The sequence below is a fragment of the Phoca vitulina genome, unplaced genomic scaffold (genome assembly GCF_004348235.1).
Source record: "Phoca vitulina isolate PV1807 unplaced genomic scaffold, GSC_HSeal_1.0 scaffold3, whole genome shotgun sequence".
NCBI lineage: Eukaryota > Metazoa > Chordata > Mammalia > Carnivora > Phocidae > Phoca > Phoca vitulina.
The window spans coordinates 27645448-27717536 of NW_022589706.1; the positions used below are offsets into that span (position 1 = coordinate 27645448).

A 72089-nucleotide genomic window follows, 5' to 3' on the forward strand; every position below is an offset into this window, starting at 1 on the left:
ATAAAGAGAGAACACAGCAGAGAGAGAGGGGCAGAGGGAGAAGGAGAAGCAGACTCCATGGTGAGAAGGGAGCCTGAGGCAGGGCCTGATCCCAGGACCCCAAGATCATGACCTGATGGCAAATGCCCAACCAACTAAGCCACTCAGGCACCCCTTAAATATTTTTAATAATGATTTGAGACCTAACACAAAGAAGACACATTTTTAAGGGATGTATTATATATTGGATCTGATTATCTGATGCTCACTGGCCTTGTTCATTCTTAAAAGAAAGGGCTTCAGGGAAAACTTTGTCAACAAAGCCAATTTTGTGAAAGTCAAGGATCTCTTTCCCTCCCCCACATAGGGGTATATCACTGGTGAAAGTATTATTTCCATTCAACGAAGAACGCTTTACCACAAAAGTTAGAAGATTGACATTAACATCTTTATTGGTATGTTTCTAAACTTGTGAGTAGTTAGATTATATAATAATTGGCTCTTTTTCTGTAACATATAAATCATTGTCCTCCTGAAATGACTAAAAACTCTGTATTAGTTAGAAAGTACCTGATTGAATTTTGGTCATCCTTTATAATCTAACCACTGCCACATGTAAGTGGAAAACAACTGTTCAATGTAAATTCTCAGTGTTAATGCCACTGCCTTAGTTAACTTATCTGTGTGATAGAAATAACTCTTCACTTGGAGTCTCTTTAAAATCCTTTTCAGGAGCACAATAATTACATTGTCTTTCACATAGATTTTTATAAGTCAACAGAAATCAATCGAATTTTCACTGTGCAACAACAAATGTGACTTTCTGCCCTCTGGATAAATATTAGCATGTCCTGCTTTGTCAAGGTTTATTGGAACATATTCCTTATAGAAAACATTCCATTAGGTAGCTTATCCCTTTCTGTGTTTATGATGACTGCGGACTCAGCCCCATGATGTTGACCTTGTAAGCCATTTATGAGCATAATCATTAAGTCATAATCTGTCACCATGATAGTGCATATATTCTAATTTAGGAAATTAGGCACTATGTCATTTATCTTAATTCTTGGTTGATACCCAATTAGCCTTCTTAATCTGATTATGCTTTAGTAATCTAAATTATTATAAACTTGCCTGATGATTTTTATAAACTATAATAATAAAAAGTTTCTCCCAAATATATCAGTATCTTCACTTAAATTAGAAGAAACATTTGCATTTAAAATACCAAACTTAACAAAAAGCATATAATTTTACTGGTGATATACACACTTGGTTATATACATACTGTATCTCAAGTTGTGGATTCATTTCCTTAAATATTCATTGGCAATTTTAAGAGTGTTTATAGATAGAGCAACAAGAATGCCAACAGCATTTTGTAGTGATAATAGATTTTATGATTAGGATAATCTTTCATTCTCCAAACACTGTAACTCAAGGTAATTCCAGAATTTTTGTTTTTGTTGCTTTATAGAAATAATATGAAGCATAGCAAATAAAGGAAACTACCATCAGTTATTTGAAAATTGCTGCTATAGTAAGAATGACCACATACCTGTAAATTGTAGACCTTTAAGACTCTTGAGAATCTGAGCTTCCATAATGTATACCCAGAACCCTCATTCATATTCCAACAATGTTTGCAATAAAAAATGTTTTTAACTTCCATGGAAATCTCACAGATCATCTTTTTTGACATGCAATTTAAATAGTATTGAATATAATCAGTTTATACAGAGTAGTGTATATAAGAAGTAAAAAAAAAATCTTGTAAATGAACACGAGTCAGAATAGAAAAGACACATGAAAAGGGAATTCCAATAAATTCACATCTTCGATAAAATATACAGCAAAGATCTTTCTCAGATAAAGTCTAATTCATTGCCACAAAAAGGATATAAGCAGTACTTTTTAACATATCCATTTAAACTGCTAGCTGCGGGGTGCCCGGGTGGCTCAGTTGATTGGGTGTCAGCCTTCACCTGGGGTCATGATCCCGGAATCCCAGGATCAAGTCCCGGGATTGAGCCCCACATCGGGCTCCCTGCTCAGAGGGAGTCTGCTTCTCCCTCTGCCCCTCACCCCGCTCATGCACGCTCTCTCTCTCTCAATCTCTCTCTCTCTCTCTCTCTCTCTCTCTCTCGCAAATAAATAAATAAATAAACCTTTAAACTGCTAGCTGCTATAGAAAGAGTTAATCTTGCTTTAAGACAAATGAGGTCAATTGCTTTGGACTCTACATTTAAAATATACCTGGTTTGATGCCTTTATATAAATATTATCATTAGCTCTAGGATGGTGGTAAGCACTGTAATTGGTAAAGTAAATATAGCAGGTCACAAATGCCTGGGATTCCTTAGACATTTTCTAGAAAATGTTTCTTTTAGTTTAAGTGGGATTTGCAAAACTTAATATTACTATATGTTGAATATCACTACTATAAAAAAGAACCACTACTATAGTTGAATTTCACCACTTTCCCTTCTTCCACCATGTGGCATAATCTAAATCTGATCATGAGAGCACATCAGACAAACCACAATTGAGAAATATTCTACAAAAGAACTGACCGGGATTCATCAACAGTGTCAAGGTCATGAAAGACAAGGGAAGACTGAGGAACTGTCACAGATTGGAGAGGACTAAAAATACATATTAACTAAATGCAATGTGGGATCCTGGACAGAAAAAGGACATTAGAAGGAAAATGAGTAAAATTTGAATAAGGTCCATACTTCAGTAAATAGTAGCATAGCAGAGTATCCTGGTTTTGATCATTGTAAATGATTATGTAAGTTAACATGAAGCAAAATGGAAGTCAATCAGAGAAAGACAATTATTATATGATCTCAGTCATATGTGGAATGTAAGAAACAAAACAGAAGATCATAGGGGAAGAGAGGAAAAAATAAAACAAGATGAAATCAGAGAGGGAGACAAACCATAAGACACTCTTAATCATAGGAAATAAACTGAGGATTGCTGGAGGGGAAAGGGGTGGAGGGATGGGGTAACTGGGTGATGGACATTAAGGAGAACATGTGATACAAGGAGCACTGGGTATTATATGAGACTGATGAATCACAGGCTTGTACCTCTGAAATTAATAATATATTATATGTTAATTAATTGAATTTAAATTTAAAAAAGAAAAGATTATTTATTTTGGAAAGAGAGAGAGAGCGTGCAGGGGGGAAGGGGCAGAGGGTGAGAGAGAGAATCTCAAGCAAATTTCCCGCCAAGTGTGGAGCCAATGTGGGGCTCCATCTCACAACCCCAAGGTCATGACCCAAGCAAAATCAAGAGTCAGACACTCAACCACCTGAGCCACCCAGTTGCCCCTCTCTAGAAGTATTTCTTGATGAAATACTTTCTTCACTTGGTTTCAAAGACATCTGTAGTCTCCCAGTTTTCTTCCTTCTTCAACAGCCACCCCTAGGACTATCATGTTCATTGCTCCTGATTTTCTTGTCTTCTTAACACTTCATTGTCCTAGAGCCCATTTCTCTACTCACTACCTGGTGACTTCAACCAATCTTATAGCTTTATATACTATCTGAATACTGACACTTCCAAATTTCTATCAACTGCTGATTTTTCCTATAAACCTCCGAGTTATGTATTCATTTTCCAACTTCACATCTCCACTTGGCTATCTAATAGATATATGGATGTTAGTATGTCCAAAACTAAATTCTTGACCTTCCCTCACAAACCTGTATCTCAACTAATAGCACCTCCATCCTTCTATTTGCTCAGGCCAAAAATTTTGAAGTAATTTTTGACTCTCTCTCTCTTGCTCACTCACTCTCAAGCTCTCTCACATTCTATCTCTCCTCAAGCCCCCCACCACCACACACACATTCACACCATCAGCAAATTCTGTTGGCTCCACCTTCAAAATCCAACCAGAACCCAACAAATCTCATTACATCTACCACTACCATACAGGTCTAAGCTACCATCATGTCTCCCCTGGTTATCATCTCCTGACTGAGCGCCCTGATTCTGCTTTTGTTCCACCTACAGGACAGTCTGAACACAGCATCCAGAGAGATTCTTTTCAAATGTGGTTAGATCATGTCGCTCTCAGCTGAAAACTTTGCAGTGCTCCTCTTCTTGGTAAGAGTATAAAACAAGGGCGCCTGGGTGGCTCACTCGGTTAAGCATCTGCCTTCAGCTCAGGTCATGATCCCAGGGTCCTGGGATCGAGTCCCACGTCGGGCTCCTTGCTCAGCGGGGAATCTGCTTCTCTCTCTACCCCTCCTCTCTGCTCATGATCTCTCTCACGCTCTCTCAAATAAATAAACAAAATTAAAAAAAAAAAGTATAAAACAAATTCCTCCCCATCCCCCTGCACCACCTGGTCCCATTACCTCCGTACTTACTTCCTCCTACTCACAATCGTTCCACTCTAGCCACAGCTCTTCATTATTTCTGGAAGGTCCCAGACATGATTCTGTTTCAGGGACTCTTCACTCACTACTCATTATGTACCTAAAGTGCTCTTCCCCCTGATAGCCGTATGGATCATCCCTCACGACTGTGAAACCTCTACTCACAATCAAAGATGACCAAGCACCAGCACCAGGAGTGAGGGGCAGGTCAGCAGAAACAACATAAAGCAGATTGAAATTCCAGATAATTAGCAATTCAAAATAGAGAACAGCTGTGTGTGGAGTATTTACCGACATAATCACAACCAGTAACATTGTATGTGTTAGACTTCAGCATAGGAAACAGAAATCCTTCTGGAAGTTTTTTCAGAAAAGGGCTTTGATGTTGTTTTAACAGGGAATTAATTTGGTACTTAGTATGTTGGAGAGGCACGAGCTGAAGGCTGAAGAGATGAAGCCAGACACCATAACTAGACTTTTGGCTTTAAGGTCACACTTGGAAACTGTAACTGCTGGTGCTGCTATTTCTACCACTGCCAAGACCACAGCCTCCCACACTTAGGAACTTGGAGCCAGTCCAGGGAACATGGAGCTGGCTGCTACAAACACTTGTGATGCTGGAGGGGCTGCATCAGCTTCTACCGCCTCTGTCTCCCTTCAACAGTTTATATGAAAAGGATCCCCAGCCTCGAATTCTAAACCCCACCAAGCAACCAAACAAACGTGTGGTGGAAAAAGACCTGTAATTCCTCTCCCTCCAAAATGTATTCCCTGTGTAACTTTTTTTCAGGAAATTGCCGGAGAATGTGCTTCCCCAAAAGCAAGAGAACATAATCATAGTGTACTACAATACTCCGCAATGAATAATCTTCATGTAAAGATAAGGTAAACCCTAAATATCAATTTAACCAAAAAGGTAAAATTTTTTACCAACATGAAATGATAATATAAGAAACCTAAATCTTTATCTACCATAAGAGCAAATCCATAGGTAGTCTAAAATTCATGAATTGAAAGAGAGCAGTACCTGAATATTATGCAAACTATAAATACGGAAATATACAAATTCTAGAACAACTAAAAACTTGAAAGAGGGGAAGGGGACTTGGGGGGAGTAAATACCTTAATAAATAGAAAAATTAATTTTAACAAGACCACACATGGAAAACAAAAGTCCTAAAAAGAAAATATAAGAGAATATCTTTATAATTTTATTTTTTTATTTTTAACATATAGTGTATTATTGGTTTCAAGGGTACAGGTCTGTGATTCATCAGTCTTACACAATTCACAGCGCTCACCACACCACATACCCTCCCCAATGTCCATCACCCAGCTACCCCATCCCTCCCAACCCCCTCCACTCCAGCAACCCTCAGTTTGTTTCCTGAGATTAAGACTCTCGTATGGTTTGTCTCCCTCTCTGGTTTCGTCTTGTTTCATTTTTCTCTCCCTTGCCCTCTGATCCTCTGTCTTGTTTCTCAAATTCCCCTTATCAGTGAGATCATATGATAATTGTCTTTCTCTGATTGATATCTTTATAATTTTAGAGTGGGGACTGCGTTCCTAGCCCAGAAACCATAAAGGAAATGAATAATAAATTTGCACAAAAATGAAAAACTTTTTCACTGGTAAGTACATTAAAATAGCATTAAATAATGTTCTGAAATTTATTGTATTGTTGGTTGTACAACCCTAAACATACTGAAAACGGTTGAGTTGTATACTTTTAGTGGATTAATTGTATGGTATAGGAATTGTATCTCAATAAAGCTGTTTTAAAAGAGTTAAAAGACAAAATGTAGAAAGAAAATATTTGCAACATATGTATCAGACAAGAGATTTAATGCTTTATGTATAATGAACTTCTAATTCATTAGAAAAAGGCAAAAAATAGGAAAGCTTAAAAAGGTGATGAAAGACAACCCACAGGAGAGGAAGTACAAAGGGCCAATAAGGATATGGTAAGATTAGTAATCAGAGAAACCCAAATGAATACAAGAATGAAATGTCTTCTTTACCATCCTGACAAAAATAAAGAGAAGTACTGGTAACACTTAATATTGAGGAGAGTAGGGGAAACTGGCTCTCATGCACTAATGGTAAGAGCTATTTATTATGGCTTTCCAAAGGGCAGTAAGGAAATATCCATAAGCATAGAAAATGTACATACCCCTTAGCTCAGCAATTCCAATTTTAGCAATTTCTTGTATCTCTCACATATGCAAAATTTTTAATTCAGGGTTGTTAATTGCCAAAATGTTTGTAATAGAAAAAAAATGGGAAAACCAAAGTCTTTGCCAGAGGTAAATGTTAAATAAATAAAATATGGTGCACTGAAGCCATGGAATATTATGCATCTATTGTGAAAGATTAAACTAGACATATGTGTACTGACAGTGAAAGATCTGCACAATAAATTATTAAGAGAATAAAGGATGTTGTGGAACACTGTATGTGGTGTGTGATCATGTTTATGTTTTTTAAAAGTATGAAAAATGTGTGTGGCGTGTGGGGGTAGGTGTGTGTGTAAGGATACGCTCTAAATGTTAACTGGGGGGACCTCAACATTTTGCTCCATATTCTCTTATTTTTACTCTTTTAAAACCACCTCTTAATAATATCCAAAATATATAAAGAACTTATATTACTCATCACCAAAAAAACAAATAATCCAATTAAAATGGACAGAAGACATGAAAGAAATTTTCCAAAGAAGACATACAGATGGCCAACAGACACATGAAAAGATGTTCAACATCACTCATCATCAGGGAAATGCAAATAAAAAAACCACGTGAGATATCACTTCACACCTGTCAGAATGACTAAAATCAAAAACACAAAAAACAACAAGTATTCACTAGGATGTGGAGACAAGGGAAAACTCATGCGCTGTTGGTGGGAACATACACTGATGAAGCCACTGTGGAAAACAGCATGAAGTTTCCTCAAAAAGTTAAAAACAGAATTACCACATGATCCAGTAATTCCACTACTAGATATTTACCCAAAGAATACAAAAACACTAACTCAAAAAAATATATGCACCCCTATGTTTATTGCAGCATAATTTATAATAAACAAAATGTGGAAGCAGCCCAAGTGTCCACCAGTGGATGAAAGGATAAAGAAGACGTGGTAACAGAATATTATTCAGTCATAAAAAAAAGAGTGACTTAAAAAAATTAAAAATTAAAAAAAAAATGAAATCTTGCCATTTGCAACAACATGAATGAATCTAGAAGGCATAATGCTAAGTGAAATAAGTCAGTCAGAGAAAGATAAATATCATATGATTTCACTCATGTGGAATTTAAGAAGCAAAACAAATGAACAAAGAAAAAAAGAGACAAATTGAAAAACAGACTCAAGGGCGCCTGGGTGGCTCAGTCGTTAAGCATCTGCCTTTGGCTCAGGTCATGATCCCAGGTTCCAGGGATTGAGCCCTGCATCGGGCTCCCTGCTCTGTGGAGAGCCTGCTTCTCCCTCTCCCACTCCCCCTGCTGTGTTCCCTCTCTCGCTGTGTCTCTCTCTGTCAAATAAATAAATAAAACCTTAAAAAAAAAAAAGAAATGCCATCTTTGTAAAAAAATAATAATAATAAAATAAAATATGAATTCTAAAAAGAAACAGAAGTCAGGTACCTATCTACTCAGATCTACTAATCAGTCTCCAGAGGTGGAGACTGAGTATGTGGTATTTTTTAAAGCTCAAGAAGTGATTCTGATGCACAACAAAAATGGAGACTGTGGAAAACTGTATGGCAATTCCTCAAAAATTAAACATAGAATTACCATACAACCCAACAATTCCACTTCTGGTTATATACTCCAAAGAATTGAAAACAGGAACCCTAGCAGATACTTATACAGTCATGTTCATAGCAGCATTATTCACAATAGCCAAAAGGAAGAAACAACCCAAATGATCATCAACAGATAAATGAATAAACAAAATGTGGTATATCCATACAGTGAAATATTATTCAGCCTTAAAACGGAATTAAATTCTGACACCTGCCACAACATAGATGAAACTTGAAGACATAATGCTAAATGAAATAAGCCAGACACAAAATACAAGTATTATATGATTATACTTTCATGAGGAACCTGGAATAGTCAAATTCATAGAGACACAGAAAGTAGATTGGTGGATGCCAGGGTCTAAGGGAAGGGAAAATGGGGAGTTATTTAATGGATGCAGGGTTTCAGTTTGGAAAGATGAAAGAGTTCTGGAGATGGATGGTTGTAATGGTAGCACAACAATGTGAATGTACTTAATGCCACTGAACTGCACATATAAAAATTGTTAAAATGCGGGGCACCTGGCTGGTTCAGTTGGTAGAGCATGCGACTCTTCATCTGGGGGTCGTGAGTTCAAACCCCACATTGGGTGTAGAGTTTACTTTTAAAAAAAGGTTAAAATGGTAAATTTTATGTTATATATTTTTATACAATAAAAAATGTTTTTAAAGACTTGAGAAAAATTACATTTTTACCTCTTTACCTATTGATGGATACCTGGGTTGCATTCATATTTTGGCTATTGTAAATAACGCTGTAATAAACAGAGGGGTACATATATCTTTTCAAATTAGTGTTTTTTTTTTCCTTTGGGTAAATATCCAGTAGTGAAATTACTGGATCGTATGGTATTTCTACTTTTAATTTTTTGAGAAATCTTCATATTGTTTCCACAGTGGCTGCACCAATGTACGTTCCCACCAACCCTGCAGAAGGGTTCCCTTTTCTCCACTTTCTCACCAACATCTTCAGTTTTAAATCCCAACCTCCAACTAAGTGCTTGACCCATAAGAGATACTCAATAAAGATTTGTGAAATGAATAAGTGAATGATGAATTCTGTACTATAGTAGTCTCGAAACCCTTATCTTTAAAATAAAACACTAAACTAGATGATTTCTAAGGACCCTTCCTGCTGTAAACTTCTGTCATCTGTATGAAGTGTTATGAAGAGATGTTTTGGGTATAGAATTCCTAGAGCTCATATGTCTGTCCCACTCACTGGTACCTGGTAGATACTGTTTTTTTTTTTTTCTTAGACATTTATTTTTTATTTTTTATTTTTAAAGATTTTATTTATTCATCTGAGACACAGAGATACACACAGAGAGAGAGAGAGAGAGAGCATGAGCAGGGAGAGAGGCAGAGGGAGAGGGAGAAGCAAGCTCCCCGCTGAGCCAGGAGCCCGATGTGGGGCTCGATCCCAGGACCCCGGGATCATGACCTGAGCCGAAGGCAGATGCTTAACCATCTGAGCCACCCAGGTGCCCCTTTCTTAGACATTTAATGGTTTTTATTATATTTCTTCTTGGCTAAGCTATAAACTCTTTTTGGAGGCAGGAACATATATATTCTCTCCTAGGACTTAATATGGGCCCTTTTTAAGTAAAATATTCAATAAATATTTGATAATTTTTCAGGAAAAAGGAAGCCCCCATTCTGATTCATTAAATCATGATAAATGTTTCATAAATTCATGACCTTTTTCATAAATATTTGAGAATTCTTTAAGTTTCAGTATTAAGTCATTATCATAAAGATTTCTTCATATTTTTCCTCATTCATTCTTTCAAAAAGCATGTTTTTATTGTGTAAAATATACATACATAAAATTTACCATTTTTAGGTGTAGACTTCAGTGGAATTGAGTACATTCACATTGTTGTGCAACCAACAACATCCATCCCCAGAACTCTTTCACCCTCCCGAACTGAAACTCTGTATCAGCTAAGTGATAACTCCTCATTCACCCTGCTCCCCAGGCCCTGGAGAGCACCATTCTATTTTCTGTGTCTATATGAATTTGACTATTCCAGGTACCTCATAGAAGTATATCATGTAATACTTGTCTTTTGCATCTGGATTATTTCATATTGTCTTCAAAGTTTCTTTGACACATGTTATAGCATGTGTCAGAATTTAATTCCTTTTAAAGGCTGAGTAATATTCCACTGTATATATATACCACATTTTGTTTATCCATTTATCTATTGATGAACATTTAGATTGTTTCTACCTTTTGGCTATTATGAATAATGCTACCATGAACATGGATGGGTGTACAAATATCTGTTGGAGTCCCTGCTTTCAATTCTTTGGAGTATATACCCAGAAGTGGAATTGCTGGATCATATGGTAATTCTATATTTAATTTTTTGAGGAATTGCCATACTGTCTTCCACAATATCTACACTGTTTTACACTCTGGCCAGCAATACACAAAGGCTCCAATTTCTCTACATATTCTCCAATACTTGTTATTTTCTGGTGCCTTTCTTTTTTGCATAGTTGCCAGCCTAATGGGTGTGAAGGTATGTTATTTTTATCTAAATGTGTTCTGATTTAACCAGCTTCATGAACTTCCCCTGACAATTATCTAATTCCTTTGTTTTCTCATATGAAATCTGAAATAGTTTAATGATCAATCATTGGCCACTAGCAAACAAATATTCATAATACTTTTCAAAACTTAGCCTTTGTCAAGGCAACTGGGTGGCTCAGTCGGTTAAGCCTCCAACTCTTGGTCTCAGCTCAGGTCTTGACCTTGGGGTTGTGAGTTCAAGCCCTGCATTGGGCTCCACGCTGGCCGTGGAGCATATTTAAGAAAAAACTTAGCCTTGAAGCGCTTAGCTGGCTCAGTCGGTGGAGTGTCTGACTCTTGATTTCGGCTCAGGTCATGATCTCAGGGTCCTGGGATCCAGCCCCATGTTGGCTCTGTGCTTGGCAGGAAGTCTGCTTAAGGATTCTCTCCCTCTCCCTCTGCCCCTCCTCTTGCTTGTTATTTTTTCTCTAAAGTAAATAAATAAATCCTCAAAGAAGAAGAGAGGGTGCCTGGGTGACTCAATCAGTTAAGCATCTGACTCTTAATTTCGGCATGATCTCACAGTCATGAGATTGAGCCCTGTATCTGGCTCCACGCTCAGTGGGGAATTTGCTTGAGATTCTCTCTCTCCCTCCCCTCTGCCTCTCCCCTCGATTGCTCTCTTTCTCTCTCTCTCTAATAAATAAGTAAATAAAATCTTTTTTTTTAAAAAAAAAGAAAAAACAGCCTTTGTCAGTAACTTTTTTAATTAATGGACTTTTCTTGAGAAATTATAGTTAGAGGGACTCTGGGTGGCTCAGTCGGTTACGCGTCTGCCTTCAGCTCAGGTCATGATCCCAGGGTCCTAGGATCAAGTCCCGCATCGGGCTCCTTGCTCAGCAGGAGTCTGCTTCTCCCTCTGCCTGCCTCTCCCCTTGCTTGTGCACTCTCTCTCTCTCTCTCCCTCTCTCTCTCTGACCAACAAATAAATAAAATCTTTTAAAAAAATTATAGTTACAGACTTCCCATATACCCCTTCATTCCTTCTCCCCTGCCCCAGCTTCCCCTATTTTTAACATCTTCCATCAGTGTGGTACATTTGTTACAATTGATAAGCCAATATTATTAACTAAACCTCATAGTGTACATTAGGGTTCACTCTTTGTGTTGTACATTCTATGGGTTTTGATAAATGGATCCACCATTACAGTATCTTACAGAATAATAGTTTCATTGCCCTAAAAATGCCCTGTGTTCCACCTCTTCATTCCTCCCTCAACCCATTCCCAGGCAACCACTGATCTTTTTATAGTTTCCCTTTTACTGTTTCCAGATTATCATATAATTGAAATCATACAGTATGTAGCCTTTATAGATTGGCTTCTTTCACTTAATAATATGCATTTAAGTCTTCTCCATGTCTTTTCCTGGCTTGATAGATCATTTCTTTTTATTTCATTGTATGGATGTATTACATTGTTGTTTATCCATTCACCTATTAAAGAACATGTTGGTTGTTTCCAAGTTTTGGCAATTATGAATAAAGGTGCTATAAACATTCATGTTCAGACTTTTGTAAGGACACAAGTTTTTAACTCATTTGAGGGAATACAAAAGTTGTAATTGTTGGATGGTGTGATAGGAGTATGCTTTGTAAGAAACTTATACGTAGTTTTGTAAGAAACTTCCAATCTGTCTTTCAAAGTGTGTGTAGCATTTTGCATTCCCACCAACAATAAATAAGAATTCCTCTTGCTCCACATTCTTGCCAGCATTTGCTGTTGTCAGTGTTTTGGATGTTGACCATTCTAATAGGTACGTAATGGTATCTCTTTGTCTTAATTTGCAATTCTCTAACGATAGATGATGGGGAGTATCTTTTCATATACTTAATATTTTCTTTGCTGAAGTGTTTGTTCAGATCTTTTGCCTATTTTCTAATTTTTTGTTGTTGTTGTTGAGTTTTAAGAGTTCTTATGATATCAGTCTTTTATCTGATATTGTATCGGTTTTGCAAGGATTTTCTCCTAGTCTGTGGCTTATCTTTTCATTCTCTTAACAGTGTTTTTTGCAAAGCAGAATTTTTTTTCTTAATGAAGTCCAATGTATCATTTTTTTTTCTTTTTTGGGTTGTGTTTTTGGTGTTATATCTAAAAAATCATCACCAAACCCAAAGTCTCCTAGATTTTCTTTTCTGCTATCTATGATCTACTGTGAGTTTAGATCTATGGTTCACTTGGAGTTAATTTTTGTGCGGTATGTATAGTCTATGTCTGTATTCATTTTTTTGCATGTGAATGTCCAGTTGTTCCACCACCATATGTTGGAAAGGTTATCCTTTCTTCCTTGAATTGCCTTTGCTCCGTTGTCAATGATCAATTGACTCTATTTATGTGGGTGTATTTCTGGGATCTCTAGTCTGTTCTGTTGTTCAATGTGTCTAATCTTTTTTTTAAGATTTTATTTATTTATTTGAGAGAGAGAGTGTGAGAGAGAGCACGAGAGCGGGGTGAGAGGCAGAGGGAGAGTCAGACTCCCTGCTGAGCAAGGAGCCGATGTGGGGCTCAATCCGAGGACCCTGGGATCATGACCTGAGCTGAAGGCAGATGATTAACCAACTGAGCCACCCAGGTGTCCCCAAAATGTCTATTTTTTTGCCAATACTATACTGTCTTGATTACTGTAGCTTTAAAGTCTTGAGGTCAAGCAGCATCAGTTGTTGGATTATCAGTCCTTTAATATTGTGTTTGCTGTTCTGGGTCTTTTGCCTTTCCATATAAACTTTAGGATCATTTCATCAATATCCACAAAACAACTGGCTGAGAATTTTATTGGGATTGCATTGAATCCATAGATCAAATTACAGAGAACTCAGACCTTAATAATATTTAATTTTCCTATCCATGTACATGGAATAGCTCTCCATTTATTTAGATTTTTTTTTCATGTCTTTCATTAGGGTTTTGTAGTTTTCCTCATATAGATCTTGTACATATTTTGTTAGATTTAAACCTAAGTTTTTTGGGCGCCTGGGTGGCTCAGTTGGTTAAACGACTGCCTTCGGCTCAGGTCATGATCCTGGAGTCCCAGGATCGAGTCCCGCATCGGGCTCCCTGCTCAGCAGGGAGTCTGCTTCTCCCTCTGACCCTCCCTCCTTTCGTGTGCTCTCTCTCTCTCTCTCATTCTCTCTCTCAAGTAAATAAATAAAATCTTTAAATAAATAAATAATTAAGAAAACCTAAGTTTTTTTTTTTTGGTGCTAATGTAAATGGTATTGTCTTTTTAATTTCAAATTCCAATTGTTCATTTCTGATAAATTAGAAAACAATTGACTTTTATATACTAACCTCTACTCAGTTATAAAGAATGATCTGATGGTTACCAGAAAGGAGGTGGGTGGAGGGGATGGGTTAAATAGGTGTTGGGGATTAAGGAGTCCATTGTGGGGCATCTGAATGGCTCAGTCAGTTGGGCATCCAACTCTTTTTTGGGGGGGGCAACCAACTCTTGATTTTGGCTCAGGTCATGATCTCGGAGTTGTGGAATGGAGCCCTGCATTGGGCTCCACACTCAGTGCAGAGTCTGCTCGTCCTTCTCCCTCTGCTCCTCTCCCCCAACTCTCTCGCTCTCAAATAAATAAATAAATAAATACAATCTTTAAAAAAAAAAAAAGGAAGGTATTTATGAGGAGCACAGGGTGATGTATGGAACTGTTGAATCACTGTATTATACACCTGAAACTAATATAACACTGTCTGTTAACTAACTGGAATTAAAATAAAAACTTTAAAAAAATAAAGTAAAATATTTCATGCATATATTATGTGTATATATATATTAACTTATATCCTGCAACCTTGCTATAATTGCTTCTTATTTGCAGGATTTCTTTTATTGAGGCTTTGGCATTTTCTATATGGACAATCATTATCATCTATAAACAAACTTTTATTTTTTTACTCCCAAATTTTTATACCTTTTATTTCCCTTTCTTGTCTTATTGCATTAGCTAGAACTTCTAGTATGATGTTGAATAGAAGTGGTAAGAGTAGACCTCCTTGCCTTGTTCCTAATCTTTGCAGGAAAGCATAGTTCCTCATCAATAAACTTTTATTACTAATATTGGCTAATTTTTCCTTTTATACTCTTTTTTTTTTAAATAAAAAATTGGGGCACCTTGGTGGCTCAGTCGGGTAAGCATCCAACTCTTGGTTTCGACTCAGGTCATGAGCTTGTGGGTCATGAAATCGAGCCCAGTGTCAGGCTCCATGCTCAGTGGGGAGTCTGCTTGAAATTCTCTTCCTCTGCCCCTCCCCCCACTCATGTATTCTCTCCCTCTCTCTAATAAATAAATAAATCTTGGAAAAAAGTAAAAATATAAATAAATAATTAATTAATTAGGGGCACCTGTCTGGGTTAGTTGGTAGATCATGTGACTCTAATCTCAGGGTCATGAGTTCAAGCCCACATTGGACATAGAGCTTACTTAAAAAAAAAAAATTGAGTTAAAAAAAACTTTTTACTAAAAATTAAAATTAAATATATAAAAGAAGGAGAATAACTATAACCTATTGTTCACTATCCAAACACAATATAGCAAAATGTGGGTATTTTCTTACAATTCTATATATTGGTTATTGCTTTTATTACATAATTATAATCATACTGATTATTCTATTTATTATCTTTTTTTTTCAGTTAGTTTTTTCTTTTTTAAATATTTTATTTATTTATTTATTTAATTTACTTGAAAGAGAGAGACAGAGACAGAGAGAGAGAGCATGCATGTATGTGCAGAGAGGCAGAGGGGGAAAGAGAGGGGGAGGGAGGAGAACAAGCAGACTCTGGGCTAAGCCTGGAGCTGGACACAGGGCTCCACACCAACTGAGCCACCCAGGTGCCCCCAGTTCGTTTTTTATCCTAAACATTTTTTTTAAGATTTATTTATTTATTTTAGAGAGAGCGAGAGCATAAACGGGGGTAGGGGCAGAGGAAGAGAGAGAGGTAGAGAGAAGCAGACTTCATGCTAAGTGTGGAGCCCAACACAGGGCTCGATCTCACCACCCTGAGATCATGACCTGAGCCAAAATCAAGAGGCAGACATTGAAAAGACTGAGCCACCCAGGCGCCCCTACATTTTCAAGGAATATTTAGTAACATTAAAATGTTTAGGACAGGGTCACCTGGGTGGCTCAGTCACTTAAGCATCTGACTCAGGTCATGATGTCAAGGTCTTGGGATCGAGCCCCCATTGGGCACCACACTCAGTGAGGAGCCTGCTTGATGATTTCTCTCCCTCTCCCTCTGTCTGCTCGTGCTGTCTCTCTCCCTCTCTTTTTCTCTCTCTAAAATAAGTAAATAAATATTAAAAAAAAAGAAAATGTTAATGACTCTATGATGTTTTAGCAAATGGATATTCCATGCCTTAGGTAATTATTCCCCTATGAATGAATCTTTAAATCATTTCAAATTTTGAGGTGCCTGGCTTGCTCAGTTGGTTAAACATCTGCCTTCAACCCAGGTCTTGATCCCAGGGTCCTGGGATTGAGCCATGTGTCAGGCTTTCTGCTCAGTGGGGAGCTGCTTCTCCCTCTCCCACTGCCTGCCACTCCCCCTACTTGTGCTGCTCTTTGTCAAATAAATAAAGAAAATCTTTAAAAATAGTAATAAATAAATAATTTTAAAATTTTACTGTCATAAATAACACTGCTATAAAATATTTGCACCTACAGCATTTTATGTATTTAGAATATTTTTTTTTAAGGGGCGCCTGGGTGGCTCAGTTGGTTAAGCAACTGCCTTCGGCTCAGGACATGATCCTGGAGTCCCGGGATCGAGTCCCACATCGGGCTCCCTGCTCAGCAGGGAGTCTGCTTCTCCCTCTGACCCTCCTCCCTCTCATGCTCTCTGTCTCTCATTCTCTCTCTCGCAAATAAATAAAATCTTAAAAAAAAAAACAAAAACATTAGAATATTTTTTTTTAAAGATATTATTTATTCATTTGACAAAGAGAGACACAGCGAGAGGAAACACAAGCTGGGGGAGTGGGAAAGGGAGAACCAGGCTTCCCGCCCGAGCAGGAAGCCCGATGCGGGGCTCGATCCCGACCCAAGCCAAAGGCAGATGCACAACGACTGAGCCACCCAGGCACCCCTAGAATAATTTATTATGATAAATTTCTAATATCACTGAATTAAGACATGAAAAAATCTAAGGTTAATTATATATTGGAAAATTGCTTTCCCTAAGTATTGTACAGATTCATGTTCTAATCAGCAATGTCTTACAATCTCATTAACTGCAGTTTTCATCACTTACTTTTATTCTTGCTAATTTAATAAGAGAAAATATTTGGAGTATGGGTTTTTTTTTTTTAAGATTTCATTTTTAAGTAATCTCTCTACCCAAAGTGGGGCTCAAACCTACAAAGTCCGAGATCAAGAGTTGCATGTTCTACCACCTAGCCAGCCAGGCACTCTTAGAGTTATTTTTATATGTGTTTTTTTTTTATTGCTGGTTATTTAAATTTTTTTCTTTAGCTAGACAGTTACACGTCCTCTTTTGCATATTTTTTATTCATGTTGTTTGGCCATTTCTCTAATTTAGAGTGTTTTTCCTATTGATTTGCCTGAGTTACTTACATAATAAAAAGTTGGCCGTTTGCCTTCTAGATTTGCTCTAATATTTTCCAGGTTTGTTTTTTGCCTTTCAAATTTTTCCATATATTTTAATTATAGTTAAATTATTTATATAAGCTCATATATAAGTAAATAAATATCATTATATAAACTATATATTTATGTAATTTAATATTTGCTTCCATTTTTCTCCTAGGTTTCTGTAGCTATATATTTTTTAATTAAATATATTTGTGAGGATGTAAATTATCACATTTAAAAATTTTATTTTTAGGGGCGCCTGGGTGGCTCAGTTGGTTAAGCAACTGCCTTCAGCTCCGGTCATGATCCTGGAGTCCCGGGATCGAGTCCCACATCGGGCTCCCTGCTCTGCGGGGAGTCTGCTTCTCCCTCTGATCCTCCCCCTCTCATGCTCTCTGTCTCCCATTCTCTCTCTCAGATAAATAAATAAAATCTTTAAAAAAAAAAAAAAAAAAAAAAAAATTTTATTTTTAGTAATCAGTTCACAATATATACATATATCAAATCATTATGCTGTACATCTAAACTAATACATTACATGTCAATTATATCTCAACAAATCTGGAAAAAATATTTTATAGTGAATTAATTGCATCAACTCCATTCATTCATTTAATGATTAAGCATTTACTCGGATAAGTGATGATAAAAATTTAGATAAGAGACATTCTTACAGGCTGGTGGAAGAGACAAACAATTCCAGGATTATGTGATAAATGCAGTGATAGAGGTATACATACTATGGGCACATTCATTCAACTTTAGTGACTACTAGGCCCCACATATTCTATAGGGACCAGTCATGGCCCTTGTTTTTAGAAAAGAGAGACTGAGAGAGAAATTTAAGTCAAACAGGAGTTATAGATAAATTTATCGTAGGGGCACCTGGGTGGCTCAGATGCTCGTAAAGCATCTGCCTTTGGCTCAGGTCATGATCCCAGGGTCCTGGGATCAAGCCCCGCATCGGGCTCCCTGCTCCACGGGAAGCCTGCTTCTCCCTCTCCCACTCCCCCTGCTTGTGTTCCCTCTCTCGCTGTGTCTCTCTCTGTCAAATAAATAAATATAATCTTTAGATAAATTTATTGTGTGGTAAGTGTCATAACAGAGAAAGTATGGGCTGCCACGGGAACACGGAACAAGGAGATACATCTATATCAAATCAAACTGTCTGATTTCCTCTCTGGCTGCCTGAGGATCAACCACCATCAGGAGCGACATGGTTACTATCCAGACCAGGAAGTTCATGACCAACTGACTATTTCACCCAGGGAATACAACAGTACCTAAGACAGAAATTCGGGGAAAAACTAGCCAAAATGTACAAGACTACACCAGATATCATCTTTGTATTTGTATCCAGAGCCTATTTTGGTGATGGGAAGACAACTGACTTTAGCCTGATTTATGAGTTCTTGAATTACACCTCCAGAAATGAACCCAGATACAGACTTGGCCGTTACGAGAAAAACAGACGTCAAGGAAGCAGTGAAAGGAATGCAAAAACAAAATGAAGAAAGTCAGGGGGACTGCCAAGGCCAATGTTGGTGCTGGTAAAAGTGAGCTGGGGATCAGATGCAGAAGGAGCAAAGATTCTGCAGTGACTACACTGATTGGGCAGATGTTTCACAAGAGGATTAATAAACTGTAAATGTTTTTAATTTAAATAAATAAGTAATTCAAAACAAATTAGGAAGCCGGAAAGTCTTTTTTTTTTTTTTTTTTTTTGAGGAGATACTGCCCCATTTTGAAGAACACATGGACCTGAGCTAGATGAAGGGGGGGACACATCCTACGCAGAGAGCACGGATATCAAGACACAGGATGTGAGCCCTCCACGTGTGTCCAATTTACTCAACGTGGTTTGTTATGGTTGAAGGGAAGCGTACTACGTGTAGTTAACTGAGGAGGAGTGAAGTTTAAGATGTGGGCAGGAGCCAGAAAATAGCATCTTTTATGCTAAATCTTAGCACCACTTTCTGAATAATCCTTCCTTTTCACATAGAAATAAGAATGTTTATTGAGCACTGATTATGGGTCAGTCAGTGTCTCTTCTAAGTGCTTTCCATGTATTAACTCACTGAATTCTCACAGTCATCCATGCAGTAGACGCCAGTCTTGTGCCTTTTCTTACTTAACGGGAAACTGGGATGCAGAAAGGTTAAGTAACTTGTCCTTAGTCACACAGCTATGTTTAAAGCCACGCAGTCTGATTCCAGAGGCCAAACTATTAACCACTCTGCGTTTCATTAGTATGGGATACTTCAGATATTTAAAACATTAAATTTTTATAAAGTTGTCTGGAGGCTACGGATTCTGTACAGTATTTTCTTTCTCTTTATTCTTATTCCAGAATCATGCTAAGTTGTGTTTTTTTTTTTTTTTTTTATGTTTTCATATCTAAAGGTAGTCTATGCCTTCACTATTTTCTTTTTCAGGGTTTTTTCTTTTATTTTTTATTTTCTGGTAAATATTGACTATTTGTCAAGTGAACCTTCACAGTAATTTTGTTGGACTCAAATTTGGGATGAGAGGATTTAGATTGAAAGTGCATTTAAATGTATAAATTAAATGGGAAAATATTCAGTGTTTCCACCCAGAAAGTGCTATACACTTCTTCATTCATTTCTCTCAAATTTATCAATACATTTTTATAATTGTCTTAACATGGGTAGCATTTGGTAAGATTATTCTTAGATGTGTTATAATTTCTGTGGACGTGTAACACCTTATTGTATTTTCTAATTCTGGATTATCGGCATATAGGAATGCTACTTATTTGTTTTGCTTCTCCTGAAACGTGAAATAATAAAATCACCACTCAAAAACTAGGAACATAGAAAAGGTATAAACTTTATTCAGTAACGTTCAAACATTCAGAAGAGATTTGGGTCCATATGCAAGGCTCCAGAGGGAATGTGGCATTTTTATTCATTGTTTATCTACGTTTTAGTTACGCAGACTACTATGGGTGATGCGTTTTTCATATCACTTTTCCCATAGTAAGAGGGAAGGAAACCTCCCTCAAATTACGTTGCTCCCCATGACCCATCCTAAGTCTCACAGTTCAAGCTAATCATTGACAGAGCTTTACAATCACAAGCTTTTACTGAAGCGATGATAAGACAGGCGAGCAGTTAGTACCAAATGAAGCCAGGCTGTGCGGCTGGATCTCCAGGGAATGAATGGATTTTCCTCAGCACCGATGAAAGAAACACACACTATAGGAAAACAATGTGCAACTGCGGGCTGCAAAGATCTGTCATCCTGTCGGCATTTATTCTCCTAAGAGCTGTAACTGGATTCTCTGGAGATGGAAGAGCTATATGGTCTAAAACTCCTCATTTTAGTCCGGTAAATGAAAGTCAGCTCTTCCTCTATGACACTTTTCCTAAAAACTTTTTCTGGGGCGTTGGGACTGGAGCATTTCAAGTGGAAGGGAATTGGAAGACAGATGGAAAAGGACCCTCTATATGGGATCATTTCATCCAAACACACCTTCAAAATGTCAACAGCACGAATAGTTCCAGTGACAGTTACATTTTTCTGGAAAAAGACTTATCAGCCCTGGATTTTATCGGAGTTTCTTTTTATCAATTCTCAATTTCCTGGCCAAGGCTCTTCCCCGATGGGATAGCAGCAGTTGCCAACGCAAAAGGTCTCCAGTACTACAATACTCTTCTCGATGCTTTAGTACTTAGAAACATTGAACCTGTGGTGACTTTATACCATTGGGATTTGCCTCTGGCGCTACAAGAAAAATATGGGGGGTGGAAAAATGAAACCATAACAGATATCTTCAATGACTATGCCACCTACTGTTTCCAGATGTTTGGGGACCGTGTCAAATATTGGATTACAATTCACAATCCGTATCTAGTTGCTTGGCATGGGTACGGGACAGGTATGCACGCGCCTGGAGAGAGGGGAGACTTAGCAGCTGTCTACACTGTGGGACACAACCTAATCAAGGTACTGTACGGCTGGCTTCCTGTAATAGCTCCAGAATGTAAGGAGCAGGAGTTCAAAAGAAACACTAAGAAATGTATCTTGTGTTTAAATAATTCTTTTTTATTGACATCAACTCAACTAATTGTAGTCTAACTCACAAGTTCTAGCCTCAAATTTCACCCTTCAGGTCGTGTTTTATTTGTCTAAGCTCTTGATAATGTGTTAAGCCAATTATTTTCCTTAAAGGTTGTGCTTTTACAATATTTTAACTCTTAAAACTTACAAGTATACATTAGAGTGTGAGAATATGAGTTTACTTTCATTCTGTGAAAAACCAGTACTTTAGAAATCTAATTGCTGAAACCCTTTTCTGACAATGTGCAGCCATTTCAGAACTTTTTTATGGCATGACCTTTTCTAATCACCATTTGTTGTTAGTATTGCTATTCTTAGTGATACTTAGCAATAATAAGCTAAAGACATGTTAACTAACTGATACATATTAAATATAGGAATTGGGATAAATGTATTTCACAGTTGGTTTTATCTGTGTTACATGGCAGAAAAGATGAGGCTAACTGTTCTAAGAGTTAAAATTAAATTAGTAATATAAAAACTGGGAAGAATATGCTGTATTCAGTATGTTTTAAGAGCTAGAGTTAATGTTGGAAGATGTTAAAATTACTAAAACAATAGTGAAAATGTAAGCAAAATAATAGCAAATATTGGTTGGATGCTTATTATGTACCACAGACTATATTAGGCATTCTGTGTGCATTATCACATTTAATCCTCATCATAACTTTATGAACTAGGTCCTATTAGTATCCCCATTTTAAAGATAAGGAAACTGAAGCTTAGTGGGATTAAATGAATTAATTTATAAATGACAACATAATTAAACACTGAATGTCTTTATTAAGAATGTTTTTAAAAGAGCAGTCTTTCAGGGATTTTAAAGAGACTTCACTTCACATTGAGGCTAATATCTAGAATTAGGTTAAACTTCTTGAGTCAAATAGTTTCCTTGGGGAAAATAAATTACTCTGGACACCTGTTACGCTTTGAAAATGAAGACACTTTATTAGTAGTGTTTCATAATGTGTTAGGAGGAGTAATTTGATTTTTGATCATCGAATGTGAAATGTGTAGAAGCAGAAAAAATGTATAGGAACATAAAATTACTCCATGTCTAAATTTGCACATACAAAACTATCTACCCACGCTTCTGTTCTTTTTGAACTTTCTGGGCTATTATACATGTGTGTTGTGCTATGGTTCAGTCACATCTGCCTTTGCAGTAAACAGATTGCGTTATGATTTCAAGGTCATTTCCATACCTTTGATTAGAGTTGTCTATAGAACATATGATTAACGTGAGGGTGTACTGTGATTTGGCAAGTAGGACCTTAAAGGGTAGAAAACTTATAGCTATGTACTATGAAGATTATGCATATATAAGTTAGAAAAGTATTCCTTTTATCTAGTTCTTTAAATTATTAAAATGTATGCATTCATACATACTACATGCTTGTGTAGATTGAGAAACATCAGGTTGTACTAGAGGGTATAAAGTGAAAAAGTGAAATTCCTCTCTCCTTCTCTACCTGATAGTTTCAACCTCGAGGAAGCTACTGTTGGTGGTCTTTTATATAGTCTTTTTAAAGTTAAATAGGCAAATACATGTACATATATGTTTATTTAACCTTCTTATAAAGAAAAATGTTCTCAATTGTTGAAAAGTTTTCGGTTACCTGGAAAAATGTTAACAATTGGAATTTTCATGAACAATATGTTTTAGTGGTTATTTTAAAGCCTTGAAAACTGGCTATCTGATAAAAAAAAATACACAGGAAAAAGTTGTAACTAACAAATAGACATTGCTTTCAAACTTAGCGTATAAAATGCTGTATTTTCAGATGTTTTTTCATTTTCTCCTAATTCGAGATAAACTCTGCCTTTTACACAAAATTAGCACTCTCTGATGGTGAAAGAAATTGTATTGTTTTAAACTGAGGGATTACATTTTTAATTATTGCCTTTCCCAAATAATTTCTTCTATCTCTTTAAAATTTCTAAATCACTCACCTAAATAAGGAGTGTAAGGGGTCCCTTGAAATCAGTCAGAAAGTGAAATATGCTTCTTAGCCCAGGGACGTATAACTCCAGAAAGAAATCTTGCAATGGTTTGGTAGCCTGAGGTGAACTCATTTTTCCCACTTGTTCCTTCTCTGTTCTTCCTTTAACATGGAAAAGATTAATTTGATATTTTATGTTGCAATGAGGTTATTTCTTCCTTATTTTGCCTCCTGTGACCCAGAAGCAGCATTCTTGAGGATTCATTTTTAGTCCAAGTTCACACATTTTACTGAGTTAAAAAAACCTAATATAAAACTCAATTCACTTTATTCCCCAGTCCTCAGACACTGAAAAGATTTCATAGTGGCTATTGGGGTCTTTCTAGTTCCAGGATAACCTTGAAAACTCCGTATCGGTCGGCAGGGTCCTGGTTTGGAGGAAACCTGAATGGCCTAGCCAGTCCTGAGACTGACCTGGAATTTAAATCCCAACTTTATTGCAGATTTGGTGATTACCTTACACTGAGTCTAAGCCTCAGGTGAAAAAAAAAAAAACTGCCCTAATCATACCTACTAATGGATGCTCCACTCTGAGTTTTGAGCGGTATTTGGAACAGAAAGAGAGTACATTTTTTAACTTGGCCATCTCTAAGCATGGTAATCATGGATTTAAATATTATCTGCAATTTTGACAACAACCTTGCCAGGTACCCACGATTATTATCTCTGTTTTACCACAGAGTAATTATTTCTAACATGCATCATGTTCCTGCCCTGCATAAAATCCAGTAAATGGCTCCCCAAAGCTTTTGGGACTAAAGTGCTGATTTTTCACCAAGATACTCAACCCACAACCCCTGGCCTCCATTCCAGCCTCCTTCCTGGCCACTCTCCCGTGTCCATCACTAATGCCAACCCGTTGCACGTCATGCTCCACTATAATGCATGACTAGAAGTGTTTTGGTTTTACCTCGCCATCACTATCATTCTCTCCAGTGAGAATGCCCTTTGTACTCCCTACTTTACCCATCTCATGTCCTTCAAGACTCAGTTTAGGCAGTCACCACCTCTAAGTTATTCTTAACCTGGTAGGGCTAGTGTCCCTCCTAAGGGGTCCCATAATAAGATGTGTTTGCTTCTACCATAGCACTCATACCGTATGGAACTCTTCTGTCTCCCCAAGTAGCCTGAGAGCTCCTTGAAAGGAGAGACTATTCTTTGTCTTTGTGTTTCCAGCAGTGAGCACAGAATATTAGGTACATGCTAGGTAGAAATGTTTGTTGAGTGAGTAGTTTAGGATTTCTATCTTAAATTTTGCAATCAAAGAACTAATCTCAAGTTCAAAATTCACATTTCATTGCATTATTGCTGATTCTTGAAATATTGCCTATGTTGATCCACTGGTATGTTAGTCCGGACTTTTTGGTTGTGAGTGACAGAAGCCTAATTCAAGTTGACTTAGGCAAAAATGAACAATTTCCTGGCTCAGTAACCGAATCACGGGGATGAATGGGCCCAGTAATGAGGACACTGTCAGTTGCCCTTTATCTGGATCTCTCATGTCCTTTTCTTCTTGGGGGTTGGCATCATTCTCTCTTTTGTAGAGGAAAGATTTCTCTCTTTCAAATTCAGTTTTTAAAATCCCAGAGACAGACTCCAGCCTGTGTGGCCTATTGCTCTCAGTCTTCAGATCAGCAAAGCCCCAGGGTTTCACATTAGTAAAGGCAATTAAGGTGGCTGTTTTCTTTGTATTTTTAAGTCAATAAATATGCATGATAATTTAAATTTGTAGGTCCCCCTCCCCCTTAAAAGGGAACATCTGAGAGCCTCTGAGTAAACATGCACAGAGGTTGGGGAAGATGAGTTTGCTTGTAAGAGGGTAAGTCATTCAGTTTATTACCCCACAAAATAGCTTCCATGATAGTTTTGACTGCATTGCTTCTAATTTTTTTTTTAAGATTTTATTTATTTATTTGACAGAGAGAGACACAGCGAGAGAGGGAACACAAGCAGAGGGAGTAGGAGAGGGAGAAGCAGGCTTCCCGCCGAACAGGGAGCCCGATGTGGGGCTCGATCCCAGGACCCTGGGACCATGACCTGAGCCGAAGACAGACGCTTAACGACTGAGCCACCCAGGCGCCCATTGCTTTTAATTTTTATCTTTCGCAGACATGTACTGTTTACATGGTATCAGTATTTTGCAACCTCGCTACTATTGACACTTTGGGCCAAATAATTCTTTCTTGTGGTGGGGTGTTCCGTGCGTTGTAGAATGTTTAGCCGTATCCCTGGCCTCTCCGCGCTAGATGATAGTAACACCCTTGTCCCCAGGCTTATGACACCAAAACTGTCTCCAGACATTGCCAAATGTCCCCAGCAAGTGGGAGGCCAAATTCCTCTCCTTTCCCTCTCCTGAAAACCACTGATATAAACCTATAATAGACAACTGGCTGGAGACATGAAGCATAAAGATCAAGGACGTTAAAATATAACTAGTATGAGGGACCTAATAAAGTTGCCTCAATTTTAGAAAATTGCCTCAAGATTTTCACCACAACTGTAAGTTGCATAGATAAACCCTAAATTAGTTTATGTCTAGTTTGGCTTTTCACACAGTGAGAATAAAGACTGGCCTAGTAGCTCAGCATTATTTGTGGAATACTTGTAAGAGCTGCCCCAAATGGTTTCTCTTATAGAGTTATTTGTGAACAAAACACTAACCGTACTTTTTGAAAGCTTGTACCTTTTAAAAATCAAAATTCAAGGATTCAAACAAATGTAAGCAATTTTTTTCCATTTTTGATGCCACAGCATCGTGTTTCACAAAGTTTGCTTTTTTGTGCATCACTTCATGTTGGGTTTTTTTTGCTGGGTTTTTTTGTTTTGTTTTGGTTTGGTTTGGTTTGTTTGCATATCCAAGTGCCACATGTACCATTATTTACTAAAATGTTTTTCTTTAAAATGTTTATTTTGGAAGGAAATTTTATTCCTACAATAGATTAGACCAGTCAAATACCCTTAAAATAAATATGTAACATTTAAAACAAAAAATTTCATCTTTGTTACACCTAATGTCATCTCCCATGCAAAAAGAGGTAGGTGTATCAGACTTGGAAAACACCAGGTTAATACATTTGGTCCTAAAGCTAAACATAGTGTGCCATTTTAAAACGTGTCATAAAATGCTTTTACTTATGTAATTAAAATAATTTGAATAATGTAAAACTATTAAATGGGAAAACACCAATATTTATGTGTATGTGTATGAGCATCTTAAACATCCATAATTTATTTTGTGAATATTTTCAATTTATTTAAAATAAACTTATCACTAAAATTTTTTAATAAAATAGGCTTATATAAAATAAAATATATGTCAACACTTTTTTGTATATCACACACAAATGATGAAACTATTTTTCAAATTCCTCAGGATTCAAGAGATTGCTTAATACTGTGAAAGAGGCTTTCAGGACAAGAAATGTTGGGAAACTCTGCTCGAGGTCGAGGCCTCACCAACTTGTTCTTGAGCCTGGGATATGACTTGATTTATTCCCTGTTTTTCTACCTCTTTGAGGAACAGTGTCTTAACATTTCTTGGCATCATTCCCTCAGAGAAGCTCACACCAGCCTGGGTATGTGTTAAGTATTCAATAAATAATTCAATTGATTATTTTCTATTTAAGGAAGATCTACCTTGTCCTAGAAAGGATTTAAAGCTGCAATTGAATAAAATTGGATTTCAGACACACACACACACACACACACACACACACACCAGCATGGATTCTGGCATTAACACATAGTCTTTTCAAAACATGCAAATCAATTATGTATGCCTGTTTCTATTAAAAATTTTACATTAAAAGCCCATCTTGAAACAAGCTGAAGAATATTGAAGACACTTCAAGCTGAGTGATGTGTTTATGAGGGTTCACTCTATTATTCTTTCTATTTTTATATATTATGAAAATTTCCACAATTAAAAGTAACAAAATAGGGCGCGCCTGGGTGGCTCAGTCGTTAAGCGTCTGCCTTCGGCTCAGGTCATGGTCCCAGGGTCCTGGGATCGAGCCCCGCATCGGGCTCCCTGCTCTGCGGGAAGCCTGCTTCTCCCTCTCCCGCTCCCCCTGCTTGTGTTCCCTTTCTCGCTGTCTCTGTCAAAAAATAAATAAAATCTTTAAAAAAAATAAAAAATAAAAAAAAATAAAAAATAAAAAAAAAATAAAAGTAACAAAATAAAGAGATGATTTTATATTTTAAAAGAAAACAATTGTCTTTATGTAGTATACTTCTTAAAGGCACTATTGCAATTCTTAACCAAAATTTAGTATTAAAACTCAAGACACAGCTATGATGTGAAAAAGCCACCATTCACCTGATTAATAGCCAAGCCTTCTTTGCCAACAGGATGCTGCAACTGCTTTCTTTTTTTTTTTTTTAAGATTTTATTTATTCATTTGAGACAGAGAGATACAGAGAGAGAGAGAGCATGAGAAGGGGAGAGGTGGGGGGAGAAGAAGAAGCAGGCTCCCAGCTGAGCTAGGAGCCAGACATGGGGCTCGATCCCAGGACCCTGGGATCATGACCTGAGCTGAAGACAGACACTTAACCATCTGAGCCACCCAGGCACCCCCACGATGGCTTTCCTGAACAAGAGGGCTTCGGTGTTTCACAGGCACATTTAAATAGATTAAATGTCATTTTTACACCTCTTCTGCCCAAACCCCCACCAATAGCTTGAAGAGTAAGTGTGATATTTTGAAATGGAAATACTAGCAGGAGCCTGCTTTAGCTTGTGTTGATCAGACAGAAACAAAATCTCCAACGATCATCTGAAATGATTTTTTTTTCATGAGAAAAATAAAGGAATGTTTAAAAACCACCTTGTTAAAGTTGGGTTACAAGACAACAATATACCAAAATTAATTTGTGCTAAATCTGTGGTTAAAAAACAAGCCCAAGCTTTTTTGTCAATGAAGGACAGAAAAAGAGTTAAAAAGAAAAAAGCCTTATTACTTGCTACCTTCCACCATTTTCCTCTCCCACACAAAACAAACAAACAAAAAAAAGGACACAGAAACGGGGTGGGGTGGGGAGAAAGGACAGAGATTGGTCTTCATTCTTACAGTAAAGTGGAGGATTGAGGCAATTGTTGCAGATAACTTTTTGACATCCTATCATACTATTCTTAATAATTATTAGTATAAGAAGAATATTGCATACCACAACTGTACTAGGTACTTTTCATATATTATCTCATTTAATTTGCACGTCGACTCTGCCAAGTAGGGTACTCTCATAGCCATTTCACACTGATGATGCTGAAGCCCAGAGAAATTTCCCTGAGGTTATGCAGCTGTATGTGTTTGTTTGGTTTTTTTACTCCATAGTAGTTGTCTGAGCCAAAATTCAAATCTTACCCATCCGAATCCAAGCTAACAAGGTTTGATGACATGAATCAGCTACATAGCTTCAGTGAAAAAGAACAATTTACCGTCTTGAAGCCCATGGAAGGCACTTGCGATGATGCTGACTCACAGATATTTAACTTCACTTTGCCTATTTAAAGACTAGAACCATCCATCGACATGTTTTATTTGTCCGCAAAATCTATGAACAATTTACCCCTGACTCATACATGAACCATGAGGTTTCCCATGTGTCCCCAGGATTCTAAAGATTTATTTGCTCACAACTTTAGTGTCCCGTTAAAGTAATGTTCAATCATATGTGTGTGTCCTTGGCAAAACCATCTGAAGTTTAAATAAGTGTTAACACAATTATTCATTGAATTAGCCAATCCATGATACCTATTTTATAATCCCAATTCATCTCCCTCAGGATCTAAGACACCTCTAACAATATGGAAATAATGGATCCAACAAGTTAAGATTAACATCCTTAGCAGGTTTCTAATCAAATTTGAATAAAAAGATAAAACTGCTTGTGGGTAAGAATTGCCAAAGACAGTTTCTATAACCAAAATACCATTGTTAGATATGAGTCCTGTAAAAAAAAAAAAAAAAAAAAAAAAAAAACCTATTTATAGAAGACAATTGGTATTCTAAAACCTTCAAGAGAGCAATATTTACTTTTTTCTAATCATTAAGTAGAAAAAGTTATACACCAGTGAATGATTAACAAGAGTTTAAATAAATGTAATTATAAATGTTCAGAGAATAACACTGTGATCTTATTGAAACAGCTTGATTTAATACAGACACTCTCATACGTGGAAAATTCGGCCCAACTAGAGATCAGAAAATACTGTAAGCAATGGAAGCCGTGCTAGATATGCTGCAAGAAATGAACCGAGGAAAACTTTACATTCATTTGTAGAGTAAAATAAGCCATTTAATTGTATATTAAAATAGTATATAAAAAATTAATTGCATATGAAAAATCTTACTGAGAAAACTCAGTACTCATTTAGTCTGTTCAAAGAAGAGGGAGTCATTAAACCATTGAACATGAATGAAGGATTCTGTTGCTGAAAAGTAGTAGAAAGGCCGAGAAAAGATCCGAACCTTCTAACTTACTCACCAGGAAAGAGTGAATCATGGAAGTAATTAAAGTGGTTCCTGGGTGATCTACCTGAAAATGTTTGGGGGACGTCTTGTGGCCCGGGAAAACTGGATCTTTAGTATTGGGGGCAGTATACTGATGGGTTCCTCATAGTGTCATATCTTGACCAGAGATTATGTGACTGAGTCTTAAAAGAGAGGGCTAGGGGTTACTGCTATCATTCTTCTTTCATGTTAATCATGTATGTATTGTATGTCTCCTGCTCTTCCCTTTGAATATCAACATACTATTATGGAGTAAAAAGGCATCCTTCTTTTTTTAAGATTTTATGTATTTATTTGACAGAGAAAGATTACAAGCAGGGGGAGCGGCAGGGAGAGGGAGAAGCAGGCTCCCCACTGAGCAGGGAGCCCGATGATGCGATGCGGGGCTCGATCCCAGGACCCTGGCATCATGACCCGAGCCAAAGGCAGACAGACGCTTAACCGACTGAGCCACCCAGGCACCCCAAAAAGGCATTCTTTAATAGATAATGAAATCTAGAATAACAACTTTTTATTTAAGTTTCTGTTTTTTCCTTTGAGATTTTTGGAAATTGGAGAAACTAAAGGGTAACAGCATACAACAATTAAATTAGCTGACAGAAACCATTTGTTTCAACCAATTCTCTTGACTTTTTTAAATTATAAAAATAGGGACACCTGGGCAGCTCAGTCGGTCAGCTTTCGGCTCCGGTCCTGGGAAAAAGTCCCACATGGGGCTCCTTGCTCAGTGGGGAGCCTGCTTCTCCCTCTGCCTGCTGCTTTCTCTTCTTGTGCACTCTCTCTCTCTCTGACAAATAAATAAATAAAATCTTAAATAAATCAATTACAAAAATAATGCATTTTTACTGCAAAACACTCAAACAATACAGAAAGACATAAAGTCAAAAATGAACAGTCTCCTTTTTCCTTACTCCCCAACCCCATACCCCGGGATTAACAACTGTTAGCAGCTTATTCAATGTCCAAGTTCTTTTCTATGTGTATATGAGCACAACATATAGTCACTTCTTTTACAAAATTGGCATCATATTATTACATTAAGTTTTGATTATCATCTCTGATTAATTGAAATGCAAAAGTATTCTGCTTTTACCTACTTATGTATCTGTACTTCTCTTTCCTATTAGAGGTTATAGTTCATCTGAAGGCAGAAGCTACCTCGTTAGTGTTTTTTGTCTTTGTTAATGTCAGTGGTTTTTTTTTTTCTGAACGCCTGCCAAAGTGCCTTGTGTTTGTTAAACGTTTATAGACTTGAATTTAAGCAATTAGTCAATGTGAATGAATGAAGAGTGAAGAAAAGGACATCATAATAGCTGTGGGTTGAAGGAAAGAGATGAAATGATTTGTTGAAACTTCTTTTTGCTGATGTGTACAATTTCTGTAAGGGGAAAAAAAATTAAACAGAAAGTAATGCTGGTGAATTCTCGGTTTGATTGAGTACTGATGTGCTGCCCCAGCTGGTGAGGCTGGATGAAGGTGTAATCAAAGCCCCGACTCCCAGCTCACCTCTTTCCTGAGAGTGTCGCTGGCACCCGAAAACTGTCACCTGGCTTTCACAGCGTGGGGGCCCTTGCTTCTGGGCCTTGTCTGCTACATACCCCTCATTGTCTCCGCCTGTTCAACCGCCTCTGGGTCTCAGGCATAAAAGTATGCTTCAAAGGCGTGTAAATTAATGCGCATAATGTCCTGGAAATGACAGCGACTGAGAAAGCTGAAAGACTTAATTCTAATTCTAGCTTTGCCACTGAGACTTTGGGCCGGTCACTTATGTTTTGGGCTTCAGCATCTCATCTATAAATAGAAGATTTTTGAAGATTGGATAAAGTGGCCTCAAGGTCCATCCTCCACCCCTACTTAGCAGGCAAGAGCACCGAGCTTGGAGCAATTCAGCATGGGCTTGACTTAGTCTGTGAAACTAGACACGTTTCTAACTAACCTTCCTACCCCTTGGTCTCCTCCCCTCTAAAGTGGGAATGCTAAGAGTACCTACCTTAGTTCTCTTAAATGAGGATTAAATGAGAGAGTACATGGGAAGCACTAAGAACAGTGCCCAGCACACCTGGCACTAGATACGTGTTACTTCTTATTACTATTTATATTACTACTTTTCTACGGTTCTGTAATTTAATCACTGTTCTGTTCTATTTGATCATGAAAGTCACTCATCTTTAAGGACCATTTTAATTGTGATTTCTTTGAAAATTGTGCTGTCCAACCACAGCAGATCCTTCCTGTCTTGGTCTAAACATTCACAGTGGTGTAAAGAGACGGTCAAGTGTGGACATGGTCCCTAAGGATTCATTTAGCCTCTGACACAATGAGGACAATATCTAATGCCAAATTTGCTGGTTCTAGGAAAGAGGCCCAGGGAATCACACACGAGTGTTCTCTGCTGTGCTAGGCACTTGGACAACTACATGGCTTTCTGAAAACCCCAAATTTCCTAGCAAGTCCTCCTTGACCTTTCTGGGGGATCCTGAATTTCAGACATGCATAGATATTTTCTCCTCAGCATGCGAGAGTAGGCTACAATACCCTCATTCTATCACTATTTAGCTCTTTTAATCAATGATAATCAAGTACAGCACAAACTAATTTAACATATAATTTTAAAACAGTATGTTGTGGTTCATGGCAAATGGTCCCCAACTGCTTCAAAATTTAGAACTGATGGGACAGGGGCACCTGCGTGGCTCAGTCAGTTAAGCGTCTGCCTTCGGCTCAGGTCATGATCTCAGGGTCCTGGGATCGAGCCCCGCATCGGGCTCCCTGCTCAGCGGGAAGCCTGCTTCTCCCTCTCCCTCTGCTCCTCCCCACTGCTCATGCTCGCTCTCTCTCTCTCTCTATCTCATGTTCGCTCTCTCTCAATAAGTACATAAATAAAAATCTAAAAAAAAAAAAAAAAGAACTGATGGGACATACAGAAAGCAGGATGGTTTAGTAAAGTGATCAGAGAGGCGTGGGTTCAAATCCTAACTTTACCAGGGTTCAGACTCTGCGAACTTCAGTTTCTTTTCTAAAATGGAAAAAATGACATCTGTTTTGCAGGGGCTGCGCTACCAACATGTCTGTCAGGTGACCAGCTAACTAGCTGATCCCTAGTGGGCATTCTTTCAGCAAGTATTCTATGCCAGGCTCTTCTCTGGGCTTCTGTATGTATAACTGTGAACAAAATAGATACAGTCTCTGCACTCAAGAAGCTCGTAGGCCAGGCATGGTTCTACAATGCATGGACCTGAGACAGACAATCTGGGGGACCTTCTGTGAGAAAAATACCCCCAAAATTATGGACACAAAAGTTGGTACAAAAGTGAACATTTATTTGGAATGAGAAAAATATTGCAACAGATGACTGTAATCTTAGAGGTTCAGATTCCTTCTTTTCTGAGGTCTCTTTAGGGAACTCATCAGGAATACTTACTTAGAAATGCTTCTAAATACAACCTGGCTTTCAACCCACCCAGAGTATTTTATAGGGACCCATGCAAGTGAGGGGTCCTGAGGCTTCAGCTTCCATTGGTTCATAGGAAATCTGCCTTTGTTGCAGGGCCTAAAACTAGTAGGTCTTATTTTTGTTATTGTAATAATTGTATTATTTGTAACTTCTGGAGTGGTTTCTACATTGACTGTCTTTAACTCTTTGTTCCTAAATCCTGAGGAAAGGCTTCAAGTCACTCACCCAGGCCATTTTAGCTTCGATTATACTCTGAGATATGGTCCTTTTGCATGAAAAAATTACCAACAGGATCCCAATTGTTAATGTAATAATAACAGGAAGCTTAAAATATCATTCCAACCTCTGCAGAGTTGGCATGCAAATGTTCTCCTTGGGCAAGGAAATTGAACTTCAGTTAAGCATCAATTTGCTACTATTGATTTCTTCTAAGCTCCCTTCCAATATCTGGGGAAACCCACAGATGCTTCACTTAATTAATTATGAGCTTTATTCTAGACCTTTTTTCCCCTCTGTGTTGCCAGGTTTAGATTCTGTCTCAAGCATTAGCTGAATTTAGTAATATTACCATTGAAATTAGAATTCTATAATAATAGTAAAACCATGTTTTTGAAGGAACAATATATTAGAGTTTAGTTTTTACATGATTCCTATGGGGAAATCCTGAAACTATACAAACTGATAACAAGCAAAGATTTGTTAGAATCCTTCGAAAATATGATGATTGAAAAGAAAATAGGAGGAAAATTCATTAAAACAAATTTTAATATGATCATTACCAAACTATTCCAACTATAGAAAACATGAATTTGAGGGGCGCCTGGGTGGCTCTTGGAAATAAACGGTTTAAGAATATAAGCAACACCAAGTGTAGTAGATGAATAATTTCCCGATTCCTCCATGTCCTGTTAACTTAAAAAATATTCAACATGTCAGTTAAGGCTATTCACATCTTTTCAGCCATATTTCCTTTTTGTTCTCATAATTCTTAAGCATATTGGTTTTTTTGGAGGGGTGGGGCCTGGGGCGATCCATCGGTTAAGCGTCTGCCTTTGGCTCAGTTCATGATCCTGGGGTCCTGGGATGAGTCCCGAGTCATCCCCTGCTCAGCGGGGAGCCTGCTTCTCCCTCTCCCTTTCCCTCTGACCCTGCCTTCCCCTTTCCCTACCCCCTCCCCCTGCTCATGCTGGCTCTATCTCTCTCTCTCAAATAAATAAATAAAATCTTTTAAAAAAGAAAAAGAAAAGAAAACATGAATTTGAACCATTAAAAATAGCATAGGTAAGCATTTTCTTTACGAAAAGTGGGAACTTTTGTTAATATTTAAGATCTCTCCTAGGAATAAAGAGGGTAAGATACTGCTTCCAAGAGTTTCAAGATTCAAAAAAAATTTAAAGAAATAACAGTCACATAATTTATTTTATTTTATTTTTTAAAAGATTTTATTTTTAAGTGATCTCTACTACCAACATGGAGCTCGAACTCACAACCCCAAGATTAAGAGTCATACGCTCCACCGACCGAGCCAGCCAGGTACCCCCACATAATATATTTGTAATGAAATAAGAGTCACATATTTTTTAGCAACGAACAGTAAAGTTTGCATCCCTTAAGCCCCCAATAAATATTTGTGGAATGAGGAATGAATGAATGAATGTTAAATAATCTGGAAGGGCAGCGATTATAATTAGCAGAAAACTTGAGACTAATGTAAAAAAGTACTGAGTAGATGAAATAAATGAATCAATGAATCAACTGAAATTATTATTTTTATTATATTTGGTTTCAGGTATAGAATTTAGTGATTCATCACTTACATATGACACCCAGGGCTCATTCCAACAAGTGCCCTCCTTACTACCCATCACCCATTTAGCCCATCCCCCACCCACCTCCCTCCATCAACCCTCAGTTTGTTCTCTTTAGTTAAGAGTCTCTTATGGCTTGCTTCCCTCTCCCTTTTCTTCCCCTTCCCCCATGTTCATCTGTTTTGTTTCTTAAATTCCACATACTAGTGAAATCATATGGTATTTGTCTTTCTCTGACTTATTCCCCCTAGCATATTACACTCTAGCTCCATCCAATCAAACTGAAATTAATCCCAATTCAAATGGACGATGACTAAAACTCAATCAGCTGCAAAAAATAAATGAGAACACACCTATCTAGCCATGAAACTCAAGAGGTAAGGGAGAGCTAGCTGCAGAACACTCTTCCTGTCCACACAATGCGAAACCATTGTTTTCCACAGCAAGTTAAATTATTTTCAGCTTCGTCTTTTGAAGTACTTCAAATTTATATTTGTGTAGTCTTCATAGGGTCGTCACATGTATTACCTCATTCAATCTTCACAACAATTCTCTAGCGAGTTTCTTTTTAGCTAGAATAACAGAGGGAGAACTGAGGCTACAGGGAGGGATGATTTATCCAATATGATAAAACCAGTTAGCAACAGGGCCAGTACTAGAGCCTGCGTCTCTTGCTTTCAAGACCTGGGTCCTTTCCCTATAGTACCATGGAGGTAAGTAGCAGTTTCCTATCATTCTTGCTAAACGTGTATCCCCAAATAGAGCAATCAATGTTTTGAAGCAGATGGTCAAGGAACGCTCACACCGAAGGACAAAATGTGTGAAAAGCAATTTGGAAATATGTAAAACAATTTTGAAAATAGGTAACCCATTCCTGGGATTAACAGAAGGAAATAATTCAAATAAATTAAAAGCCATATGCCCAAAGTTAGTTATTACAACATCATTTATGATGGGAAAAAAAAAAGAGAGGAAGGAAGGAAGAGAAAGAAAGAAGGAAGGAAGGAAGGGAAGGAAGGAAGGAAAGAAAAACAAGCTAATTCTTATCAAAAGAGAGATGACTAAGTGAACCATATTTCATCAAATTGGTGAATGGTTATGAAGAGTAAGAAGATGGAAAATGCTCGAAGTGATTTTAGCTGGGAAACATATTCGGAAAAGCTGGAAGGGAACACAGAAATATGAAAACAGTTTGCTATGGTTGTGGAATTTTAAAATAAATTTTCTTTAACAGGTTTTATGTAATACTTTATGAAAAAATTTTAACAATAAACAAGTTTAGAGTTTACATGAAGATATTTCCACCACAATGTGACTAAAATCATGTACAGATTTGGAAATCTGGCTTTTGACAAAAGATGGGGGGTTCCTTAAACACGGACATGTGTGATGTGCTAGGTTTGCTCATCTGTCTTCAACCCTTGCCTTCCACCAGCATCCCGCCATGTCTTCCTGACCTCTGACCCAATCTTCATCTTGTTTCTAAAGTTGTGCCTGCTATCTTATTTGCTTCCTATCATTCATAGAACTTATCTGAGTCTGGTCTTCTAGGGGCATCAAAGAAAGCTGCTACGTTAGACTAGAGGAGGGAACAGAACAAGATATTCGGCCCCTGGCTGTCTCTCAATGACATCAGCCCCTGATAGCTGGTTCAGAAAGAAAAAGCTGCTGACTTCCCCTTTAAGCTACTGAATCTAAAGAACAAAGGTTGAAGTTCCCTTAAATCAATCATTCCAAAGGTAGATGGCCTTGTACAAGATAGAGGGTAACCTTGAAAATCGCACAAGGACTATTGTGCAAGGTTGCAGGGCCCAGGCAGAACTCGTGCGCCCCATTTTAGTTTTCCCAGTAGATCTTCTTTATGAGTGCCAGACCAAAGGACACACCTAGATATATCTCTATTTCATTAAGATTTATGTCAAACTCACTATCTTGGAGCAATACTTTTTACCTTTTTACTTGGCAAACAGAATCAAGTTATAACCATAAGTGCCGCACAAAGCACCTCCCCCACATTCCCCACATGAGAGTGGAGAGCGGTCTTCAGTCCAGAGCAAAGATAACCCTAGACACCTTGATAGCCTATGCAAATAGCAGCAAAGGGGAAAGAGACACTGTGGAATACGAAGGTCACCTTGGGGCATGACCACACACATGTATATGTATCTATATATACATATCTCCAGAAAACTTGCTTGGAAGGGAATTGCAAATGTACGTGTCTGTCGTCTCCTAAGTGGTCCTCGTTCTCATTACAATGCTGATGCAACCAAGATTCATTGCAGCTTACGTCACTTTCATATAGTCACTGAACTAGGCACTAGAACATCTATCTTAAAGAAATTCCCCTCTCCTTTTTTTGTTCCTATGAGGACTGATTTAATAAATACATCCTGATTCCATCTCTCTCTTTAGTGTCTGATGCCATCGTATTTGCGAGGCAGCTAGTTTGTGACTTGGAATCTTGCGTGTTCAGTGCTTTACAGTTTACAGAGTGCACAACAGCCCTAAAGAGGTGTACTGTTCACTGTGGGTTTTGTGAATGAAATTACTGAGGATAGCAAGGGATTAAGGGACAGAATAGAGCTAAGAATGCTGCCTTTGAATTCTAGTCATGCGTGATTGCTTTTGTATCAAATCAGAAAAAAAAAAAGGAGTTTTGAGTCTTTCTGTTGTCTTTTGACAAGCAGTTTTGAGTCTTTCTATTGTGATTCCAGCCCCACAAAAACCCAGAAGGAGCAACTAAGACCACTTCAGGTGATGTCTGTCCCAGGCTCCCCTGTGATTCCTTCCAGAAGCTGGAACTCAGGTTCGGGTGGGGGATTTAAATGAGCTATTCTTGCATAAAGCAAGAAGGCATCAGTCCTGGAATTCTTACCTCCTAGGTTAATACCTATCTCTCCCCATCCTAACCCAATTTATGGAACATTATCAGTGTCCACAGAATCTATTAGGTTATTTTTTTTTTAAGATTTATTTATTTATTTGGGAGAGAGAGAGAGCCCGTGTACACACAGGAGCGGGGTAGAGGCAGAGGGAGAGGGAGAAAAGCTGACTCCCAGAGCAGGAAGACAGCCATGGGGCTCCATCCCAGGAGCCCAAGATCATGACCTGAGCCGAAATCAAGCTTCGGACGCTCAACCGACTGAGCCACCCAGGCGCCCCAGGATCTATTAGGTTTGAACCATTGCTCAGATTTGACTATTTTTGGCCTACAAAAATGCATTTCAGATCATTCGACCCAATATAAAATACCTCTAATGAGTGAAAGACAAGCTAAGGAGCAGAACAGAAAGCAGATATTGTGGGTTAAAAATAGTAAGGGTTTGTGCACTTGTTTTAGAAACACCCAAACAGAGGAAATTTGGGACACCTGCGAAGAGACATCAGGAGGCAAGCAAGTCTGAGGGGAAGAGATGCTGTCACACAGATAAAGGACAATTCTAAGGCTGCCCGGGTCACAAAGTGACCTTGAGCATTAACTGGCCAAGAGTCCTTAATTGTAGGCCTGGATATTTGCTCCTCCTGATACAGCTCATGGCCCTTTACCAAACTTTTAATTATTTTTGTCACTTAATGACCTGTTTTATGCCATTTTATATGTTTTCTTTTGCACATTCAGTCTTATTTTCTCAATAAGATGATTGGCTCCTGAAGGCACATTCCCGTGCCGTTTATTTCAGCCTTTCGGGGCAGGGCAAACCAAGCATTAAGTAAGCGCTCAGTGAGTACCTATTAAACAGACTGGAAACCCATCATGAGGCTCTGTTATCAGAGAGCTCAACTGGAAATGCAAATTCTGGGAGGACCAGTAGTAGTAAGATGCATCTTTGAGCAGTAGCTCCTACAGGCCTTATGGTATGCTACGTATTTAATATATACGTTAGCATCACATCTAACAACTTTACAAAGGGCATTATTATTAACTTCATTTTACAGCTGAAGATACTAAGAGATTTCAGAAAGGTTAAGTGAATAACCATGTCTTAACCTTGTCTAAGGCCACACAGTAAATACCTGAACTTCAAGCCCGAGAGTGCTGAACCCAAAACCCACGCTCTTTCCTGCTTTGTGTAGTCCCTGCCACCCTTTTATAATAACAATAATAATAACCTATATTAATAATAATATGGTTATAAAAGAATAGTTATAAAAATAAAATCATTATCTTAATAATAGTATGTTATAAAAATAATAGTAATAGTAGTAATAATAATGGCTTATAGAGGGGTTACTCTGTGCCAGACCCTGTTCTAAAGTCCTTTGCATATATTAATTCATTCAATCTTCACAAGCCTAGAAGATGGGCTCTATTATCCATTTACAGGATTTTGAGAGTGCATTCTCTTGGACTTCTAAGTTAGGGCTAAAAGGAGATTCTGTAGAACAAAGAAGGATCACTGAGCTTTGTCTTTTTATGTAGGGGAAGAAACTCTACAATCCACATAATATGTCACCGGCACCCAGCCCCTAGAGGGCCCATGAAGGGAGCCAGGGAGAGAAGTAAGATGGAGCTTGGACCGGAGTTCTCCGCCTGCCCCTTGGCAATCCTATAGGAAAGGCTTTAGGTTGGAGGCCTAAGAGAAGCAGACAGAGAACAGACTTTGAGATCATCAGGGTTCCCTGACAGCTCTCCCCTGCATCACCCTGTGCGTCACCAATTTGTCCCTGAAAAGACCTTCTACCAGCCCAAATTACAATCCTTGTGAGTAAGGACAAGAAAGATTAACAATATTTTCTTCTTATTAGGCTCATTCAAAAGTTTGGCATAACTACAACACAAATTTCCGCCCACATCAGAAGGGTTTGGTGTCAATCACGTTGGGATCCCATTGGATTGAGCCAAACAGATCAGAAAACATGATGGATATACTCAAGTGTCAACAATCCATGGTTTCCGTGCTCGGGTGGTTTGCCAGCCCTATCCACGGGGATGGAGACTATCCAGAGGTGATGAAAAAGAAGTTGCTCTCCATTCTACCCCTTTTCTCTGAAGCAGAGAAGAAGGACGTGAGGGGCACCGCTGACTTCTTTGCCTTTTCCTTTGGACCCAACAATTTCAAGCCCCAGAACACCATGGCTAAAATGGGACAAAATGTGTCACTCAACTTAAGAGAAGTGCTGAATTGGATTAAGCTGGAATATGGCAACCCCCGGATCTTGATTGCTGAGAATGGCTGGTTCACAGACAGTCATGTGAAAACAGAAGATACTACAGCCATCTACATGATGAAGAATTTCCTCAACCAGGTTCTTCAAGGTTGGTTGCACATTAGCTCAATTTTTTAAACCTTTGAATATTTATCCTATAGGACACTTAATGTCATCTTCGAACATATGATTATTGTTGTTGGGCTTTCCCATTGACCCATGTTGATAGAGTTTTTGTGTTACTCTCATGTCCTTTTTAAATAAAAGTTTGACAACAAAATAATACTAGACTGTAGATATACATCCTTAATTGGCAACAAGGTGCTGTATCATTCTTCTTTTCATTTTTTTAAAGATTTTAAAATTTTTAAAAATTTATTTATTTATTTGAGAGAAAGAGAGCTGGGGGAGGGGCAGAGGGAGAGAGAGAGGGAGAGAGAGATTCTCAAGCAGATTCCATGCTGAGCACAGAGCCCCATGCGGAGCTCCATCTCACAACCCTGAGATCGTGACTTGAGCCAAAACCAAGAGTCAGACGCTTAACCAACTGAGCCACCCAACTGAGCCATATGCTCAAGAGATATGTCCCAAAGTTTTCTAGCAGTACTTTAGTCTAAGATATTGAAACTTTTCTTGAAATTGTGCTCTTTTTAGGGGCACCTGGGTGACTCAATCGGTTGAGCGTCCCACTCTTGATTTTGGCTCAGGTTCAGGGTTGTGGGTTCAAGCCCTGTGGCAGGCTCCACGCTCAGCGGGAAGTCTGCTTCTCTCTTTCTCCCTTCTCCTCTGCCCCTCTCCCCACTTGATCTCTATCTCAAATTAATTAATTAATTAATTAATTAAATTTTTTAAAAAAAGAAATTTTGCTCTTTTTATTCTATTACATGCCTAAACAGTGAAAAGTTCTGAAGACAAAGAATGAGCCATGAATGGCAAAGCTGAGTAATTTCTATTGCTCCTGGATATTCCTCCGACCCCTGCTAAGCCCCTCATTCCTTTTCCACTACTCAAGTAGTGACATCTACAGGTGGCTGATTGAAATAATGGAGCCATAGACAAGCCCAAATTGTGATGGGTCTGTCCCCTACAGAATTGGGCTCCATTTCACCAAATATAAAGAAATTCTCAGCAGAGCTTTCTAAAAGTTTGTGCCTCTCTTTAGAAGTCACAACTATTTTTTTTTAAGATTTTATTTATGAGAGAGAGAGAGCCCGTGTAACTGGGGTCAGAGCAGAGGGAGAGGAACAAGCAGACTCTGCACTGAGCACAGAGCCTGTCACAGGGCTCGATCTCAGGACCCCGATCTCATGATCTGAGCCAAAAGCAAGAGTTGGACGCTTAACGGACAGAGCCACCCAGGCGCCCCTGAGCATGCAACTCTTAATCTTGGGGTGGTGAGTTCCAGTCCCATGTTGGGGATAGAGTTTATTTAAAAATAAATAAACTAGGGGTGCCTGGGTGGCTCAGTTGGTTAAGTGACTGCCTTCGGCTCAGGTCATGATCCCAGAGTCCTGGGATCGAGTCCCACATTGGGCTCCCGGCTCAGCGGGGAGCCTGCTTCTCCCTCTGACCCTCTGCCCTCTCATGCTGTTTCTCTCTCTCTCTTTCAAATAAATAAATAAATAAAATCTTTAAAAAAAACTATAAATAAATAAACTAATTAAATAAATAATTAATTAACTACTTAATTAAAATTTAGAAGTCACAAGCCTAGAGGAAAAGGCAGGTTCTGCAGGAGAGCCTTCAGGGAGGGTCCTCAGGAAGAGTAAGATCTTGTTGCCCCTAAACTGTGGGAAGGAGCAGCATGGAACAGAGCTGCACCCAGCCATGGCCAGGTGCATAGTGGGGGCCTCCAGAGCAAAGGGCCCAGCCTACAGAGCCTGAGCCAAATACCATGCAGTCTGGCAGAAAGGGTATCCATTCCCTAGGTGTCACCATTCCCTCTCCCCTGAGGGCCCTACAACACCAAAAGCACTAGAAGCAGGGCCTACTGAAACATACTTATCTCCCTAGAATCTCCTCGGATGGATTCTCCACCTTTTAGGAAAAGACCATCAGTGACAAAAAGCCAAAAATGCAGAAATGAGGCATTTCTGTGAGAGAAATGAAAGGTTTTAAGAGAAGAAAAATAGTTTGTGGTTGGTTTGGGGATTTGGTGCTTTTATTGCTGCTATTGATTTCCATATTTCATGTTTACCCAATTCCTCAAAGTTATTGAATCGGGGGCTCCTGGCTGGCTCCGTCGGTAGAGCACGTGACTCTTGATCGTGGGGTTGTAAGTTCGAACCCCACATTGGGTATAGAGATCACTTAAAAAAAAAAAAAAAAATCTTAAAAAAAAAAAGTTACCGAATCAGAGTTTTTAATGCTAGAAAGGTCCTGAGAGATCTTTTCCAACCTTTTCTGCTCCGAAACTTGCCCAGGAGCACCATCCCAGGGGAATAGCGGCCTCCTGCCCCCGCCCCTCCGCCGGCCCCCTCTCCCACAATACTGTACTTGTTTCTCCTCCTTGTATGTACATTCACTTTTGTTCATTCTCAAAGCTGATTTTTCGGTCCTTAAAGGGCAGTTTCATAGAAGATAGTTCCTCCACAAATGGGACCTAACCCAAGCTTGAAATGAGACGCTCTTGGTCATGAGCAGACCTCTGCCTGGGTCCTGGAGGGTTCTAGGGATTTCTATGCCTTCTGGCACAGATTTGCCCACTCATATTCTCAGGAATATTTGAAATTGGATCCTTGAAGTGTGTCTTTCCCCTGTTGCGGGTAAGGGGAAGGACCATCCCAGGTGAAAATAATTGTCATTTTTCAAGTATCAACGTGAATTTTCTATTGTACATCACAAACCTGCAAATGAGGAGAAAAGCCGGTTTCACCATATGTTCCTGGCAACACGTCCCCTGGCAGATTGTTCGCGAATCAGAAACACGAACCAGAGTGAACATCTCTGCTTTTCTTCCTCTGTGCAGCTATAAGGCTGGATGGAATACAAGTGTTCGGCTACACTGCCTGGTCCCTCCTGGATGGCTTTGAATGGCAGGATGCTTACACCACTCGCCGAGGATTGTTTTATGTGGATTTGAATAGCAAGCAAAAAGAAAGAAAGCCCAAGTCTTCGGCACGTTACTATAAACAGATCATCCAGGAAAATGGTTTTACTTTCAAAGAGTCCACCCCGGATGTGCGGGGTCAGTTTCCCTGCGACTTCTCGTGGGGCGTCACCGAGTCTGTCCTTAAGGTGAGTGACCGCTTACAAAGTAACTATAAACGGGTGCAGACCGGACGTAGTATTTAATTCATGGACTCAATGACAGCTGTCAGGCAAGAGGAAATATGATTACTTGGAGGTTCTGGAGGGGAATTGGGGAAAGAGGAAGGAAGATGAGAATTAGTGCTTACCCAGAGCCTCTCATGTACCAGAACTTATCCTGAGTTCTGAGATGAGAGCCTGCGCTCAAGAAGTATACGGTCTAGAGGGAACTTACAGTCCTTTCTAAAAGAGGCATTTGGTCAGTAGCATCAAAATTATAAAATCGTTTTATAGATTTTGTTTTGCCAAAAGCCAATTATTAGTGGCCCTTGATTTAAGTGGTTCCTGTTATTTGATAGGTTTGAATGATTTGCCTTATGAGGTCTCTATATCCTCGTGGGGTCTCCCATGTTCATTCGTCACCTTCATCACATTACTTCCTTAAATGCCACCTTCTCAATAAGGCTTCTCTCCACTCCAAAAAAGAATCACAATCCTCTCATTCCCCTTTCTTCCTTTGTCCCCCCTATATATCCTATTCATCACTAGCTAATATACCACTATGTACTTTACACATTTTTCTTTTTTTCTCTAGCTTTATTGAGAGATAATTGACATACAACATTGTGTAAGTTTAAGGTGGACAACATGGTGACTTGATACATTTATATATTGCAAAACAATTACCACCATAACAAAATTCCCATTTCTTTCTGCGGTGAGAACATTTAAGATCTATTCTCTTAGCAACGTTAAAGTGTGTAATACTGTATCATTAGCTATAATCACCATGCTGTACATCCGATCCTCAGAACTTAATTTTATCACTGTGAGTTTGTACTCTTTGACCAATATCTCCCCATCTGCCCCACTAGAACGCAAGCTTGCTCCGCAAGGGTGGAGAGGTTCGAGGCTTTGCTCCCTGCTGTGTGCCTTCCTAGGGCAGCGTCAGCTACGTGGCCAACTGAGCACTGGCCATGTACCATGCAAAGTGAAGTTGTTAAGGTCAACTTTTAGAGCCAGATGAGCTGTTAGAGACCTCCTATTCCAAATCCTTCGTTTTACAGATTAGGAAAATGAGACCCATCGTTCATAATTGAGATCTAAGTGACTTGTCCAAGGCAACATAAATAGTGGCAAGACTGTAACAGGCAGCCCGCAAGCCTCCATATTTACAGTGCTCTTTTCAAAATAATAGCAACTAATTTTTTAAGCCCTTATTTATGTGCCAAGCATATAGCTGTTGTATATATGTACATTCTCTCTCCTAAATCTTAAAACCCTCATTTTACAAGCAAGGAAACTGAGGCTTAGGGAGGTTTCCTAATTTGTTCAGGGTACCCAGATCTGTCTGTTTCCTGACACCACGATAAGACCTCACAATACCACACTATGGCCTGTATTCTAGAAGCATATGGAAAGACAGCAAGATCTACAAGGGATGGACCAGACAAAAGGGCTCAAACCATGAGTGGACACAGTTCACAGGTCATGAATCTCAATCCCTGTTGATACTTAAACATGATTTAGAAAAGGCTCAGAGATAATAATGGTGGAAAAGATAGAGAGTAACCTAAATACAGAACTGATTCATCTTCAACTTGTGTCCCCTGTAAAGCCAACTACTTACCCAGTTCCTATCCCCTCTACATGGCAAAGGCAGGCCATCTTTTCCCTACCGCTTCAAATGGGTTTATATTTTCTTTAATTCCACACCAAGAAAAGAAAGATCCCAGGAGAGATAAGAGTTCCTGCCTGTACACGACCCAACCTGTAAGTTTCTACTTCATCTGAAGACCTATTTGTGCCCCAGTGATTGACACTGTGAATGTCTACCCCATCGGGGGGCCCTATCCCTACTCTGAGGAGCAAGAGTGAATCACTTGGGTCAGGGCGAAGCAATTCTGTGATCAGCAAGTTCTGAGTTTCTTGCTTTCGCCAGGAGCCCAGTGAGGCATCAGCCTCCCTTGAACTTGGACTAAGAGTGAGGATGAATTATTTGTCAAGGAAAATTAGAGTGCTTTTTGAAAAAATCAGCCAGAGGATGTATGAATAGATAGATGCCAAAAAACTAGATGTCCTCTATAGGAAGACTGACAAAATGAAAGTAACACTTTAAAAATATTGGTGTGCCTACCTACAAACATGCCTATCTTATTTTCCCCCAGCCTCTCAGTATTCTTTTCTCCTCTAACATTTTGTTTTGATAAGTTTCAGACTCATACAATAAACACCCATATTCCCTTCATCGAGACTGACCAATTGTTAACATTTTGCCACATTTGCTTTATCTCTCTTTTATAAACCAGTGAAAAGTTGCAGACATTATTACACTTCACTCCAAAATATTTCTACTCAAATGTGTCTCCTAAAAATAAGGACATTCTCCTATATCATTATTAAATTATCATTCCCATAATATTTAATATTGATTTAATATCATCTAACATACATTCCATATTCAAATTATCCTAAATGTTTCCAAAATGTCCTTTATAGATTTAAAAAAAAATTTTAGATCAAGAATACAAACAAGGATGACACACTGGTTGTCCTTCATCTTTAGCCTCCTTTAACTCAGAATAATTCCCCCAAGTTCATAGTATTGGCATATTTGAAGAGCCCAGACCAATTGATTGTAGAATGTCTCATGTTCTGGATTTCTTTGTTTCTTTATTGGATTCGATGAGGTTGTGTATTTCCCAATATATCGCATCAGGAAGCACATGATGTCATTGTTTCATTATGGAAGATGTTAATGTGTTGAAGTAGTAGTTACCACATTTCTAGATTAAGGTAGCATTTGCAAGATCTCTTAATTGAAACGTACCTTTCCCATTTGTAATTAAGAAGTAATGTGCTGGTGACACTTTGAGACCGTCCGTATATATATCCTGCTTCCCAACATGTCACTAGTGGTCTTAATATTGATTCATAAACTTTACCTGAACTATTACTTTGTAGGTTGCAAAATGGTGAATTTCTAATTATATTATTCCTTCTACATATATCGGGTAATTCTCTTAATTTCAATGCATTATAATTCATTACTGTCATTGTTTCATTAGTCTTTTTGATGCTCAGATTATCTCAAAGGTGGCCAATGGGACTCCTTCAAACTGCTCCTGTGTCTTTTTTTTTTTTTTTTTTTAGATTTTATTTATTTACTTGACAGAGAGAGAACATAAGTAGGCAGAGGCAGGCAGAGGGAGAGGGAGAAGCAGGCTCTCCACTGAGCAGTGAGCCCGACGTGGGGCTCGATCCCAGGACTCTGGGATCATGACCTGAGCCGAAGGCAGACGCTTAACCGACTGAGCCACCCAGGCGCCCCGCTCGTGTGTCTTTTTGACATTTCCTTTTCAGTTTTTAAGTGCATCCTTACTTTTCTGGCATAAGATGTACCAGCATCACCTCATTCTTTTCCTGCCCCAGACTGGAAAAAGCCATTTCTCCAACGAGTCCAGGATCAGTCTTAGTGGGGAACAGAATTTTAGAATTAAGCTCTCAGGAACTAGGGTTGAGATTGTGGTTCACCACCTCCAACTAGATCTCTTAGCAGATTAATCACACCCACTTGCTAAACCGAATGCTTGTTGGAGGTTTTTAAAAGACAGATATTCATTTGATCTTGCCTTACCTCTTAGCAAGATTGCTCTTTGTAAACACCCTTTCAGTATTAAGATGCTCTGAGGTTTCAAAACATTGAGATTGTCAATCTAAGCTAGAAGGATTTTACTCAATTATATGCAGATTTAACTTCATGCTCACATGATCAATGTTCTCTCAGTTTAATGTTCTAGATAACTGGCTGCCAGATGGTAAGTGGGCAGTGATATGGTTTTGTAATTGGACTATGAAGGATGACACACGAGAAAACAATTAGAGGGAAAATATTTACCAAAGGTTAATTATCATTTTTTTTCCAGGTGCATTTAAATTCAGCCATAGGAAGAAAAGGTACTTTAAAACAAGTACAGAACTTTTATTTTCTCTTATTAATGTTGAATTTGGAAATGTTTTTTCTTAAGCCCTTTCCTGTTTTAATTTAGACTTAAGGGCCTAGCAGGCAATTACTGCAACCATGGAAAACTAAACCCAAGTCATGACTACCTTATGTTTGTAGATTGCTTTAGAGTTGACAGAGCGCTTTCCCAGAGTCATTGACTCGTCACAACACACCTGTGAGGTGGGTGAGATTGCTCTGTCACTAGACAGAGTTGCCAAGCCCGAGTTTCAAAGGGGCAGAATGAGGACAAGAGTCAAGGATTAGCTCCTTAGTGGGGGGCAGGGTATGACACACCATCAGATCCAAGAGTCAATTTGGGAGTTCCTGGGGGATAGTTTACTGTTTTTACCAGTCATAATCTAAGTATCTTGCATAAAGAGGGTGTTCGGTATTGTCCTGTGGATGAAGAAATGCGGTGTTCTCATAGGCCCGTGGGTGGGTGTTCTCATCGGCCCCTGGGATCGAGTCCTGCATCGGGCTCCCTGCTCAGTGGGGAGTCTGCTTCTCCCTCTGCCCCTCCCCCTGCTTGTGCTCTCTCTCTCTCCCCCTCTCCCTCCCACTCTCTCTGACAAATAAATAAATCTTGAATGTGCTTGTTTTTCACAGCCCAAGGTGGTGGCTTCCTCCCCACAGTTCAGCGACCCTCACCTGTACGTGTGGAATGTGACGGGCAACAGACTGCTGCACCGAGTGGAAGGGGTGAGGCTGAAAACACGGCCCGCTCAATGCACAGACTTCGGCAGCATCAAGAGACAACTGGAGATGTTGGCAAGAATGAAAGTCACTCACTACAGGTTTGCTCTGGACTGGCCCTCAGTCCTCCCCACCGGCAACCTGTCCGTGGTTGACCGCCAAGCTCTGACGTACTACAGGTGTGTGGTCAGCGAGGGGCTGAAGCTCAACATCTCCCCGATGGTCACCTTGTACTATCCGACGCACGCCCACCTGGGCCTCCCCACGCCCCTGCTGCACGGCGGGGGCTGGCTGAACCCATCCACAGCCCAGGCCTTCCAGGACTACGCTGGGCTGTGCTTCCAGGAGCTGGGGGACCTGGTGAAGCTCTGGATCACCATCAATGAGCCCAACCGGCTGAGTGACATCTACAGCCACACTGGTAACGACACCTACCGGGCAGCGCACAACCTGCTGATCGCCCACGCGCTGGTCTGGCGCCTCTACGACAGGCAGTTCAGGCCTGTGCAGCGCGGGGCCGTGTCGCTGGCTTTGCACTCGGACTGGGCCGAACCCGCCAACCCCTACGCCGACTCGCACTGGCAGGCGGCCGAGCGCCTCCTCCAGTTCGAAATCGCCTGGTTCGCAGAGCCCCTCTTCAAGACCGGGGACTACCCGTTGGCCATGAGGGAGTACATCGCGCTCAAGAACAGGCAGGGGCTCTCGCGCTCCACCCTGCCTCGCTTCACCGAGGAGGAGAGGAGGCTGGTCAAGGGCGCCGCCGACTTCTACGCGCTCAACCACTTCACCACCAGGTTCGTGATGCACGCGCGCCAGAACGGCAGCCGCTACGACGCCGACAGGGACGTCCAGTTCCTGCAGGACATCACCCGCCTGAGCTCCCCCAGCCGCCTGGCTGTCCTGCCTTGGGGCGAGCGCAAGGTGCTGAGGTGGATCCGGAAGAACTATGGAGACGTGGATGTTTACATCACGGCCAGTGGCATCGATGACCAGTCTCTGGAAAATGATGAACTCAGAAAATACTACTTAGAGAAATACATTCAGGAGGCTTTGAAAGGTGAGGTTCGGGCCGTATCAGAGAGTGTGAAACGACATTACCAGCTCAGGTGAACGAAAGAATGAGCGGAGAAGGTGCGTTAGTGACAGTGCCAGCTCATTAGGGAAAATCTGGCAAGTTTAGAAAAGTATTTTTTAAAAGATCAGAAAAACACAAAACAAAAACAAATCACCTGAGGCCCAGGTGAGCTCCCCCAATTAAGCACTGTTGGTATTTTGGATTATTTACTCCCACCATGTGTGCTAGACAGTTTTAGTACAAGTGAAAGTTTTGTATCCAACTTTTTTTTCTAATATCACATTGTTAGTGTTCCACGTCACTAAAATTGCCTTAATATTTTTTTAAAAGATTTTATGTATTTGAGGGAGAGAGAGCGAGCATGAGCAGGGGGAGAGGCAAAGGGAGAGAGAAAAGGAGAAGCAGACTCCCTGCTAAGCGGGGGTGGGGGGGCGGGGGGATGCGGGGCTCGATCCTAGGACCCTGGGATCATGACCGGAGCCGAAGGCAGAAGCTTAACTGACTGAGCCACCCAGGTGCCCCGCCTTAATACTATTTTAATGGTTGCTTAATATCCCATCATATAGACATATCTTTATGCATGTAAGCATTCCTCTGTTTGACATGGGGTTTTTAATACTAAGAAGCAAGTACCTTTGGATATAAATCTTTGTCTTCATTTCTGATTATCTTCCTAAGAAGGACTGCCCACTATGGAATTATTGGGTCATGTTACAAACAGCGGTTTTCATCCCCCTCCCCAAGCAAGCTATAATTTTTTAATACTTTTTAAAAATTCCTCAATTTTATCTATTTTGATGGAAGCGAACAACAGTGTTTGAGAGTATCTTACATAATCTTTGCAGTATTGCCTATCATTTTAAAAATACTTTTAAATGTTCATAATAGATTTTGTTGAAGCAGCAAAAAGATCCCAGAAATATACTTATTTACTAAGCACCTAATATAGGCAGAAACTGTTCCGGGCACTGTTATCACCACTGAACAAAGTAAAAATTACTGTCCTCATGAAGCCTATATTTTTGTGGGATGAGAGTCAACAAATAAGATATATAGCTGTATGGAGAAAAAACAGCAGGGAAGAGGGTGACCAGGAGTGGGTATAGGAGTAGTTACAATTCTAAGGCGTGGTTGGGGAAGTCTTCAAAGACCTGGAGGAGCAAGGCAGCAAACCTGTGCAGTTATCTGTGAAATGTTCCAGGTGAGAGAACAGCAATTGCAAAAAACCTAATGTGGGAGTATGCCTGGCCTGTTTGAGGTTCAGGAAGGAGGTAAAAGTGGTGGAAGCATGAGCAACGGGGGAAAGTAATCAGAGATGAGGTCAAGGAAATAGAAGCAGATCAGACAGAGCTTAGTAAGCCATTGTAAGAACTGTGGCTCTTACTCTGAAATCGGCAGGCTATGGAAGGTTTTAAAAAGAAGGGGACATGACCTAACTCACACTTTAAAAGAATCACTCTGGCAGCTTTTTGGATACATTGTAAAGGAGCAAGAACAGAATCAGGGAGGGTTGGAGTAGTCTAAGAAATAATGGGGGACTGGATTAGGTTATTAAAAGTGGAGATGGTGAGAAGAGGCTAGGATCTGGATTTATTCTGAAGGTAAAGTCAACAGAATTGGATGGGGGTTGTGAGAGGGGAGTGAAGAAACAATCTGTTTTGGTTTGAGCAACTAAAGGGTGAGTGGCCATTTACCAGGTCGGAGGAGACTGGTGGAACAGATTTTTGGAGTTGTTTGGTGTTGCACAGGTTGTTTGAGATGTCTATTAGACATCCAATTAGAGATGTCAAATAGGCTAATTGGAGTCTCAGGTTCCGCGGAGAGGTCTGGGGCTGAGATACAAATTTCGGAGTTAAGAGCAAGAATGGTGGGACACCTGAGTGGCTCAGTCGGTTAAGCACATGCCTTTGGCTCAGGTCCCTCATGGGGCTCCTTGCTCGGCGGGGAGCCTGCTTCTCCCTCTGCCTGCAGCTCCCCCTGCTTGTGCTCCGACAAATAAATCTTAAAAAAAAAAAAAAGAGCAAGAATGGTATTTAGAAACAATAAGGCTGGATGATATCACAAGGGAGCAAGCAGAGAGGCCTGAGCCCTGAAACACTTCAATATTCAGAGGTCAGAGAGATGAGAAACCAGTAAGAGTGAATAGGAGCCAGTGCTGTAAAGATAACTAGAGGAGAGTATGCAATCAAGGGGGGGCTTTTTTTGCTTAAGATATCAGAAGTTATAGCATGTTCATATGGAAATGACTCAATAGTGAGGGGTAATACAGGAGAGAAGGGGAGAACAGATGGAGATGTCCTTGAGTAAGCAAGAGAGAATAAACTTAGTGTATAGGTGAAGAGTCAGCCTCTTTCAGGAACATGGACAGGTCAGGTCATCCATAGTAACAGAAGTATGGTAGTAGGTGGATAGAAGTGATGGTGGGAAATTGGAGAATTCTCCTCTGAGTACTTCAGTTTTTAAGTGAAATAGGTAAGAAGGTCATCCCTTCAAAGCAAGGATGACAGTTTGAGCAGAGGTGTGTATCAGTCAAGTGACCAGGGGAAACCAAGTATGGTTATTGGGCAGCACCAAGAGCACATCTGAGGTCTGGAATCAGGCCAAACAGACAAGATTTTTCCGCTTGTGACCAAATGAACACAATGACAGTAAGTCCTTTTACACTTTCGTGGCTCCAGTTCTTAAATTTTTTACGCCCTGCCCCCACCCCCAGGTGTTTTTGTATTATTTATGGATCAAAGTTTTACTTCAAAATTTTTTAAGCTTACACATATTTTCACATTTTTATCAATCATAAAAGAATGTCAGAAAACCCTTTAATGACAATTGCTACTTTGAGTTTAGCTTATTTCAATGGAAACTAAATTCTTACTCAGATATTTTATAGTTCATTTGTGATTAATGTTCATTTCTGATACTTTTCAGCACACCTAATTGATAAAGTCAAAATCAAAGGCTATTATGCATTCAAACTGACTGAAGAAAAATCTAAACCCAGATTTGGATTCTTCACATCTGAATTCAAAGCTAAATCCTCAGTTCAGCTTTACAACAAACTGATCGGCAACAGCGGCTTCCCTTCTGAGAACACGAGTCCTAGGTGCAGTCAGACTCAAAGAAACACAGAGTGCATGGTCTGCTTATTTCTTGTGCAAAAGAAACCATTGATATTCTTTGGTTGTTGCTTCTTCTCCACGCTGGTTCTACTTTTATCAATTACCATTTTTCATAAGCGAAAGAGAAAAAAAATTTGGAAAGCAAAGAACTTACAACAGATACCATTAAAGTAAGGCCACAGAAAGTTCTTAGTGAAACGGATCCTGTTTCTGTCTGCATGATAGAAAGTCTAAAAATTCACTCCAGTTCCATATACTGGTAACTTATAGAAGACAATTTGAAATACTAGTGGTAACCAAGGTGATGACAATCACGGTCTCTGCTGTGTGGTCCAAATGAATTTTCCGTTAGGTATTCACATCACTGAATTCAGTTCTTGGATGTGAAGATAAAGGCTTTACCCAGACAGTAAGCTATGAGGATTATCTGATACACTGCTTCAAGTTTAATGAGCTGTTATCCATCATTCTTCTCTAGCTTTCTTCTATAAATACCAATAGCTACTTATAACAAATTACTTAGAGAAAAAGTGCAACTTTTGCTAGACTCCACAGCAGAAATTTAAAACTCTTAACACTGGATAGTGATTATTCTGTCACTTCTAACAAGGTGCTTTTCCCCTTTAGAAAATACATAAGTAATGCTTATTTATCATCAGCTCCAGCATAGACTCTTAAGCACATAGATCCTAGTTTTTCTCAATAGAAATAAAAACCATCACTTATAAAACATGGCATTTTGTGAGGTGCCTCCTTGTATCAGATCTGATTTAAAAACAGAACTTCCATAACTCAACTCATGGAAAGATCACAGGATTAAGATTAAGAAGAGCTAGACCCAACTGCCTGTGGAGACAGCAGTCACCCAACCTCACAGTACGGCAAATTCCTCTTTAGACAAATTGACAGCATTCTTCCTCACTTGGATTGTGAGGCAAGGATCTTACATACTTAGGAAAGCTAAATATCCTAAAATGATGTGGTTTATTACCAAGTCATCAGAGGCTATTACTCCATAAGACTTGCTCTCTCCTGTGGAGCTCCACTGTTCTGACACCAGTGTATACAGGGACCGCTCACAAAGGTATAGAATGCAGCTCGATCTTGACCTTGCAACTGTGCCTCTTTGGATACAATTCACTGTTGATGGTCTGAAGGAGTTAAAACTTTTGCCATTGCGTCTTTTGAAGCTGGGATTCTTAAATCTGAACTAGGAGGTAATTTTTTTGAACTCTTACGCTTAAGATTCATTCAGTGTATTCTAAATTTTAGAGGAAAAAGACCTGAATGTAAGCCCATTCATAAGGTTAGTCAACATTTAAATTCACATTTCACATAGTAGCTAATCACTGTCCACTCTATCCAAGAATTTACTGAGTCAAAGGAAAGGTTTTTTTTTTGTTTAAAAAACCTTGGTAGGAAACTACCCTAAATGAAGTCAATTGTGATTGCTTTTCAGGTCTCTATGTCAGAAGCCAAATTTTGTAGGTAATGGAGATTCTAATAGAAGTGTCAAAGATACTGTAATGAGATAACATAATTGGTCAAGTAAATGCAAAAATGATGGGTAATCAGTTTGCTTTTTGGCTGGCCAAATTCAAACAGTAATTGCAGTTTTCTATTCCCTTTGCCCCCACTGTATCCACTCTCCCAGCTTTGGTAGTTTTTATATTATGCTTTTTATCTTTTCAAGTAATTTTTGTTATTTCCTCTTTGAAAACTCACGTAGTTGGCCTAAGGCTATCCACAATTACAACTGGTTGTTTTAATGTTAACTATGTGGAAAGACTCATTTAAAACAACCACTTGGCTGGGTTTTTTTTTTCTTTGTGCCACATGGATTCACTGACCCCAAAGTTCCAGTGAATATTCTTATAGGAATTTTCAGTTGAACAACTTACCAACTTTTTAACTTCTCTTTAATATCTAACATCTTGAATGCATATTCAGTCATAGGAATAACAAAGATTTAGAATTAAATTAAGGTTTTGCTTTTCTGGTGTCTAAATATTACTTTGTGCTCTGATTAAAAAGTATCTTGTATTCAGTTTACCATTAACCTTCAATACATTATGCCTTTATATTTAGAGCTGAAGTTAAAACTTGTGTCCTTTTTCAAATTTGTTAACCTTGCCATAAACTCCCCCAAACAGTCAAGTCCCAAACCAATGCTTACAGTCCTCTAACACCTGGGAACCATGTTTTTAGCCATCACCATATAAGAATCCTTAAATAATATAAATCATGATCAATTATACTTACTATTCAGGTTTATCCTAAACTCATTTAAAAATTATGTCATTTTAAACTGATAGCTTTTGACAGGATAATATTTTCAGAATTTAGGCCTGGGACTTGCTTGGGGGGGGGGGGCGGCGGGGGGAGACCTCTTAAAACCTAGTTAACTTGTGTTCTATTTTGTGTATGGTATTAGTTTGTATATTCAATGTAACAACCCTGTCTTTGACTAACAAGTCTGGTACATACAGAATATTACAACATAACCATGGTGTTTAAAGATCCTCTGTAAAATTAGGTGGTGAGTACATTTTGACTAATTGTTGAATTCTCAATGTAATTTATTCCAAATAAACTGGGTTTATGCCGATTTATATTCACTAACAATCTGGTCAATTATAAGAACCATAAAATATGAACGGGTCTGGTGTATGACTGGATTCTGCCCAATACTGCCTCTGTCCATCTTCCCAAGCTGTGTGCATCCTGGATAACTTTCTTTGGAGTATGTTTTCTCATTATAAAATGTGGATATCTAAACTTCAGAGTTGGGAAAATAACATACAAGTACTTATCCATTGTAGACACAGAAGACATGGAATTCTTCCCAGGGGAAACCAGATTTTCCCTTACCACATCCAACTTAAGTGAAAATCACTCCTTAGCTACAACCAGCCTCTAATTGTTATCTTGCGAAGTCTCACCCATCACGTCAATCCACTTCGCTCTGTGAGAAATTACACTTACACCCACAGCTACCACTGCCTGTACACGGACACTCTCAATTGTAACACCTTCATCCCTCTAATATTGCCATTTGGAAACTTCTTCCTTCCTCAACCCTTAAAATCAGTTTTGAAATCCTCAATACCTTCCATAACATTTCTTTCCAGTCCCATTGGTATTACTGAGTCTTTATACTTTAATCTCCAACAATCTGGGTACCATTCACTCAGCAAATAGCTATATGCCAGGCATTATTTTTATTTTTTTTTTTAAAAGATTTTATTCCTTTGACAGAGAGAGACACAGCGAGAGAGGGACTACAAGCAGGGGGAGTGGGAGTGGGAGAGGGAGAAGCAGGCCTCCCGCCGAGCAGGGAGCCCGATGTGGGGCTCGATCCCAGGACCCTGAGATCATGACCTGAGCTGAAGGCAGACGCTTAACGACTGAGCCACCCAGGCGCCCCTATGCCAGGCATTATTGTTCCAGGTACTTAGAATAACCCAGTGAGAAAAGATCCATCCTCACAAAGGTTACATTCTAACAGGAAAAAAAGCATACAATCAATACACAACAAAGTAAACTATATTACATTCTAAATGCTATGGACAAAAACAAGTGAAGCAGAAGTAAGGGTATGTATGCTAGGATGGGGTTTAGGGGTGAACACCATTAATAGGCTGAAGGCAGGCTTCACTGAAAATGTTTGACAACAAACTTGAAGGTTAAATTGCCACTCCAAAGGGACAGAACTTCTAAACGAAAGGTTTTAAGGCAGTGGTACTAAGGAATAGCAAGGTCCGTTCAGCCAGTCTATCAGAAAGGTTAAGAGAGAGTGGAGTTTGAGAAAAGCATTCTGGCTACTGCTGAAAACAGAGGAGAGGAGCCAAGTCGGAGCAAAGTTGATCAGTTAAAAAGCTATTATACTAACCCAAGCAAAATGTAGTTTTTCATTTTCTGTATTATAAAAAATTTCAAAACTTTATATAAGTAGGCACAATGAATTCCCAGTTTAGTTTCAACAAGTATCAATTTATAGGTTAATCTGTTTCACTTAGAACCCCATCCAATGCTCTCTACAACCCCACTTCAAATATTTCAAAGCAAACTACAGTCGATCATTTCACCTGTATTTCTTAAAAACTTTGACCGAAGATTAACTCCTTAAAATATCTAGTTGGTTCATTTAAAATCAAGATCTCGATAAGATCCATACGTTCCAAATGGTTGCTCATTTTAAGATTTAGAGAGCGAGAAGAGCACAAGCAGGGGTCGGGCAGAAGAAGCAAGCTCCCCGCTGAGCAGGGAGTCCAACGTCGGGCTCAATCCCACGACCTGAGCCAAAGGCAGATGCTTAACTGACTGAGCTACCCAGGCACTCCCAAGTCCTTAAACATACCCTACTTTGAAGGCAAAGCCTACACTTCCCTGATGGATTTAATGTGTAGCATGCAAGAGAAATCAAGGTTGAATGTTTTGCCTGAGAAATCGGAAGGCTGGAGTTTCCATCAAATGAGATGGGGAAAACTGAAGAGGTTGGGGGCAACCCTGCTATGTTAGTCCAGTATGGTAACACATTTAAAAGTGTGACACACAGAATTAAGAGATTCTGGAAGGGTTATCAGTTTCTAAAAATATCAAGGACTAGCATGTGGGAGTAATGGCTGAGGTAGGGTAGAATGAAAATTGAGGTATCTTGGACACAACGACGTTAATCACAAACACAAATTAACCTTATCACTTCGTTCCACCCCTCCGCTGCTTTTTCCACAAGTTACCGGTATACAGACAAGTGACTCAAGCACACTTACCACACAAATATTCAAATTTATGCCTCTGCAAAATCAGATACCCTCAGGATCTCTCCCAAAAGTTCTACATCCAATGATGAACAGTCACATGGTGTTGCCGGTCACTGGTACTGTATTCCTCTTGCCTGAAATGCCCTTGATATTCCTTCAAAAAACCAAATTCAAGCCAATTCTCCCATTAAGTTTTACTAGAAAAATCTCCTGTTTTATTCCTTGTTACTGTTCTTAGCACACTACAATTTTCTTCTGAATGGTTTAACTGCCCAATAGTTGGAAAGGATTATTGGTTTAAGAAAAAGCCCCAGGGGCGCCTAGGTAGCTCAGTTGGTTAAGCTTCTGCCTTTGGTGTAAAACCTTAACACCAAGAGTTATTATAAGCATAATCAAAATGGACAATTCTGAAATAAATATGGATTTATAGCCAACCCAAAACACATCTTCACGATCCCAGTGTCCTGGGATGGTGCCCTGCACTGGGCTCCCTTGCTCAATGGGGTCTACTTCTCCCTGTCCTTTTGCCCCTTCCCATGCCCACTCGTTCTCTCACACAGTCTCCCTCAAATAAAATCTAAAAGAAAAAGGCCCAAACCAGTATAGCTTTTATTGCATCTTTAAAATATCACAAATAAGTCTGAAAAATCATCTGGCACCTTGTTGTTTCTGTAGATGGACAACTGTAAAAAGAAATAAAAAGATCTGTCAATTCCCATCAATACCCTCCAAAACAAGTTCTACTCTAAATAATCTAAAACAAGTTTAAGATTCTGACTTACTAGTTCATAGTAAAAATGCATGTCACTTTTCTTACTCTGCCATTTACTGTGTTCCAGAATGTAAGTCATTTTCTGCCATTAAAACTCCAGTTTCAGACTTAGTAAATTAAGACCTCTAAAACTAAAGCAGTAAGGAAACTTACAGACACTGCAAGAACCTACCTTAGATCTTATTCATCAGCCTGCTGAACTGTTCCTTTTTCAGAAACATAGATACCATCCAAAAATTTTCTGATATCCTTGTTTTTAACAGTTGTGGCTTGCTGAATCAAAGCAGCTATTAACAGTAAAAAAGATAAGGAAATTACATTACCAGCCAAACTCATCTTAAAATAAAAGGATTTTATTATATGCCATACTTAAAGCCTATTATCTTTGGGGTAGTTTTTTACTTAATTCCACAAATGAAAATGCTCACCAAATGAGCAGAATACCATGTATTCAACTACAAGATTTAAACAAAATTCTATAGGCATAATTAGGCATAGTAAACATACAAACCTGAGTTTGATACAAGTTCAATGTCATTTCCTTCAAGAATTAACTCATCTTTTTGGGCTTGAGATACAGAACAAGCAACACCTAAAAAAGTGAGAAGGCATTCACATAGTGTAAACATAAAATCCAATCTGTACAAAATAATTTAAAAACATTTAAATTAAAGTAGCACCTTATTCCATTTACAATTCCACAGAACAAATGAAACTTCTTGAGATTCTGATTTTACAGGACCTGATTTAATCTGGGCAAAATCTTGTTTGTGCTCCTGCTTGAATGAATCTGTTCCAGAGTAGTTAAGACTTTCAGTGATTCAGGCAAGGAGTGAAGACAGTATTCAGCTAATGCAATTTAGCTGTTCACAGCTTTGTTATCAAGTCTTATTCCTAGGACTCTATAGATTTGGGACCTCTCAAGTTTCTTTTTTATATAAGGGTTCCCATTAAATGCTGTTAACCATAGCTAATACCACACAGTATTTCTGTAAACTCATTAAATGGTACTAAGAATTCTTTCTTCCCACCCCAGTGGAATCAAGCATCAAGAGAGCACTAAGCTTTAAAATCTTCTCATGTTGGGGCACCTGGCTGGCTTAGTCAGTGGAGCATGTTGACTCTTGATCTCGGGGTTGTGTAGAGATTACTTAAAATTTTTTTAAATAAATATAATTTTCTAATGTCTAAAAAAAAATTAAAAACAAAATGTGCTTAATGTTTACTATGTTATCAAGAACTGTTACAAGTTTTAACTCATTTAACCATGAGATGTTCCCAATTTTAGATGAGTAAAATGAGCTAGAGAGGTAGATGATTTGCCCAAGGATGATAGGAGAACTGAGATTTGAACCTAGGCAATGTATGTTTTTGTTTTGTTTTTTAAAGATTTATTTATTTGACAGAGAGACACAACGACAGAGAGGGAACACAAGCAGGGGGAGTGGGAGAGGGAGAAGCAGGCTTCCCGCTGATCAGGGAGCCCGACGCAGGGCTCGATCCCAAGACCCTGAGATCAAGACCTGAGCCGAAGGCTGACGCTTAACGACTGAGCCACCCAGGCGCCCCTAGGCAGTCTATGTTATTAACCACTATTCACACTTTTTTTTAGGATCTCAGTTTGCAAAGAGAATTAAACACAGCTAACACCCCCTGAAACTACTCCAATGCATAAGCCTTTAAAAATCACAATCAGTACGAATACAATATAAAACCTTAACACCAAGAGTTATTATAAGCATAATCAAAATGGACAATTCTGAAATAAATATGGATTTATAGCCAACCCAAAACACATCTTCACAAGTAAACATTTCTAAACCGTATCTAAAAGGTATGCACATACCTGGCCTCATCCGAACCCTGCGGATGTATTTCTCACCCAAGAAATTTCGGATTTCAACAAGAGAACCATTCTCCTGAATAACGACGTTGATGGGGAAGTGAGCATACACAGACCTCATCTTGTAACGGAAGCCCTGTTTAAGTAAACAAACTATTAGCAGAGCTGAGCAATTTGAGACAAATCCAGTTTTCAAATTTTGTAGGATGCTTACATTACTTATAATTTAAAAATGAAACAGTCCTCACATAGCACTCATTGTCAAGATTTTGTTAACAACGGTCACCTGCACCAAACCTTCCAAATTGTATACATAAACATGTTTGATTCTTTTCAGACTGTTTAAGCATTTATTTTACTATTTCCTATGACCACTGTAAACAATGCCAGCTTTTAAAAATGAGAACCCCAAAGCCCTTCATTTTGGACATTAGACTAACATTTACTGACTTACTAAGGTATACCAGATGACAAGAATTCAGACAGGCCCTCTGCCCTCAAGGAACTTAGCCTGGTAGTAAGGGTAAATAGGGGAAACATGATCAATAGGCTTATAATGGAGTTGAAAGGTGCCATTATGAGGTGCACTCTGAAAGGACTGACTTTTAATGCAAAGAAAAGCATTTCAGCAAAGACAGCAACATGAACTTTATCTTAAAGGCGGGGGGGCAGGGTGGGGAGAGGAAGTATAAAGAGAATAGTGACATCAAATATGCTTTTAGGGAAGTAGACAGGGAGCACAGAAAGGAGATCCAGCTTTTTCTATCCCTTCAAGGAGCGGCATGCCAACAAGAAATCAAAGCCTACCTTATGTGCTACATTTTCTATTAAAAAACCAACAAAAAACCCCAACACCACACATCCTGAAGCTGTGAATTTTGTGTGTGGGGGGGGAAACACCATCAGTCTAGTATTAAGACTGTATGGTCTTTACTCACATTTATCACTTAATCTTAAAGACCCACGGATGCCTATTATAAACGGCCAAGATCACCTTTCCAGCTACCTCGATGAATTACAGGCATAATCTATGTTCTGCAGTAGACATTTATGTTGCATACATGCATTACAGCTGAAAAACTTCCCCTTCCAAACCGAAGCAGTCTGATCAATCTGCTTACCAGTGTAACGCCCTTGATCATGTTCTGCACGTGACTGCAGATGGTGCGAACAGTAGCCAGCTCTTTTCTATTTCCCCACCATTTGTCAACTCGGAGCTGTGACAGAACAAAAACTTTGTATGATTCTTTCCAGTAATAACTAGGCTTGAAAGAAAAACCCACTTATTCATGGAATTACTCTAGATTCAACTATTAGCCCTAATTAAAGCAACCACATATAAAGCCCTCAATTATTACTTTTTACTACTATACATCACAGGACCCATTTCACAAGAGAATGTCAACCCAGAAATACTGATTTTTCAAACTGCATCATACTTCACTTGTCTAAATACAGTATGAACAGCATACAACCCTGACGCTAATGACGACTATGGTACTAATATTGAGCTTTATAATCTAGTCAGAATTCGTTTTCCCAACTTCACTAAAGCAGTACCACCAAAACTAGCTCCACTTTTGGACACACAATTTTAAGCTAAAACACTGACCGTCAATTCTGCAATTCCTACAGCAACCAAATTCGGTGCTATTAAATCACTACCTTCCAAACAGTGAATGCGTCAAAAAACCCCGTATCTCACCCTCTTCTTTTTCTTTCCAAGAAGACTGAGTTCTACGTTGATGTGATTGAAGTCCCTTCGCAGGGTTCCTCTGGGTCCCTTCACAATAACTGTGCGTCCCTTCAGAGTGATGTCGACTACGAGAGAACGTATTTGTGAGGCCTCGGAACAAGGTACAAAGCAGGCAGTAAAGACGTGAGAAGAACACAAACATCAGGTCTCATACCATTTTCCGGAATGTCGACAGTCTGATTGCTGAGAATGGTCTTCATTCTGAAACACAAACACCTGGGGTTACGAGGCCGGCGCGGGGCCCGTTTGCGGCCGCACTACCCTGCGCGGAGCTCCACTCCTCCCGGAGCCTGGCAAGCAGAAACCCGCGGCCGGACACAGAGCACCCACAGGGAGCACAGCCCCCGCTGAGTCCCGGCCTGGGAAGAGCAGCTCCTAAGCAGGTATTATGAGCACAGCGGGCGAACTCCCGCCCGGCACAACCCTAGCAGCCCTTTTACGGCGGCGCCAGCCCGGCAAGGCTGAGGGGCGGGGGTAGACCAACAAATCCAATACAGCGCTCGAATCCCAGGGCCACCAGATCCATATGGCGCTCGCCACGCTGGGGAACAACCAACATAGACGCTCCGAGCGCCAGACTCGCGCCCGTGACTTTCCCCGCGCCGATGGCTTCAGATTCCCAAAACCCAAAAAGTTCAGAAACAACCTCACCTCGCAGGAGATGCGGCAAAGAGAGAACGTCTTTCGTCATCACGTTCTTGTAGCCCGTAAGGCCCCTGCGTATGACGTCATGAGCGCGCGACGCTACCAGGCGAAAGCAGCCAATCGCGGAGCAGCTCAAGTCCCGCCGGGTCAGTGGTGGCTCAGGTTGCTTGTCATAAGCCGAGCGACGGTTTGTTGATCTGTCTTTCCCGGGAATTAGCGATCCCTCGACCCTGCTAGAAAAAAAAGAGAGGGATGTCTCTGCGCTGCGGGGGCGCCGCCTGCGCCGTGGGGCCCCGGGTGAGCGGCGGGGCGAGCAGGGTGCGGGCCGGGGTGGAGGGGCTCCCATCTTCTCAGAGCGCCCAATAATAAGGCCAGCACTTACTGAGCGTTGACTTTTAGCTAGGCGCTGATCTAAAATTTTTCATGTAGTATCTCATTTAATTCTCCCGACACACGATCGTGTAGAGTCTCTGGTATTGGTTTGTAGGTCTCTCTGGCAGGCGATGAGGGCTTTTTTTTTCCTGCTGTCAGAGTGATCTGAACCCTGTATTAATTGGAGCATTATAGGAGCACTGCGTTGAGCACGCCAAATTCCTACTTGTGATGGGCTCTTACTTTGTACTAGACACCAGTCTGGGCTATGAGAACAAAAACCTGTGTTCTGCTTTTAGCGGCAGAGTGATCAAATGCAGTAGCAATCCCCCAGCACCCCAACAGGCACTCTTTTTTAATTGTTGAAGGTTCTCTTGCGTTGCATGTACTGACTCATGAATTTTAGTGTTTTGGCTATCTCGTACACGTTTGTGTTCAGATCTAGAAGCCAGAGGTTTCTTACGGTCAACAAATGTATATTGAGTGACTACCGTGTTCAAACATAGAATGCAATCTAGAAAATTAAAACATTAGGTTTGGTTTCCCTCCTTTCAGTTCTCTGAAACCAACTGAGCATTACCTCTACGTTTTAACACCTGTGTCTATCCAAAGCCCAAATAAGAGAGACTTACTGCAAATTTCCTTTTAAACGTCCTTGACTTGACTCAGGAGTGGAAAATTGAAAGCTGTGGCATCTCCAGTTATTATTGCAGTTTAAACTTTATGAAAGACAGACTTTTAGTAGTTAAGTGGGTTACATGAAAGTGTGACATATGTGAGCCAGGTCCAAAGGTTTCCAAATCTATTGTACCTCTAGCAGTAAACATTTAGCTCCCATTCTCTTTTAGGTTTCGTTTGTTCTTAAAAGAGACTTTAATCCTAGATTCTGAGCTCCTAGACAGAGCTTGAAAATTGTTCAGTATAATTTCTCTATCAGTTCTCTGGTTTTACCCTCTCTTTTTAGGTATCTAAATAGGTTAAAACTAAGTTATTTCAAACCCCACTAAATACATGTCTTAACGAACTCTGTCTTTAGGTATTTGGAAGATATTTATGCAGTCCAGTCAGAGCAGTAAGTTCCTTGCCAGATAAAAAAAAAGAATTCTTACAAAATGGACCAGACCTTCAAGATTTTGTATCTGGTGATCTTGCAGACAAGAGCAAGTGGGATGAATATAAAGGAAACTTAAAACGCCAGAAAGGAGAAAGGTAATTGAAATTTTGAGATAAATTCCTTCATTGTGCTTTATTTTCAGATATAACCAAGCCCTAGATTATAATTTTAATCAGACTTGGTATATTTAGTTAAAAATCATTAGAAGTGATAACAGCCATTTACAACAACGTGGATGGAACTAGAGGGTATTATGCTAGCAAAATAAGTCAATCAGAGAGAGAATTATTATATGATCTCACTGATACGTGGAATTTGAGAAACAAGGCAGAGGATCATAGGGGAAGAGAGGAAAAAATGAAACAAGGTGAACCAGAGAGGGAGACAAACCATAAGAGACTCAAATCTTAGGAAACAAACTGAGGGTTGCTGGAGGGGAGGGGGTGGGAGGGATGGGGTGGTTGGGTGATGGACATTGGGGATGGTATGTGCTATGGTGAGTGCTGTGAATTGTGTAAGACTGATGAATCACAGACCTGTACCCCTGAAACAAATAATGCATTATATGTTAATAAAAAAGAAAGAGAAAGAAAGAAAGAGAGGTAACAGACATAGAATAGGTAAATAGCTGAAATTGTTGGAATCCTCTTCTCTGTGCTCTTTGACAGTTTTTCTTCAGTCTTCCTAGGACTTAGCCATCCTATACTACCATCTCCCTTTGTGCATTCAACATAAAATTTCTTCATAGAGCAAACATTATCACCTTGCTACTAGCCGATTTGATCTTGATAAATTTTTCATTGTTACTGGGTATTGTTGCTTCTCCTATTCAATGTATATATGACTTATGGATACCTTGCCTTAATTCAAAAGAATGGTGAGGGAATTTCGCAGAGAGGACAAATTGTTTTGGGAGATACACTACCCAACAACTTCTAGTTCACAAGTGGATGTAAGTCAAGGGGAACCCGAGGATACATAGTCTTCACTCCAAATTTTAGATTTTTTTTCCATTTAATAACCATCATAAATCTGGAATGTAGAGCAGAAAGAACACTTGTGGGATCTCTCCTTTCTCTGAACAAATAGAGAACTTTTGTCATTATTATTCACTGGGGAATGAGATGTTCAAAAACTTCCTCATTCTTTCATGAAGATGGCATTACTTTCTGACTTTGCAAAAGGTAGACATGAGCATAGTGCTCTGTTAGACACAATTACGAGGGTTTTCTGAAGTGGTTTGAACAAGCCTAAATTTGAGTCTCTGTTCTTACTCTTATGACAGAAATTGTAAGAGTTAACCCAGGATTATGGAAAAAAAACCTCTGCACTAAGAATTGTTACAGAGCAAAGTAACTTCAAAGCTGTGTGATTATTTGGGAACATATTTGTTAATGGATAGTTATGTTTGACTTTCCTCAGGTTAAGACTACCTCCTTGGCTAAAGACAGAGATTCCCATGGGGAAAAATTACAATAAACTGAAAAATACATTGCGGAATTTGAATCTCCATACAGTAAGTTTTAAAGTGTTAAATGTCCCTCTTAATTAAAAGTCGTAGTGTTTCTGCATATGTGTAACTTAAAATTTAATAAAACACATATCAAAAACAGCAAGGAAAGTGAATAAAGATGTTTAGGGATGCATTATTATCAGTAATGGAAATACATTTTTTAAGAGATTTTGTTTCTTCATCTGAGACACAGATACAGAGAGAGAGCATGAGCATGGGGAGACGCAGAGGGAGAAGCAGGCTCCCCGCTGAGCCAGGAGCCCGATGTGGGACTCGATCCCAGGACCTTGGGATCATGACCTGAGCCAAAGGCGGATGCTTAACCATCTGAGCCACCCAGGTGCCCCTGGAAATACATTTAAAAATCATTTTCCAGGGGCATCTGGCTGGCTTGGTCGGTAGAGCATGCAACTCTTGATCTTGAGATTGTGAATTCAAACCCCATGTTGGGTGTAGAGATTAGTTAAAATTTAAATTTAAATTAAAAAAAAAAATTTTTTTAGGGACGACTGGGTCACTCAGTCGGTTGAGTGTCTGCCTTCAGCTCAGGTCATGATTCCAGGGTCCTGGGATTGAATCTGGCATCGGGCTCCTTGCTCAGCAGGGAGCCTGCTTCTCCCTCTGCCTGCTGCTCCCCCTGCTTGTGCGCGCGCTCGCTCTCCCCTCTCTCTCTCTGACAAATAAATAAGTAAAATCTTAAAAAAAAAATTTTTTTTAAATCATTTTCCTTGCAAAAGAAACAAAAGGTAATTATATTTCTTAATTTCACACTTAATAGTACAAAAAAAGATTTTTTCCCCTGCAACTTAGGAGATGAGAGGTTTTTTCTATGTTTTATATTACAAATTAAATACATGCTTATTGGAAAGAATATAATGTTAAATGTGAAGCATCATATATGCAATCGCAAATGTTAACTACACCATTTTTATTTTTTAGCATATTTCCATCCAGGCCTTCTTTGCATGTATAAAATATATCCATTCCTATTGTTTTTAATTTAAAAATGGGATCCTGATATATATACAGTTTGACAGTTTAACAGCATTTTTGAATAGTGACTTTCTTCATAAATACATTGTAAAGAATGGACAGTTTAAGATGCCTGATGACTAATTTGCTCAGCTGGTTAATATTTTCAACTTGATTGTATTCCATTCCTTCTTACTCACAGGTGTGTGAGGAAGCTCGATGCCCCAACATTGGAGAATGCTGGGGAGGTGGGGAGTACGCGACCGCCACAGCCACAATCATGGTAAGAACAACCTCAGCCTGTGAAGTTTTAGTCTAGAAACTGAAAGGGATATTTTATGTCTTTCTCCTAAAAATGTGCACTCTGAATCTCTGGCCAGATTTTTTGTTACATATGAATTTATGAGAAAATGAGGGAAAAAAACCTGACAAAATAGTCTAGGCTGATACGCTCTCATCCTTCTCTGAATAAATCTATTATTGATTTTTCCATGTATGTGACAGTTAATCATGTGCTACATTAAGATACCTCTGCTGTTAATTTTTGGAAATGTTATTCATGATTGCTTAACTTTTTCCCCTAAACAATAATAAGCATTTACTTTTCTCTCTATGGCCTGGGGTATAGCTGCTCTTGACAGGGCTGAAAATGGACTGCAGGAAGTAGGTTGAGGTCTCAGGGTTCAGGTCTGCTCCACAGAGCTTTATTCTCCTTAGACCAGCAGGTCTCCAAGCCACATTCTTATCATGAAGAATGGAAAGCACCAGAGAGCAAGCCAACCATCCATGCACATTTGAGGCCTCTGCTTGGTCATGCCTGCTGTCATTCTGTTGGCCAAAGTAAATCACATGGCCAAGCCGAACAGCAGTGGAGGTAGAAGTATAAGCTCCCCCCTCCTCAGTAGGAGGGCCCTGCAAGTTAAATGAAAAAGAGTGAGATGTATAATCTTAATATGGTGGAGTCAGAATTGGCATTAACTGTGCACACTACCATATTTATCCAGAGGGGCTTGGAGATTCAGGTATCGGGGTTAAATCTACTTGTGTGCAACTGAAAGTTCATACTTATCTGGGAATGTCTGTGTTGTACCAGTAGGAGGCTGTTTACCTGAGGAACCAAGGATTCTTATGAAATAGAGCTGGCTGTGGAGCTTATCCAAGTTATAGAACCTCAGTTCTTGAAGGAAGGAGTGATTTTCAACACTCCATGATGGAAATCTCTGGTTTCATCCCTTGCCTGGCCCTTCCCCACTGACTCATGACTGGTTTCTGGGAAGAGTTCATTGTTTCAGTAAATCCCTATGGGATGTTGGGACCATAGCGATGAGTTCACCCCCCTCCCCGGGGGAGTGGGCGTTAAACATAAAGAGGAACTTTTTCCTCCAGATCTCAACCCATCACTTTGCAGGTTTGAAACTCCAGTGGCCCCAGAACATCTGCAATGGCTATGCTTGGCAGGGGCCAGAACATGGTAGTTACCTGTAGCAGCAGAAGCAGTGTCCTGAAGGAAGGACTCAGAGGAAGCAGATTTTACCTGTTTTCTGTTTCATCTGTTTAACAAGGAGCTGTGCCTTCTGTTTAACTCCCACAGAGACCTACATGTTGATATGTTAATTGAATATTTTATTTCCTTTAGAATCATTTAAAAAAATAAAATAAAATCATTTTTATTAATATTAAATAGGTACAAAAAAACTTTATAAACTGTATGTAGGTTTTAAAGAGTAACAGTATAGTAGACAGCCTGATACCTCCAGTTTGAGAGTAGAACATTATTATTATCTTTGAACCCCCCTGTACATCCTTTCCTGATCCCATCACCTTTTTTTTCCTTTAACATTTTTTTTAGTAGGCTTCACACCCAGCATGGAACCCAGCATGGGGCTTGAACTCTTGACCCTGAGATCAATACCTGAGCTGAACCGACGGAGCCACCCAGGCGCCCCTCCTTTAACACCATTTTTAATCCTGAGCTTACCATTTCCTTTTCTTTTCTTTTTTTTTTTTACAATTTTATTTATTTTTTGACAGAGAGAGAGTCAGCGAGAGAGGGAACACAAGCAGGGGGAGTGTGAGAGGGAGAAGCAGGCTTCCTGCCAAGCAGGGAGCCCAATGACGGGGCTCGATCCCAGGACCCTGAGATCATGACCTGAGCTGAAGGCAGACGCTTAACAACTGAGCCACCCAGGCACCCCATCCATTTCCTTTTCTTTCCAGTTTTATTACACATATTTGTATTTCTTAACTGTATTTTGTTTACCTTTGAATGTTTCAAATTTCCTATAAGCAAAATCAAACTATATTCATTTTTTGTAACTTGCTTTATTCTCTCAGCATATGTTCTTTCAGGTCATCCATCTATGTGATTTAAATTATAACATCTCTGTTCTAGTTGATGGGTGACACATGTACAAGAGGTTGCAGATTTTGTTCTGTTAAAACTGCAAGAAATCCGCCTCCACTGGATGCCAGTGAGCCCTACAATACTGCAAAGGCAATTGCAGAATGGGGTCTGGATTATGTTGTCTTGACGTCTGTGGATCGAGATGGTTAGTGCGTCATCATTGCCTCTTCCAGAAATTGGTCCTTAATAAGTTGTGACATCATCTTGAGCAGTGGACTCTTTTGTTTCTAGATTTGCCTGATGGAGGAGCTGAGCATTTTGCAAAGACTGTGTCCTACTTAAAGGAAAGGTACTTGTTTTTACATTTGCTTGTGTAATTTGAGGACTTTTTTTAGCCCATATAAATTCAGTTTCTTTAAGGTGTTTACCTTAAAGCAGAGGTTATTGGGGCGCCTGGGTGGCTCAGTCGTTAAGTGTCTGCCTTCAGCTCAGGTCATGATCCCAGGGTCCTGGGATCGAGCCCCGCATCGGGCTCCCTGCTCAGCGGGAAGCCTGCTTCTCCCTCTCCCACTCCCCCTGCTTGTGTTCCCTCTCTCGCGGTGTCTCTCTCTGTCAAATAAATAAATAAAATCTTAAAAAAAAAAAAAAAGCAGAGGTTATTAACCTTTTAGGGGATTATAAACCCTTCTGATAACCTCCTGGAAATTATGTGGTCTTTTCTCCAGAAAAAGTATATTCAAACATACAGATACATATTTGCATAAAATTTTAGGGATTCAGCAGCACAGACTTACGGACCTTTAGGCCGTAGAACCTGTCCTTCATATTTGAGTGTCAGTTTAAACTTCGAGTAATTCTTAAAAAGATGTATAACACTGCAGTCTTCCCGGCACTAATTTTGAATAAATCATCATCTAGAAGTATATAGAATGAGATAAGTTCTCACATTGTTAAAGTATGCAATGCTTGATATAGATTTTATCCATATTCATATGCCCTGGGAAATTTACCCATGATCCACATTTTATTAATATTTAATCCCATCTATTTAAAAAGTATTTAAAAAGGAGTTATGCTTGCTTCCTACAGCTTAGTGCTAGTTGAGCACCTAGCACTTAGTAGATGTTTTTTTAATGATTCCCCTAGTGTTTTCTAAATTTTTTAATAGTTTACTTTAAAAAGTTTTGTTTGCAACCCACTAAATTGATTTCACAAACTACTGATGAGTCTCAGCTTTACAATTAAAAAAACAGTGAGTTATAAGCTATGTTCTTTCAACATTTCTTTTATCTTATGAGAGGGTATATATGTGGTCCTTTTTACATCTGTTCTCTCAGGAAACAGCTCCAGAAACTTTGCCATTGGGTTTGTGAAAAAATTTATCAGCTGTCCTAGTCATTTCTACTGCTGTCAGAGGGAACAGCACTATGACCTAGTTCACATTTTAATGCTTGAATGCATAGATATAGCCAGAATATAAATAAGAAGATTAATGTTTAACTTGTATTTCATTTAAGCAAAGCTCATGACTCAGCAACTCAGAAAACAGTTTTTAAAACCCACAGCACTTGTGAAATATTTGCCTGAGGAAAGGAGGATGACACTATTTGATGAATTTTTAAAGAAATCAGAATTAAGGCAGTCAAATACTATTTGCATTCACATAAGAATTGTCCCAATTTACTTTCCAAAGAATAAAAAGATATTTTATATTTCATGTTTTAATGTTTATATTTGAATTCTTTTAAGCAACTTTTTTTTTTTTTTAAGATTTTATTTATTTGTCAGACAGATAGAGAGCACAAGCAGGGGGAGTGGCAGGCAGAGGGAGAGGGAGAAGCAGGCTCCCCGCTGAGCAGGGAGCCTGATGTGGGACTCGATCCCAGGACCCTGGGATCATGACCTAAGCCAAAGGCAGTCGCTTAACCGACTGAGCCACCCAGGCGCGCTCTTTTTTTTTTTTTTTTTTTTTAAGATTTTATTTATTTATGTGAGAGAGAGAGAGAATGAGAGGGGGAGGGTCAGAGGGAGAAGCAGACTCCCTGCTGAGCAGGGAGTCCGATGCGGGGCTCAATCCCGGGACTCCAGGATCATGACCTGAGCTGAAGGCAGTCGCTTAACCAGCTGAGCCACCCAGGCGCCCGAGCAACTTTATTTTCTTAATACTGCTCAATAAAGTATAAGTCTGTTAATCTCAAAATTTATTCTGATCATTATTTGCAAGCAGATCTGTTGTAACTGCTATGTACATAATATTTGATGTTCAGGGTTTTTTGTTTTTTTTTTTCATGTAACAGTTTATATATAAACATTTGTATGTTCATGCTTTCTAAAGCATGATTCCCAGATTGGCAAGATTCTAAAGATAACTGTTGAAACTGATACCGAATGAGTACTGGTAATTTCTGTTTTGAGCAATAGTTATGTGAATTCTTTGCCTCAGTTTGATACTTATTTTTTTTCCCTCATAGGAATCCAAAAATTCTTGTGGAATGTCTCACCCCTGATTTCCGAGGAGATCTCAAAGCAATAGAAAAAGTTGCTCTGTCAGGATTGGATGTGTATGCACATAATGTAGAAACAGTTCCAGAATTACAGAGGTGATTTCATGTACAGAGTCACATTGGCAAGTTTGGAGGGCCAGAATCTGCTATCTTTTCTCACGTTTTGCAGGGGAGAACTTTCTATTTGACTTTTACAAAATGAGCTCTCTTTCTTTTCTTAACAAAAGCAACATACACGTATTATAGAAAAATCAGAAAATAAAGCCAACAAAAAGAGCATAAGCATCACCCGTAATATTTCCACCCAGTAATATCAATTACCATAACCTAAGTGTATGTATTTATATGCATGTGTGTATGTTTTGGTGCACATATACATCATGAGCATCTTGTTTTTTTTAAATAGTATCATACTGCAAGTGCCAATGTGTAATTTTTTGAAAGAACGGTTTTTAAAAATAAAAGAAAAAATTATACAAGAGCAACAACTCTGATTGTAATTCTAAAAAGAAAAGACTTTTAGAATATTTAATTTAATTTATTTATTTATTTGAGAGAGAGAGAGTGAGAGAGAGCACAAAATGCGGGAAGGTCAGAGGGAGAAGCAGACCTCCCCGCTGTGCAGGGAGCCCGATGCGGGACTCGATCCCAGGACTCCAGGATCATGACCTGAGCCGAAGGCAGTCGCTTAACCAACTGAGCCACCCAGGCGCCCCAAGAAAAGACTTTTAAAAATACATTTGGCACTGGGGACGCCTGGGTGGCTCGGTCGTTAAGCGTCTGCCTTCAGCTCAGGTCATGATCCCAGGGTCCTGGGATCGAACCCTGCATCGGGCTCCCTGCTCAGCGGGAGGCCTGCTTCTCCCTCTCCCACTCCCCCCACTTGGGTTTCCTCTCTCACTGTGTCTGTCTCTGTCAAATAAATAAAATCTTAAAAAAAAAAATACATTTGGCACTAAAATATGCAATAAGTG

General features: G+C 39.3%; 3 protein-coding genes across 4 annotated transcripts in view; 2 read left to right on the plus strand and 1 right to left on the minus strand.

Annotated features, from left to right (window-relative positions):
- The first annotated feature begins 20511 nt into the window (after positions 1–20511).
- Positions 20512–55756, plus strand: KLB (klotho beta). Its single transcript, XM_032400212.1, has 5 exons — positions 20512–21336; positions 39977–40487; positions 43347–43615; positions 48240–49383; positions 52327–55756. Exons 1-5 carry the CDS (start codon positions 20512–20514, stop codon positions 52689–52691), a joined length of 3114 nt encoding a protein of 1037 aa, XP_032256103.1. The 3' UTR covers positions 52692–55756.
- A 2110-nt stretch (positions 55757–57866) lies between these two features.
- Positions 57867–62363, minus strand: RPL9 (ribosomal protein L9). The gene is made up of 8 exons (XM_032400216.1): positions 62303–62363; positions 61806–61852; positions 61601–61716; positions 61017–61112; positions 59899–60031; positions 58564–58644; positions 58225–58339; positions 57867–57963 (listed from the first exon to the last, which is right to left on the minus strand). The coding sequence occupies exons 2-7, from the start codon at positions 61849–61851 to the stop codon at positions 58233–58235; spliced, it is 579 nt and encodes a 192-aa protein (XP_032256107.1). The 5' UTR covers position 61852; positions 62303–62363; the 3' UTR covers positions 57867–57963; positions 58225–58232.
- A 63-nt stretch (positions 62364–62426) lies between these two features.
- The window catches only part of LIAS (lipoic acid synthetase), a 16325-nt gene continuing 6662 nt past the window's right edge, over positions 62427–72089 (plus strand). The window contains exons 1-7 of one of the 2 annotated variants that reach the window (XM_032400213.1): positions 62427–62593; positions 63705–63877; positions 65205–65298; positions 66470–66550; positions 68660–68816; positions 68903–68960; positions 71083–71211. In XM_032400213.1, coding sequence (XP_032256104.1) covers positions 62549–62593; positions 63705–63877; positions 65205–65298; positions 66470–66550; positions 68660–68816; positions 68903–68960; positions 71083–71211 — 737 coding nt within the window. In that variant the 5' untranslated portion in view covers positions 62427–62548. The remainder of the gene's footprint in view (positions 62594–63704; positions 63878–65204; positions 65299–66469; positions 66551–68659; positions 68817–68902; positions 68961–71082; positions 71212–72089) is intronic. The other variant, XM_032400215.1, reaches the window with a different exon arrangement.

Bases quoted from the DNA above. Each gene is read 5' to 3' on its own strand.
- KLB (XM_032400212.1), top strand. From the start codon at position 20,512: ATGAAGCCAGGCTGTGCGGCTGGATCTCCAGGGAATGAATGGATTTTC. The intron at 21,337-39,976 runs GTACTGTACGGC...TCTTCTTATTAG, and splicing joins TGGGACACAACCTAATCAAG to GCTCATTCAAAAGTTTGGCA. The intron at 43,616-48,239 runs GTGAGTGACCGC...TGTTTTTCACAG, and splicing joins TCACCGAGTCTGTCCTTAAG to CCCAAGGTGGTGGCTTCCTC.
- RPL9 (XM_032400216.1), bottom strand. From the start codon at position 61,851: ATGAAGACCATTCTCAGCAATCAGACTGTCGACATTCCGGAAAATG. The intron at 61,717-61,805 runs GTATGAGACCTG...GTTCTCTCGTAG, and splicing joins TGTCGACATTCCGGAAAATG to TCGACATCACTCTGAAGGGA. The intron at 61,113-61,600 runs GTGAGATACGGG...GTTCTGTCACAG, and splicing joins TTGGAAAGAAAAAGAAGAGG to CTCCGAGTTGACAAATGGTG.